We start from the raw sequence: 72,089 nt of genomic DNA, 5'->3' as shown, positions 1-72,089 counted from the left end.
TATTTCTCTAGAGGTGAGCCAGGTCTTATATTTCCCTCTGCTAGCTATTTAGGTCTTAGGCCAGAGCTGGGCATCTAGCGATAAATAGGAAATGCTACCTGGCTATTTCTAGTTGCGCGGCAGGCTTAGTTCATGGTCAGTATAGTTCCATCTTCCGAGAGCTTGTCCCTCTATAGGCTTGCTATGATCTCTGCCTGCAGAGATCATGACAGTTTGACCGGCCCATAAAGTGTTAAAGACCCAGGTTGAGAAAGGAGAGTTATAAGAAGTCTGCTGGAATTTTTTTTTTTTTTTTTTTCCTCCAGTCTGCCTTGCTGCAGTCTTTTTTCTCTCTCTCCTCCTAATCTCTGTATGCTCTGTGTGCACCTGACAATAATGGATCTCCAGAGTGTAACTGCGGGTTTGAATAATCTCATCACGAAAGTACAAAATTTACAAGATTTTGTGGTACATGCTCCGGTATCTGAGCCGAGAATTCCTTTGCCGGAGTTCTTCACAGGGAATAGAGCTAGCTTCCAGAATTTCCGAAATAATTGTAAGCTTTATTTGTCCCTGAAGTCTCGTTCAGCTGGAGACCCTGCTCAGCAGGTTAGGATTGTGATTTCCTTGCTCAGGGGTGACCCTCAAGATTGGGCCTTCTCATTGCCAGCAGGGGATCCTGCGTTACGCGATGTGGATGCGTTTTTTCTGGCCTTGGGCTTGCTTTATGAGGAACCTCATTTGGAACTTCAGGCAGAAAAAACTTTGATGGCACTATCTCAGGGACAAGACGAAGCTGAAGTTTTCTGCCAAAAATTCCGTAAATGGTCTGTGCTTACTCAGTGGAATGAGTGCGCCTTGGCGGCAACTTTCAGAGAAGGTCTCTCTGATGCCGTTAAGGATGTTATGGTGGGGTTCCCTTTGCCTGCAGGTCTGAATGAGTCCATGACAATGGCTATTCAGATTGATAGGCGTCTGCGGGAGCGCAAACCGGTGCACCATCTGGCGGTGTCTATGGAAAAGACGCCAGAAAGTATGCAGTGTGATAGAATTCTGTCCAGGAGCGAGCGACAGAATTTTAGACGGAAGAATGGATTGTGTTTCTATTGTGGGGATTCTACTCATGTTATATCAGCATGCTCTAGGCGTACAAAGAAGCTTGATAAGTCTGTTTCCATTGGCACCATTCAGTCTAAGTTTATTTTGTCTGTAACCCTGATTTGTTCTTTGTCATCCATTGCCACGGACGCCTATGTTGACTCTGGCGCCGCTCTGAGTCTTATGGATTGGTCCTTTGCCAATCGTTGTGGTTTTGATTTAGAGCCTTTGGAGACTCTTATTCCTCTGAAGGGGATTGACTCCACCCCATTGGCTAATAATAAACCACAATACTGGACACAAGTAACCATGCGTATCAATCCGGATCACCAGGAGATTATTCGTTTCCTGGTGCTGTATAATTTACATGACGATTTGGTACTGGGATTGCCATGGTTGCAGTCTCACAACCCAGTCTTGGACTGGAGAGCAATGTCTGTGTTGAGCTGGGGATGTAAGGGTATTCATGGGGACGTACCTTTGGTTTCTATTTCGTCGTCCATTCCCTCTGAAGTCCCTGAGTTCCTCTCTGATTATCAAGACGTCTTTGACGAACCCAAGCTTGGGTCGTTACCTCCGCACCGTGAGTGCGATTGTGCCATAGATTTGATACCGGGTTGTAAATATCCAAAGGGTCGTTTGTTTAATTTGTCTGTGCCGGAACATGCTGCTATGCGGGAATATATAAAGGAGTCTTTGGAAAAGGGACATATTCGTCCATCTTCTTCTCCCTTGGGAGCTGGGTTTTTCTTTGTCTCAAAAAAAGACGGCTCTTTGAGACCATGTATTGATTATCGGCTTCTGAATAAGATCACTGTTAAGTATCAATACCCATTGCCATTGCTTACTGATTTGTTTGCTCGTATAGAGGGTGCTAAGTGGTTCTCTAAAATTGATCTTCGTGGGGCGTATAATTTGGTGCGGATCAGGCAGGGGGATGAGTGGAAGACCGCATTTAATACGCCCGAGGGCCACTTTGAGTATTTGGTCATGCCTTTTGGTCTTTCTAATGCCCCTTCAGTTTTCCAGTCTTTTATGCATGATATTTTCCGCGATTTTCTGGATAAATTTATGATAATATATCTGGATGATATTCTGATTTTTTCTGATGACTGGGACTCTCATGTCCAGCAGGTCAGGAGAGTTTTTCAGGTTCTGCGGTCTAATTCTTTATGTGTGAAGGGGTCTAAGTGCGTTTTTGGGGTCCAGAAAATTTCCTTTTTGGGGTATATTTTTTCTCCCTCTTCCATTGAGATGGATCCCGTCAAGGTGCAAGCTATTTGTGACTGGACTCAGCCCTCCTCTCTTAAGGGTCTTCAGAGATTTTTGGGCTTTGCCAACTTTTACCGCCGATTTATTGCTGGTTTTTCGGATGTCGTTAAACCACTGACTGATTTGACCAGACAAGGCGCTGATGTTGCTAATTGGTCCCCTCATGCTGTAGAGGCCTTTCAGGAGCTTAAGCGCCGTTTTGCCTCTGCCCCTGTGTTGCGTCAGCCTGATGTGAATCTGCCTTTTCAGGTTGAGGTTGACGCTTCGGAGATCGGAGCTGGGGCAGTGTTGTCGCAGAAAGGTTCCGACTGCTCCGTCATTAGGCCTTGTGCCTTCTTTTCTCGCAAATTTTCGCCCGCAGAGCGGAATTATGATGTTGGGAATCGGGAGCTTTTGGCCATGAAGTGGGCGTTTGAGGAGTGGCGCCATTGGCTCGAGGGGGCTAGGCATCAGGTGGTGGTATTGACTGACCACAAAAATTTGATTTATCTTGAGACTGCCAGACGCCTGAATCCTAGACAGGCGCGCTGGTCTTTATTTTTTTCTCGCTTTAATTTTGTGGTGTCATACCTACCGGGTTCTAAGAATGTTAAGGCAGATGCCCTTTCTAGGAGTTTTGACCCGGACTCTCCTGGTAATTCTGAACCCACAGGTATCCTTAGGGAGGGAGTAATTTTGTCGGCCGTTTCTCCTGATCTGCGGCGGTCCTTGCAAGAGTTTCAGGCGGATAGACCGGATCGTTGTCCGCCTGATAGACTGTTTGTTCCGGATGATTGGACCAGCAGAGTCATCTCTGAGGTACATTCTTCTGCATTGGCAGGTCATCCCGGAATTTTTGGTACCAGGGATTTGGTGGCAAGATCCTTCTGGTGGCCTTCCCTGTCACGAGATGTGCGAGTCTTTGTGCAGTCATGTGACGTTTGTGCTCGGGCCAAGTCTTGTAGTTCTCGGGCTAGCGGACTGCTGTTGCCCTTGCCTATTCCTAAGAGGCCTTGGACACACATCTCGATGGATTTTATTTCAGATCTGCCTGTTTCCCAGAAGATGTCTGTCATCTGGGTGGTCTGTGACCGTTTCTCTAAAATGGTCCATTTGGTTCCTCTGCCCAAGTTGCCTTCATCTTCTGAGTTGGTTCCTCTGTTTTTTCAGAATGTTGTCCGATTGCACGGTATTCCTGAGAATATTGTTTCTGACAGAGGTACCCAATTTGTGTCTAGATTTTGGCGGGCATTCTGTGCTAGGATGGGCATAGATTTGTCTTTTTCATCTGCTTTTCACCCTCAGACTAATGGCCAGACCGAGCGGACTAATCAGACCCTTGAGACATATCTGAGGTGTTTTGTCTCTGCTGACCAGGATGATTGGGTTGCTTTTTTGCCATTGGCAGAGTTCGCCCTCAATAATCGGGCCAGTTCTTCCACCTTGGTGTCCCCGTTTTTCTGTAATTCGGGGTTTCACCCTCGATTTTCCTCCGGTCAGGTGGAATCCTCGGATTGTCCTGGAGTGGATGCGGTGGTGGAGAGATTGCATCACATCTGGGGGCAGGTTATGGACAATTTGAAGTTGTCCCAGGAGAAGACTCAGCGTTTTGCCAACCGTCATCGTCGTGTTGGTTCTCGGCTTTGTGTTGGAGATTTAGTGTGGTTGTCTTCTCGTTTTGTCCCTATGAGGGTCTCTTCTCCTAAGTTTAAACCTCGGTTCATCGGCCCTTATAGAATATTGGAGATTCTTAATCCTGTTTCTTTCCGTTTGGACCTCCCTGCGTCCTTTTCCATTCATAACGTTTTTCATCGGTCGTTATTGCGCAGGTATGAGGTACCTGTTGTACCTTCAGTTGAGCCTCCTGCTCCGGTGTTGGTTGAGGGTGAGTTGGAGTACGTTGTGGAGAAAATTTTGGACTCTCGTGTTTCCAGACGGAAACTCCAGTATCTGGTCAACTGGAAGGGTTACGGCCAGGAGGATAATTCTTGGGTCAATGCATCTGATGTTCATGCTTCTGATCTTGTTCGTGCCTTCCATAGGGCTCATCCTGGTCGCCCTGGTGGATCTGGTGAGGGTTCGGTGCCCCCTCCTTGAGGGGGGGGTACTGTTGTGAATTTGGATTCTGGGCTCCCCCGGTGGCCGCTTGTGGAATTGGACTTGTCATCCTCTTTCCTGTTTCACCTGGTTCCATCAGTAGTGGGTGTCGCTATTTAAGCTCATTTCTCTGGTGGTTTTTTGCCGGTCAACAATGTTATCTGATGCCTCTCAGTGCTTGTTCCTGCTTCTAGACAACTACTAGATAAGTTGGACTTTTGTCCATGTTTTGTTTTGCCTATTTGTTCCAGTTCACAGCTGAAGTTTTGTTACAGTGTCTGGAAAGCTCTCGTTGATCAGGGATTGCTACTCTGGCGTTATGAGTTAATGCCAGAGTTTAAGGTAATCTCTGGATGGTGTTTTGTTAGTGTTTTTCTGCTGACCATGAAAGTATACTATCTGTCTTCTGCTATCTAGTAAGCGGACCTCAAATTTGCTAAGACTATTTTCCTGCTGCGTTTGTTGTTTCATCTGAACTCACCGTCATTATATGTGGGGGGCTACTGTCTTCTTTGGAATATTTCTCTAGAGGTGAGCCAGGTCTTATATTTCCCTCTGCTAGCTATTTAGGTCTTAGGCCAGAGCTGGGCATCTAGCGATAAATAGGAAATGCTACCTGGCTATTTCTAGTTGCGCGGCAGGCTTAGTTCATGGTCAGTATAGTTCCATCTTCCGAGAGCTTGTCCCTCTATAGGCTTGCTATGATCTCTGCCTGCAGAGATCATGACAAAAGCCGATGACAGTCCAGTGTATGATAATAATAAAAAAAATTATTTATATAGCTCCAAAATATTTTGCAGCACTTTACAATTACGCGGGGACATGTACAGACAATAAGTTCAATACATGTTAAGACAATTTAAACAGTGACATTAGGAGTGAGGTCCCTGCTCGCAAGCTTACAATCTACAAGGAAACGGGGAGGACACAATAGGTGAAAAGTGCTTGTTATTTCAGTTCTGGCAATTATAATAAATAGGGATTTTCATATAACGCTGCATGATCCGGTCATCAGCCCGTGTGTTTAAGTGCAATAGTCAAGTATCAAGTGCAGTTATCGTGTGCATGGAGGGTGTGGTGACAGATGAATAGTAGGGTGCAGATTCAGAATAATATTTGGAAGGAGGGAACAGGGCAAAGTTAGTTTTCTGAGTAGTTGATGTGGTAGGCTTGTTGGAAAGAGATGGGTTTTTAAAGCGCGCTTGAATAGGTCCGGGCTAGGTATCAGTCTGATCGTCTGGGGAAGTGCATTCCAGAGAGCTGGCGCAGCACGAGAGAAGTCTTGGAGATGGAGGTGCGAGTTTCGGATTAAGGGGGATGTTAGTCTTAGGTCATTTGTAGAATGGAGGGCACGTGTAGGGCGGTAGACAAAGAGGAGAGAGGAGATATAAGGTGGTGTAGAACTGTGGAGAGCTTTGTGGGTGAGAGAGATGAGTTTATACTGGACCCTGTAGCGAATGGGTAGCCAGTGTAATGACTGGCACAAGATGGAGGCATCGGTGAAGCGGATGGACAGAAATATGACCCTGGCTGCCTCATTCAAGATGGATTGGAGAGGAGAAAGTTTGGTAAGAGGGAGACCGATCAGAAGAGAGTTGCAGTAGTCCAGATGAGAATTAATAAAAGTGACAGTAAGAGTCTTAGCAGTTTCAAAGGTGAGACAAGGTCGGATTCTGGAGATGTTTTTAAGATGCAGGTGACAAGAGCGAGTGAGTGATCGGGTATAGGGAGTAAAGGAAAGTTCAGTGTCGAATATGACCCCAAGACAGCAGGCATGCTGCTTGGGAGTTATGGTTGAACCCTCCAGGGTAATTTCGATGTTAGGTAGAATGAGGTTAGTAGAGGGGATAAACACAAGAAGTTCAGTTCTGGAGAGATTTAGCTTCAGATAGAAGGAGGACATGATGTTAGAGACAGCAAAAAGACAATCCTTGGTATTTTGAATTAGGGTAGGGGTGATGTCAGAGGAACAAGTGTATAATTGGGTGTTGTCAGCATAGAGATGATACTGGAACCCAAATCTGCTGATTGTTTGTCCAATAGGGGCAGTGTATAGAGAGAAGAGGACATTTCCCTTGCATTTTATCTGGTACAACTCATCTTTGATTTTTCCTTCTGCTAGTGTGTGACCTTCGGTTGGGATGATACAGCTGTCATCTTTAATTGTAACTTAATTTCCTTGTATTGTGAGTTTCTTCAGAGAAATCAGATTACTTTCAAGGCTAGGGACATAGAGCACGTCCTTTACTGGGATCTTTCTTCTTTGTGTTAGTGAGACCTCACAATTAATGTAACCATCTCCTATTCCCTATGAATTCATGTACTGACCATTAGTCAAGATCATGTTCTCTGACTTACTTTGGTCAATAAATAAAAAATTTTTATTAAATCACATAATTTTTAAAAATCAGAATAAAAAATAAGAAGATGAAAGCAGACCATACAGAAGATGGAAAAAGCAAACTGGACAAAAGGTATTCTAGATTTGTGTTCTGGAAAATTCAGTACAGAGCATTTCACATCCTAAGAGATTCTTTCAGTCTATACTGCAATTTAAGTAACTCAGTGAAATAGATATGAGATTCAACAAGTAAAGTACATAGTGCAAATCATTGAAACCTAAAGAGGAGGGGGTTTTAAGGTTGCCTTTTCCAGATGGCATGTTTCAGCTCTTTCCAAAGATGCTCAATAGGATTTAGGTCAGGGCTCATAGAAGGCCACTTCAGAATAGTCCAATCTTTTCCTCTTAGCCATTCTTGGGTGTTTTTAGCTGTGTGTTTTGGGTTATTATCCCGTTGCAAGACCCATGACCTGCGACTGAGACGAAACTTTCTGACATTGGGCAGCACATTTCTCTCTAGAATTCCTTGATGGTCTTGAGATTTCATTGTACTCTGCACAGATTCTAGACACCCTGTGTCAGATGCAACAAAAGCAGCCCCAGAACATAACAGAGCCTCCTCCATGTTTCACAGTAGGGACAGTGTTCTTTTCTTGATATGATTAATTTTTCCGTATGTGAACATAGAGCTGATGTACCTTGCTAAAAAGTACCATTTATGTCTCACCTGTCCATAGGACATTCTCCCTGAAGCTTTGTGGCTTGTCAACATGTACAGTGCCTTGCAAAAATATTCGCCTCCCTGGAACTTTTCAACCTTTTCCAACATATCATGCATCAAACAGAAATATACCAAATGTAAATTTTTGGTGAAGAATTAACAAGTGGAACACAATTGTGAAGTTGAACCAAATTTATTGGTTATTTAAAATTTTGGTGGAAAATCAAAAACTGAAAAGTGGGGCGTGCAATATTGTTCGGCCCCTTTAACTTAATACTTTGTTGCTCCACCTTTTGCTGCGATTACAGCTGCAAGTCGCTTGGGGTATGTCTCTATCAGTTTTGTACATTGAGAGACTGAAATTCTTGCCAATTCTTCCTTGGCAAACAGCTCGAGCTCAGTGAGGTTTGATGGAGATCGTTTGTGAACAGCTGTTTTCAGCTCTTTCCACAGGTTCTTGATTGGATTAAGGTCTGGACTTTGACTTGGCTATTCTAACACCTGGATATGTTTATTTGTGAACCATTCCATTGTAGATTTTGCTTTATGTTTGGGATCATTGTCTTGTTGGAAGACAAGTCTCCGTCCCAGTGTCAGGTCTTTTGCAGACTCCAACAGGTTTTCTTCAAGAATAGTCCTGTATTTGGCTCCATCCATCTTCCCATCAATTTTAACCATCTTCCCTATCCTTGCTGAAGAAAAGCAGGCCCAAACCATGATGCTGCCACCACCATGTTTGACAGTGGGGATGGTGTGTTCACTGTGATGAGCTGTGTTGCCTTTATGCCAAACATATCATTTGGCATTGTTGCCAAAAAGTTTGTTTTTGGTTTCATCTGACCAGAGCACCTTCTGCCACATGTTTGGTGTGTCTCCCAGGTGGCTTGTTGCAAACTTTAAAGGACACTTTTTATGGACATCTTTGAGAAATGTCTTTCTTCTTGCCACTCTTCGATAAAGGTCAAATTTGTGCAGTGTACTTTGTTGTCCTATGGACAGACTGTTCCACCTCAGCTGTAGATCTCTTCAGTTCATCCAGAATAATCATGGGCCTCTTGGCTGCATCTCTGATCAGTATTCTCCTTGTTTGAGATGAAACTTTAGAGGGATGGCCTGGTCTTGGTAGATTTGCAGTGGTATGATACTCCTTCCATTTCAATATGATTGCTTGCTCAGTGCTCCTTGGGATGTTTAAAATTTTTTATTAAATCACATAATTTTTAAAAATCAGAATAAAAAATAAGAAGATGAAAGCAGACCATACAGAAGATGGAAAAAGCAAACTGGACAAAAGGTATTCTAGATTTGTGTTCTGGAAAATTCAGTACAGAGCATTTCACATCCTAAGAGATTCTTTCAGTCTATACTGCAATTTAAGTAACTCAGTGAAATAGATATGAGATTCAACAAGTAAAGTACATAGTGCAAATCATTGAAACCTAAAGAGGAGGGGGTTTTAAGGTTGCCTTTTCCAGATGGCATGTTTCAGCTCTTTCCAAAGATGCTCAATAGGATTTAGGTCAGGGCTCATAGAAGGCCACTTCAGAATAGTCCAATCTTTTCCTCTTAGCCATTCTTGGGTGTTTTTAGCTGTGTGTTTTGGGTTATTATCCCGTTGCAAGACCCATGACCTGCGACTGAGACGAAACTTTCTGACATTGGGCAGCACATTTCTCTCTAGAATTCCTTGATGGTCTTGAGATTTCATTGTACTCTGCACAGATTCTAGACACCCTGTGTCAGATGCAACAAAAGCAGCCCCAGAACATAACAGAGCCTTCTCCATGTTTCACAGTAGGGACAGTGTTCTTTTCTTGATATGATTAATTTTTCCGTATGTGAACATAGAGCTGATGTACCTTGCTAAAAAGTACCATTTATGTCTCACCTGTCCATAGGACATTCTCCCTGAAGCTTTGTGGCTTGTCAACATGTACAGTGCCTTGCAAAAATATTCGCCTCCCTGGAACTTTTCAACCTTTTCCAACATATCATGCATCAAACAGAAATATACCAAATGTAAATTTTTGGTGAAGAATTAACAAGTGGAACACAATTGTGAAGTTGAACCAAATTTATTGGTTATTTAAAATTTTGGTGGAAAATCAAAAACTGAAAAGTGGGGCGTGCAATATTGTTCGGCCCCTTTAACTTAATACTTTGTTGCTCCACCTTTTGCTGCGATTACAGCTGCAAGTCGCTTGGGGTATGTCTCTATCAGTTTTGTACATTGAGAGACTGAAATTCTTGCCAATTCTTCCTTGGCAAACAGCTCGAGCTCAGTGAGGTTTGATGGAGATCGTTTGTGAACAGCTGTTTTCAGCTCTTTCCACAGGTTCTTGATTGGATTAAGGTCTGGACTTTGACTTGGCTATTCTAACACCTGGATATGTTTATTTGTGAACCATTCCATTGTAGATTTTGCTTTATGTTTGGGATCATTGTCTTGTTGGAAGACAAGTCTCCGTCCCAGTGTCAGGTCTTTTGCAGACTCCAACAGGTTTTCTTCAAGAATAGTCCTGTATTTGGCTCCATCCATCTTCCCATCAATTTTAACCATCTTCCCTATCCTTGCTGAAGAAAAGCAGGCCCAAACCATGATGCTGCCACCACCATGTTTGACAGTGGGGATGGTGTGTTCACTGTGATGAGCTGTGTTGCCTTTATGCCAAACATATCATTTGGCATTGTTGCCAAAAAGTTTGTTTTTGGTTTCATCTGACCAGAGCACCTTCTGCCACATGTTTGGTGTGTCTCCCAGGTGGCTTGTTGCAAACTTTAAAGGACACTTTTTATGGACATCTTTGAGAAATGTCTTTCTTCTTGCCACTCTTCGATAAAGGTCAAATTTGTGCAGTGTACTTTGTTGTCCTATGGACAGACTGTTCCACCTCAGCTGTAGATCTCTGCAGTTCATACAGAATAATCATGGGCCTCTTGGCTGCATCTCTGATCAGTATTCTCCTTGTTTGAGATGAAACTTTAGAGGGATGGCCTGGTCTTGGTAGATTTGCAGTGGTATGATACTCCTTCCATTTCAATATGATTGCTTGCTCAGTGCTCCTTGGGATGTTTAAAGTTTTGGAAATAATTTTGTATCCAAATCCAGCCTTAAACTTCTCCACAACAGTATCACAGACCTGCCTGTTGTGTTCCTTGGTCTTCATGATGGTCTCTGTGCTTCAACCAGAACCCTAAGACTGTCACAGAGCAGGTGCATTTATACGGAGGCTTGATTACACACAGGTGGATTATATTTATCATCATTACGCATTTAGGACAACATTGGATCATTCGGAGATCCACAATGAACTTCTTGAGTGAGTTTGCTGCACTGAAAGTAAAGGGGCCAAATAATATTGCACGTCCCACTTTTCAGTTTTTGAATTTCCACAAAAATTTAAAATTACCAACGACGGATGGTGTGATCTGACACTGATGTTCCTTGAGCTTGAAGTTCACCTTTAACCTGTTTAGAAGTTTTTCTGGGCTCTTTTGTTACTATTCGCAATATCCGTCTCTTTGATTTTTTATCAATTTTCCTCCTGCGGCCATGTCCAGGGAGGTTGGCTACAGTCCCATGGATCTTAAATTTCTGAATAATATGTGCAACTGTAGTCACAGGAACATCAATCTGCTTGGAGATGTCCTTATAACTTTTACCTTTAACATGTTTGTCTATAATTTTCTTTCTAATCCCCTGAGACAACTCTTTCCTTTGCTTCCTCTGGTCCATGTTGAGTGTGATGCATACCATGTCACCAAACAGCACATTGAGTATCTGTATCCCTATATACAGGCCCACTCACGGATTCCAAGATTTTAGACACCTGTGATACTAGTTAGTGGACACACCTTGATTTAACATGTCCCTTTTGTCACATTATTTTCAGGGATACTATCATTTCTGTCCAGGCCTATTTCATGAGTTTTATTTTTTTAACTCTGTGGAAGCATGGTTGAAAAGCAGTGTCTGACTTTCATTTGTTCATTTTCATAGGTCTTTTGTTTATTATTACTTTTGTGAGATTCAAGTTGTTTTTGTGACAATTGTGGGTTTTTCTATCATTAAACGAGGGGTACCAACTATTTTGACCACATGTGTAAGAGTGTTATTCAGGCACACTATCTAAGAAAATAAATAGTGATTGTTCATTTAGTGACAGGTGACTGACAGATATGGGCCTAAAGGCCCCGTCTCACTAAAGGCCCCGTCTCACTTAGCGACGCTAAAGCGATCCCATCAACGATACGACCTGTTAGGGATCGTTGCTGCGTCGCTATGTGGTCGCTGGTGAGATGTCAAACAGTGAGATCTTCCCAACGATCGCTGCTGCGATCTCACTGTTTGACATCTCACCAGCGACCTGTAGCGACCTGTACAAACGGTCCAGGCCATTCCGACACGACCAGCGATCTCACAGCAGGGGCCTGGTCGCTGCTACGTGTCACACATAGCGAGATCGCTACTGAGGTCGCTGTTGCGTCACAAAACTTGTGACTCAGCAGCGATCTCGCTAGCGATCTCGCTTAGTGAGACGGGGGCTTAAGGTTGTGAAACAACAGGTTACTAGAGGGTAAGTATAAATACAACATGAGTGAGAAAAAGCGAGGTCGTGGTAGAATGGGGAATAGGCATTTTGGTCTTCAAAAATGGAAAAGTGGCCTGAGCTCTCCTGTCGCACCTTAGAGGTTTTGTCATGCCCAGTAGCCAGCTTTCTCTCAGATCGTGTACTGCTGGTGGTTTCCTGACTGATAAGTGCATCTGGCTGTCCTCTGAAACTTTAGACAGCCTAACTTTCATCAAAATAAAATAGTCATGGCTCTGCAATTACTTTTACACCCCAGTCACAGACTGGACAGACTAGGCAATGGTGTTGTTTTTTGTGTCATGCATTGATCTTGCATTACTGCAGTCTGTGACACCTTTGTTGTGGCTTCTGTGTCTGCTGTTGCTACTGCTGCTGATGTTACATATATTTGAAATGTGGAGACTCAAAGTTGGGTCTCTATTTTATGCGTTGCCTGTAGTGAAAGGTGTGTCAGAGGCCTATTATACTGTTTCTACTCTGTCATTTGATGAGTCAACTACCTGTGTTAGTTTCCTTACATTTTTCTACCAATAGAACTCTACGAAACTGATGTTTGTGCCATCTGATTGTGGCTGGGAAAATAAAAGTAAACTGTTGCATGAGGTATCAAGGCTCCCAGCAAATAAGACTTACACCGTTCCCTTAATCACCAGGTCTTCATCAAAACTTCAATTCAAAGCTGTAAAAACTGTCCCAGACCCTGATACCTCATGCATGGCCCATGGCTGACTGCTGCTGTGCCATTACCAAATTTCTACCGTGGGTCAATTGATGCCATTTTTCATGGTGTCTGTCCCTAAGTTTAACGGTTTGGGAAGCTTTTTGTCACCCCTTATGGTGTTATATATAATTTTGGCTTGGCCTCCCATTGAATTTAATGGGGCTCAGCAAAAATGTTCATCAAACATTGAGACGTTTGTTGAACCGAACCGAACCTTGAAAGTTTCGCTCATCTCTAATCTTGCCCCTTATTTAGCTTAAGGCCCCGTCTCACATAGCGAGATCGCTAGTGAGATCGCTGCTGATTCACAAGTTTTGTGACGCAACAGCGACCTCAGTAGCGATCTCGCTATGTTTGACACGTACGCTGATCGTGTCGGAATGGCCTGGACTTTTTTTGGTCGTTGAGGTCCCGCTGACATCGCTGAATCGGTGTGTGTGACACGGATTCAGCGATGTCTTCACTGGTAACCAGGGTAAACATCGGGTTACTAAGCGCAGGGCCGTGCTTAGTAACCCGATGTTTACCCTGGTTACCATCGTAAATGTAAAAAAAAAAAAACAGTACATACTCACATTCCGGTGTCCGTCAGGTGCCTTGCCGTCCGCTTCCCGCACTGACTGACTGCCGGCCGTAAAGTGAAAGTACAGCACAGCGGTGACGTCACCGCTCTGCTGTTAGGGCCGGCGCTCAGTCAGTGCAGGAAGCGGACGCCGGGGGACGCGAAGGTGAGTATGTACTGTTTGTTATTTTACATTTTACACTGGTAACCAGGGTAAACATCGGGTTACTAAGCGCGGCCCTGCGCTTAGCAACCCGATGTTTACCCTGGTTACCCGGGGACCTCGGGATCGTTGGTCGCTGGAGAGCGGTCTGTGTGACAGCTCTCCAGCGACCACACAGCGACTAAACAGCGACGCTGCAGCGATCTGCATCGTTGTCTGTATCGCTGCAGCGTCGCTGTGTGTGACGGGGCCTTTAGACTGATGCAGCTTTCTCTTTACATAGAGCTTATTGCTGAGATTTATCCTTTCATGCAGTTTCTGCGGCTGTTTCTTCATTTCTTTTGCAGTTTCACATTTACATACATGCACAATCTGATCTCATCTCATCTATATGAATAATGTAGGTCTATCTTACCCTGTTCCTGCTCCTGAAGACAACAAACAGGTCATGGAAATACTCTCTTGCGGTTTTATATGTAAAATTGATAAAGCGCCCTATCTAATGTATTATGGTAAAGTACAGCATGTGAAATGTTAATACTGTAGTATAAGCTTAGGATAGCATAAGTGCGGCTGCAGGACCCGCCATTTGGCACAGAGTATTCCAAACACACACTCCACCAATTCTCGTGTGTGGGATAGGTGATAATTAAATATTCTGCTCCGGTGGTCCAGGGCTCTACGTGGATATGGCCTCATGATGTTGTGGTTCAAATGAAAGGCCTCATCAGCAACCATGACATAAGGCAATGCTTCCATAGTAGACCCTGGTAGTTGACATGGGGGTGGGAAGTCCAAATCATTAGTGTGCAGCTGCCAACCCATTATAGAAGAATTAAATACTCTGGAGTCTCCAGTTCTTCCATAGGCCCCAATATCAACAATTATAAACCTGTATGCGCTGTCGACCAGGGCCAACAGCACTACAGAAAAATACTGTTTATAATTATATTATTAGGACCCTGAGTTTGGCGGCTTACGTACACAGATGTGCTTTCCATCCAGGGTTCCTATGCAGTTTGGAAACTGGCATGTATCCTCAATGCCACGGGTAATCCGCAGCCAATCTTCTTTGTTGGGCTCAGGCATTACAGAATAATGCAGGCAGGTCCATATTTCTGTACAAGAAGAAAGAACAATGCTTAAGATGGTGGATTTCCCAATCAAAAATTCCAGATGAAGGGCCGCATAGGAGAGACCAGTGGATAGGAAGCTACAAAAAGAAGAAAAAAATTAGGAAAGGACATATCCACGCAGCATTTTAACATTTTAGAACATCATAAAAGTAATGGACATAACAAACTAAGCCCTGCCTAAACAAGAGACAACACAATTCAATGCCTAATGAACTGATCAAAATTAAAAACTGCATGGAATGTAAAAGGCAAAAAACAACAAAAGATAACAAAAGCAAGGGAACAGTGTTTATAACCAAAAAACCTAAAAAAACAAAAGGCAAAAATAGAATGAATACATACTGTAATGTAAGTAAAAGGCGCTCCTCTGTGGAAATACATTTGCACATTTTGGTGTCCTTGAAGGTGAGACCAGGGCGCACAGTCTTGAGAAGATTGTCAAATGTTGGCACACTCATCTGACAATACCAGTAGAACTTGTCAGGATGGCTGCGTAGAGAAGCATATAGATGGTGGAAACGTCCTTTAGTCACCCGTTGCCTCAAAAGGAGATGGACCCACATTCTTCTCCGCCTCCTCGGATCCACAATCACTTGGTAAGGCTCCCCAAAATGTTGGGACAAAACCCAATGGAAAAGAACCCGCTCAGATGTGTTGAAGGTAAGCCTGTCAGACATTTTTGACACAAAGCAGCAATACCAAAAGACCAGCAGACTTTAATGCAATTATTTAAGGAGGGAACTTGTTGTGAAGCCAATAAATAGGGTCATTGATTAGGTTTTTATTCATTTCAGGCCATTGATCCATTTATGTCCATTTTGCAAGTCAGCGAGACAGTTAAAGCCATACGCATGACATACAGATGTCATACAGATGTCATACGGATACATAGATGCGATGAAATCGCATCATCGTATTGAAAACGGATTACACATGGATGACCATATGGAGAACACTCCTGCGACTCTCAGCAGGGAGACTCGGACCGATATTCCATACGTCAAGTGTGACCCCAGCCTAATAAGCATTATTCCAACCATCTTGGCGGTGTACTTAATTTTATGTACTGTATATGTTTGAAATGGATGTGGTTGAAAATCCTCGACCTAATAATTTGGATGGGAATCCAAATACTTTCGTCTATAAAGTGCACATGGTTGGGTGACTATTTTATGTGGAGGGAAACTAGGTTGAGGAAAAAATGTCTACTAAAAGTAGAAACACTACAGATTGGGTAGGTGCCAAAGAAGTAGAACACAGGAGCATCTAGGTTAATTAAAATCAGTAATATTTTATTAAGTTTACAAATGTACGAAAGTGTACATACAAAAAAATTCAATAACCTAAAGTGGGCATAAGGATGGTTAAAAAGTAGATATTCCCGGTGCGAGCTGCCTATAAGAACAATGTGCAAAGAGGCAGAGAGCTGCAAATAAAAATGTATTCTTCTGCTGGAGTGAGAGAAAACACCCCACAGCGTTTATCAAATATGAAAGGCAGCGCTTACCGATTCAGGACAGCAGGCACCGGGTTGGATCCTAGAAGCAGAGACCCCCGACGCGCGTTTTGCTTCTTCTGGTGTTTGCTTTCTCAAGGGGAAGTCATTGGGTAGGTAGCCCACTGGCATCACAGCCTTATGTCTGCTTCTGCTTCCTGTGTACAAGTTTTTTTCAAAAATGCCAGATAACTTTAAAATATAGCAGATATTTTTCAATTGTTTAACCCGTTAACCCCCAAGGGTGGTTTGCACGTTAATGACCAGGCCAATTTTTACAATTCAGACCACTGTCCCTTTAAGAGGTAATAACTCTGGAACGCTTCCATGGATCCTGGTGATTCTGACACTCTTTTCTCAAGACATATTTTACTTCATGTTAGTGGTAAAATTTATTTGATTATGACTTGCATTTATTTGTGAAAAAAATGGAAATTTGGCGAAAATATTGAAAATTTAGCAATTTTCCCACTTTGAATTTTCATGCCCTTAAATCACAGAGATATGTCACACAAAATACTTAATAAGTAACATTTCCCACATGTCTACTTTACATCAGCACAATTTTGGAGCCAATTTTTTTTTTGTTAGGAAGTTATAAGGGTTAAAAGTTGACCAGCAAGTTCTCATTTTTACAACACTATTTTTTTTTATGGACCACATCACATTTGAAGTCACCTTGAGGGGTCTATATGATAGAAAATATCCCAAAGTGACACCATTCTAAAAACTTCACCCCTCAAGGTGCTCAAAAACACATTCAAGAAGTTTATTAACCCTTCAGGTGCTTCACAGGGATTTTTGGAATGTTTAAAAAAATCAACATTTAACTTTTTTTCACAAATCCAGATCCAATTTTTTTATTTTACCAAGGGTAACAGGAGAAATTGGACCCCAAAAGTTGTTGTCCAATTTGTCCTGAGTACGCCGATACCCCATATGTGGGGGGAAACCACTGTTCGGGCTCATGGCAGAGCTCAGAAGGGAAGGAGCGCCGTTTGACTTTTTCAAACTAAAATTGGATGGAATTGAGATCGAACCCCATGTCACATTTGGCGAGCCCCTGATGTGCCTAAACAGTGGAAACCCCCAAAGTGACCACATTTTGGAAACTAGACCCCCTAAGGAACTTATCTAGATGTGCGCTGAGCACTTTGAACCCCCAAGTGCTACACAGAAGTTTAGAACGTAGAGCCACAAAAATAAAAAATCATATTTTTTTCACAAAAATCATATTTTTGCCCCAATTTTTTATTTTTACAAGGGTAACAGGAGAAATTGGACCCCAATAGTTGTTGTCCAATTTGTCTCGAGTACGCTGATACCCTATATGTGAGGGTAAATAACTATTTGGGCGCACAGCAGAGCTCGGAAGGGAAGGAGCACTGTTTGACTTTTTCAAAGCAGAATTGGCTGGAATTGAGATCGGACACCATGTTGAGTTTAGAGAGCCCCTGATGTGCCCAAAACACTGGAAGCCCCCCAATTCTAACTCCTACCCTAACCCCAACACACCCCTAACCCTAATCCCAGCCCTAACCATAACCCAAACCACAAACCTAACTCTAACACACCCCTAATCCTAATCCCAACTCTATCCCTAATCCCAACCCTAACCCTAATCCAAACCCTAACTTTAGCCACAACCCTAACCCTAACTTTAGCCCCAACCCTAACAGTTACTTTAGCCCCAACCCTAACCCTAACTTTAGCCCAAACCCTAACCCTAGTTTTTGCATCACCACATTTTGAGAGCTATAATTTTTCCATATTTTGGCCCACAGAGTCATGTGAGGTCTTGTTTTTGCGGGACGGGTTGATGTTTTTATTGGTACCATTTTAGGGCACATGACATTTTTTAATTGCTTTTTATTATGATTTTTGGGAGGCAGAATGAACAAAAACAAACCAGCAATTCATTAATTTCTTTTGGGTAGGGCGTTTATACCGTTCCGCGTGTGGTAAACTTGATAAAGCAGTTTTATTCTTCGGGTCAGTGCCATTTTAGCGATACCTCATTTATATAATTTTTTAAAATTTTGGCTCTTTCATACAGTAAAAACTATTTTATATAAAAAATAATTATTTTTGCATCGCTTTATTCTGAGGGCTATAACTTTTTTAATTTTTTGCTGATGATGCTGTATGGCTGCTTGTTTTTTGCGGGAAAAGATGACGTTTTCAGCGGTACCATGTTTATTTATATCTGTCTTTTTGATTGCATGTTATTCCACTTTTTGTTCGGTGGTATGATGATAAAGCATTGTTTTTGCCTCATTTTTTTTACCGTGTTCACTGAAGGGGTTAACTAGTGGGACTATTTTATAGGTCGAGTCGTTATGGACATGGTGATACGAAATATGTGTACTTTTATTGTTGTTTTTTTTATATACAGAAATGTATTTATTGGAACAATATTTATTTATTTATTTTTATTTAGAAATCTAAAAATATATATTTTTATACAGTATAATATTTTATTTTTACTTTTTTACATTGTCCCAGGGTGGGACATCACTATATAAAGTCAGATCGCTGATCTGACACTTTGCACAGCACTGTGTCAGATCAGCGCTCAGACAGGCAGTGAAGGAGGCTTACCGGTTCCTGCTCTCAGCAAGCACTGAGAAGCCACCTCCCTGCAGGACCCCGTGGCCATCTTGGATCCAGGGGTCTGTAGGCAGGGAGAACCTGTGATTTGATCACGTTGTTCTGAAGGTCTGAGGGAAGCATGCAGGGAGCCCCTTCCCTGCACGATGCTTCTCTATGCCACCAGAACGCTGTGATCTTGTGTGATCGCAGTGTTCCAGGAGTTAAAGTTCCGGGAGCGGTCCTTTACTGCTCCTGGCACTTAGAGCCAGGTGTCAGCTGTGAGAATCAGCTGACACCGGCCGCAATCGGCTGTGCTCCCCCCGTGAGCACGGCTGATCACCTATGACATACTATTCCGTCCATGAGAATTAAGTCCCAGATCACATGGATGGAATAATACATCGGATGGCAGAAAGGGGTTGAATAACAGTATGTTGTCATTTCCACTGCATCCACAAGAGTCCACATACTGTGGGTACGGAAAGTATTCAGACCCCTTTAAATTTTCACTCTTTGTTTCATTGCAGCCATTTGGTAAATTCATAAAAGCTCTTTTTTTCTCATTAATGTACACTCTGCACCCAATTTAGACTGAAAAAACAGAAATGTAGAAATTATTAAAAAAGAAAAACTGAAATATCACATGGTCATAAGTATTCAGACCCTTTGCTCAGTATTGAGTAAAAGTACCCTTTTGAGCTAGCACAGCCATGAGTCTTCTTGGAAATGGTGCCACAAGTTTTTCACACCTGGGTTTGAGGATCCTCTGCCATTTTTCCTTGCAGATCCTCTCCAGTTCCATCAGGTTGATTGGTGAACGTTGGTGGACAGCCATTTTCAGGTCTCTCCAGAGATGCTCAATTGGGTTTAGGTCAGGGCTCTGGCTGTGCCAGTCAAGAATGGTCAAAAAGTTGTTCTGAAGCCATGCCTTTGTTATTTTAGGTGTGTGCTTAGGGTCATTGTCTTGTTGGAAGGTGAACCTTCGGCCAAGTCTGAAGTCCAGAGCACTCAGGAAGCGGTTTTCATCCAGGATATCTCTGTACTTGGCCGCTTTCATGTTTCCTTCATTGGCAACCAGTTGTTCTGTCCCTGCAGCTGAAAAACACCCCCATAGCATGATACTACCACCACGTTTCACTGTTGGGATTGTATTGGGCAGGTGATGAGTAGTGCCTGGTTTTCTCCACATATACCACTTAGAATGATCACCAAAAAGGTCTATGGCTACGTTCACATTTGCGTTGTGCGGTGCAGCGTCGGCGACGCATGCACAACGCAGTGTTTTGTGACGCATGCGTCCACTTTTGCATGGTTTTTGGCGCAGAAAAAACTGCATCATGCAGCGTCCTCTGCGCCCTGACGCATGCACCACTGTGACGCATGCGTCACAAAACGCAAGTGCAACGCATGTCCATGCGCCCCCCATGTTAAATATAGGGGCGCATGACGCATGCGTCGCTGCAGCTGCGCCTGATGCAACGCTAATCTGAACGTAGCCTATCTTTGTCTCATCAGACCAGAGAATCTTATTTCTCATAGTCTGGAAGTCCTTCCTGTGGTTTTTTTTAGCAAACTCTATGCGGGCTTTCATATGTCTTGCACTGAGGAGAGGCTTCCATCGGGCCACTCTGCCATAAAGGGCCTAATGGTGGAGGGCTGCAGTGATAGTTGACTTTGTGGAACTTTCTCCCGTCTCCCTACTGCATCTCTGGAGCTCAGCCACAGTGATCTTGGGGTTCTTCTTTACGTCTCTCACCAGTGCTCTTCTCCCACGATTGCTCAGTTTGGCTGGACGGCCAGGTCTAGGAAGACTTCTGGTGGTCCCAAACTTCTTCCATTTAAGGATTATGGAGGCCACTGTGCTCTTAGGAACCTTGATTACTGCAGAAATTCTTTTGTACCCTTGGCCAGATCTCTGCTTACCACAATTCTGTCTCTGAGCACTATGGCATATTTATATAACATAGTTGTTGTCACTACTAAAGTTATAAATGTTATACAATCTTCAAGGATATAAGGCAAAGGCTAAACAATAAGCTACTGAACACAATTAGTTACAATGGATTATTAGTAACACTGGGTGACAAAGGTGATACTCTCTATTGACCAACTAGATACAATGCGCTTGTCCTTGTTTATTGTCCTTATTTGCAGCAATAAACTATACAATTTCACAACACATCCGGGTAGGTCCATCTGCAGACCTAGCTATACATTGCTACTTGTAAAATGTTCATTTTCCTTTAGTAATCTAGTTATTTTCTTGAGTTTCTTTTTAACATTATGATATTTTTCATTTTGATGTAGACACGAGAGCTTGTTTTTTGGAGAGCAAGTATTTTTAATGCAACAATTTTGAAGCAGAAATAATTAATTTAAATTCTATAAAATATTTTTGAGGGAGTGGATGATAGCAAAAACTCAGTTGTTTTGTGGGCTTTGCTTTTAACCCACTTGCTATGTGGCATATTATTCTTATTAACTTTTTAAAGCACCATTAATAGTGATGAACGAACGTGCTCGCCGCTACTTGTTACTCGCCCAAGTATCGGGGTACTCGGGGAACTCGGCGAGTTGTGAGCATTTCCGGGATTATTCGGCAGCAACTGCAGTCTCCACCCAGCAGTTTTGGCAGACTTTAGAGACCCAATCACGGTGCCAGGCCATGAAATGCCGCAGCCATCTTTGTTGTGGTCGTGTAGTGATTGGCTGGGCCGCAACGCTCTCATTTTTCATATTTCTAGTGCAGTAATGCAGTTCAGTTTTCATGTTTCATGTTTGCATGTTTCAGCGCTCCAGTGTGCTGCCTTATTTGCTTGACTATATATGAGTTGGTTACTCTAGGTTCAGCACCTGTTCACACTTAGTCTATGTTTGGATGTGACGGTCAGTTTTTTTAAATGTATTCTTTAGCCTTCTGACCGAGCACTCCGCCTCCTAGCCACAGGTGTTTTAATCGCCCCTGTGTGCCTAAACATTGGAGCTCCCGCACAAGTGACCCCATTTTGGAAACTAGACCTCCCAAGGAACTTATCTAGATGTGTGGTGAGCACTTTGAACCCCCAAGTGCTTCACAGAAGTTTATAACGCAGAGCCATGAAAATAAAAAATAATTTTTCTTTTCTCAAAAATGATTTTTTAGCCCACAATTTTTTATTTTCCCAAGGGTAACAGGAGAAATTGGACCCCAAAAGTTGTTGTCCAGTTTCTCCTGAGTATGCTGATACCCCATATGTGGGGGTAAACCACTGTTTGGGCACATGCCGGGGTTCGGAAGGGAAGTAGTGACGTTTTGAAATGCAGACTTTGATGGAATGCTCTGCGGGCGTCAGGTTGCGTTTGCAGAGCCCCTGATGTGCCTAAACAGTAGGAACTCCCCACAAGTGACTCCATTTTGGAAACTAGACCCCCAAGGGAACTTATCTAGATGTGTGATGAGCACTTTGAACCCCCAAGTGCTTCACAGAAGTTTATAACGCAGAGCCGTGAAAATAATAAATGTGTTTCCTTTCCTCAAAAATATTTTTTTAGCCCAGAATTTTTTATTTTTGCAAGGGTAACAGGAGAAATTTGACCCCAAAAGTTGTTGTCCAGTTTCTCCTGAGTACGCTGATACCCCATATGTGGGGGTAAACCACTGTTTGGGCACATGCCGGGGCTCGGAAGGGAAGTAGTGAAGTTTTGGAATGCAGACTTTGATGGAATGGTCTGCGGGCATCATGTTACATTTGCAGAGCCCCTGATATGCCTAAACAGTAGAAACCCCCCACAAATGACCCCATTTTGGAAACTAGACCCCCCAAGGAACTTATCTAGATGTGTGGTGAGCACATTTAACCCCCAAGTGCTTCACAGAAGTTTACAACGCAGAGCCGTGAAAATAAAAAATCATTTTTCTTTCCTCAAAAAAGATGTTTTAGCAAGCAATTTTTTAATTTCACAAGGGTAACAGGAGAAATTGGGCCCCAATATTTGTTGCCCAGTTTGTTGTATGCTGGTACCCCATATGTGGGGGTAAACCACTGTTTGGGCGCACGTCAGGGCTCGGAAGGGAAGTAGTGACATTTGAAATGCAGACTTTGATGGAATGGTCTGCGGGCATCACGTTGCATTTGCAGAGCCCCTGATGTGCCTAAACAATAGAAACACCCCACAAGTGACTCCATTTTGGAAACTAGACCCCCCAAGAAACTTATCTAGATGTGTGGTGAGTAGTGTTGAGCATTCCGATACTGCAAGTATCGGGTATCGGCCGATATTTGCTGTATCGGAATTTCCGATACCGAGATCCGATACTTTTGTGGTATCGGGTATCGGGTATCGCAACAACATTAATGTAATAATGTGTAAAAGAGAGAATTAAAATAAAAAATATTGCTATACTCACCTCTCCGACGCAGCCTGGACCTCAGCGAGGGAACCGGCAGCGTTGTTTGTTTAAATTTCGCGCTTTTACTTGGTTACGTGAAGTCCCGGCTTGTGATTGGTCAGGGCGGCCATGTTGCCGGGACGCGGACCAATCACAGCAAGCCGTGACGAAATTACGTCACGGCTTGCTGTGATTGGTCCGCGTCCCGGCAACATGGCCGCCATTAACCAATCACAAGCCGTGACGTCACGGGAGGCTGGACATGCGCGTATTTTAAAAAGCGCGCGTGTCCAGCCTCCAGTGACGTCCCGGCTTATGATTGGTCACGGCGCCATGTTGCCGGGACGCGGACCAATCACAGCAAGCCGTGACGAAATTACGTCACGGCTTGCTGTGATTGGTCCGCGTCCCGGCAACATGGCCGCCATTAACCAATCACAAGCCGTGACGTCACGGGAGGCTGGACATGCGCGTATTTTAAAAAGCACGCGTGTCCAGCCTCCAGTGATGTCCCGGCTTATGATTGGTCACGGCGCCATGTTGCCGGGACGCGGACCAATCACAGCAAGCCGTGACGAAATTACGTCACGGCTTGCTGTGATTGGTCCGCGTCCCGGCAACATGGCCGCCATTAACCAATCACAAGCCGTGACGTCACGGGAGGCTGGACATGCGCGTATTTTAAAAAGCGCGCGTGTCCAGCCTCCCGTGACGTCACGGCTTGTGATTGGTTAATGGCAGCCATGTTGCCGGGACGTGGACCAATCACAGCAAGCCGTGACGTAATTTCGTCACGGCTTGCTGTGATTGTTCCGCGTCCCGGCAACATGGCCGCCCTGACCAATCACAAGCCGGGACTTCACGTAACCAAGTAAAAGCGCGAATTTTAAACAAACAACGCTGCCGGTTCCCTCGCTGAGGTCCAGGCTGCGTCGGACAGGTGAGTATAGCAATATTTTTTATTTTAATTCTTTATTTTACACATTAATATGGTTCCCAGGGCCTGAAGGAGAGTTTCCTCTCCTTCAGACCCTGGGAACCATCAGGAATACCGTCCGATACTTGAGTCCCATTGACTTGTATTGGTATCGGGTATCGGTATCGGATTGGATCCGATACTTTGCCGGTATCGGCCGATACTTTCCGATACCGATACTTTCAAGTATCGGACGGTATCGCTCAACACTAGTGGTGAGCACTTTCAACCCCCAAGTGCTTCACAGAAGTTTATAACGCAGAGCCGTGAAAATAAAAAATAATTGTTCTTTCCACAAAAAAATATGTTTTAGCAAGTAATTTTTTATTTTTGCAAGGGTAACAGGAGAAATTGGACCCCAACAGTTGTTGCCCAGTTTGTCCTGAGTACGCTGGTACCCCATATGTGGGGGTAAACCACTGTTTTGGCGCACGTCGGGGCTTGGAAGGGAGGGAGCACCATTTGACTTTTTGAACGCAAGATTGTCTGGAATCAATGGTGGCGCCTTGTTGCGTTTGGAGACCCCTGATGTGCCTAAACAGTGGAAACCCCTCAATTCTAACTTCAACACTAACCCCAACACACCCCTAATCCTAATCCCAACTGTAGCCATAACCCTAATCACAACCCTAACCCCAACACACCCCTAACCACAACCCTAACCCCAACACACCCGTAACCCTAATTCCAACCCTAACCCTAATCCTAACCCTAATCCCAACCCTAACCCTAATCCCAACCCTAACCACAACTGTAACCCCAACACACCCCTAACCCTATCCGTAACCCTAACCACACGCCTAATCTTAACACTATTTCCAACCCTAGCCCTAATTCCAACCCTAACTCTAATTCCAAAATTCCAACCCTAACCCTAAGGCTATGTGCCCACGTTGCGGATTCGTGTGAGATTTTTCCGCACGATTTTTGAAAAATCTGCAGGTAAAAGGCACTGCGTTTTACCTGCGGATTTACAGCGGATTTCCAGTGTTTTTTTGTGCGGATTTCACCTGCGGATTCCTATTGAGGAACAGATGTAAAACGCTGCGGAATCCGCACAAAGAATTGACATGCTGCGGAAAATACAACGCAGCGTTTCTGCACGGAATTTTCCGCACCATGGGCACAGCGGATTTGGTTTTCCATAGGTGTACATGGTACTGTAAACCTGATGGAAAACTGCTACGAATTCGCAGCGGCCAATCCGCTGCGGCTCCGTAGCCAATCCGCTGCGGATCCACGGCCAATCCGCTACCGATCCGCGGCCAATCCGCTGTGGATCCGCAGCCAAATCCACACTGTGTGCACATGCCATAACCCTAACCCTACCCCTAACCCTACCCCTAACCCTACCCCTAACCCTAACCCTAACCCTACCCCTAGTTCTAACCCTAGTTCTAACCCTAACCCTAGTGGAAAAAGAAAAAAAAATATTTTCTTTATTTTATTATTGTCCCTACCTATGGGGGTGATAAAGGGGGGGGTTATTTATTATTTTTTTTATTTCGATCGCTGTGATAGAACCTATCACAGCGATCAAAATGTACTTGCAACGAATCTGCCGGCCGGCAGATTCGGCGGGCGCACTGCGCATGCGCCCGCCATTTTGGAAGATGGCGGCGCCCGTGGAGAAGACGGATGCACACCGGGAGCCTCGGTAAGTATAAGAGGGGGGAGATCGGGGCACGGGGGGGCGTCGGAGCACGGGGGGGTGGCATAGGTGCACGGGGGAGCGGATAGGAGGACGTGGGAGCGGAGCACAAGACGGAGGGGAGCGGAGCACAGATCGGTGGCTTGGGGGGGCGATCGGTGGGGTGGGGGGGTCACATAAGTGTTTCCAGCCATGGCCGATGATATTGCAGCATCGGCCATGGCTGGATTGTAATATTTCACCAGTTTTTTAGGTGAAATATTACAAATCGCTCTGATTGGCTGTTTCACTTTCAACAGCCAATCAGAGCGATCGTAGCCACGGGGGGGGTGAAGCCACCCCCCCCTGGGCTGAAGTACCACTCCCCCTGTCCCTGCAGATCTGGTGAAATTGGAGTTAACCCTTTCACCCGCTCTGCAGGGACGCGATCATTCCATGACGCCACATAGGCGTCATGGGTCGGATTGGCACCGACTTTCATGACGCCTACGTGGCGTCAAAGGTCGGGAAGGGATTAACTGCCACTAGATGACCAGGGTGAACGTGGTCTGTATGGGGCATTTAGGTCTAGGGGGCTGTAATGGCAATATTTTAATCAGTCCAAAAAGGACCCCACATTGGGCAATTGGGCATGGCATTCCATTGGGCCTACTTCTTAACTCTGTCTCCTACAATATCTCTTGTTTAACTGCCACTAGATCACCAGGGTGAACGTGCTTTGTACTGTTATAGGCCGGTGAAGTTTGGTCAAGGGGGCTGTGATGGCACTAGTCTATTTTTACAAAAGGTACCCCCCATTGGTGAAACCACATCGTGGTTGGAAAACACTTCATAACATTTGTGTACCTTAAAGAGCTCACTTGAAAAGCTCCTTTTTGTGTTGCCTGGTAGCTAACATTGGACACAATACACTTCATATAAATTTGGTAAAGCAATGCTGTTACTTTGCCTCAGTAGTTCATTAAAAATATATATTTGTCCATTGTATTTGTGTCTCTCCTGGCGAGCCTTAACTTTGTCTGCCTCAAATGTACAAATGGAGAATATACAAATGGCGATTTGGCTGGCCTTGTCGCCAATGTGTAAAACCAAGGAGTACGGGAGTACAAAATGCATATTGGGAAGTGGATTTTCCTGGGCCCATCCAGTATGTGGGTTTCAAGGCCTAATGGAGTGCATATGACTGACTATGCAGCAGGGCTGGCCTTGCCACCAATGTATAAAACAAAGGAGTACGGGAGTACAAAATGCATATTGTGAAGTGGATTTTCCTGGGCCCAGCCAGTATGTGGGTTCCAAGGCCTAATGGGGTGCATATGACTGACTATGCAGCAGGGCTGGCCTTGCCGCCAATGTGTAAAACCAAAGAGTACGGGAGTACAAAATGCATATTGGGAAGTGGATTTTCATGGGCCCATCCAGTATGTGGGTTCCAAGGTGTAATGGGGTGCATATGACTGATTATGCAGCAGGGCTGGCCTTGCCGCCAATGTATAAAACAAAGGAGTATTGAGCACAAAATGCATATTGTGAAGTGGATTTTCCTGGGCCCGTCCAGTATGTGGGTTCAAAGGCTTATTGGGGTGCATATGAATTGGTAGCAGGGCAGGCCTTGAATTCAATGCAACACTTTTTCAGGAGTCCCCCCTGGACATCTTATGACAGAGGTATTGAGGTGCGTTGTAATTCTGAGCAGCCCATCCACTCACAGCATAGGCTACAACAGCTTAGGAGACCCACTGTTTCATAATGGCCCTTTAAGAAGATGCCGCCTGATGCACCAGTAAAAATAGGCTCTGTGACTTTAAGAGCCCCTCCTTCGTAAATGAAACAAGATGGGTCTGCTTATGTGTCCCACACCAACCACCACATGGCCAGCTAGGGGTGTTAAATGTTACAATGACATTTCCCAGAGAATGCATTTCTAGTGGTTGAAAGCAATGTTGAAGTTGAAAAACGCTTAAAAAATGCAGCGTCTGAACTAAGCCTAAGTGGGAGAGGAAATTTTCAGTCTGGGGTGAAATATTTGGCCTTACAGGCAAGTCATTAACCTGCAAAGGATGTACCTTGACATTTCCATGCAAAACCTGTTTTGGCACCGGGAAAAATGGCATGAATCTCGGAAAAAAATGATTAAGGCTGTGAACTAGGAGTCAGGAATGCTTCCAGGGGCGATCCCCATGAGGTCCCTGTGTCATTTGGGCAGTGTTTCCATCATTTTCCAACGTTTTTAGACTTTAAAAGGACCCCCGGTGGGGATTGCGGTAAAAATACTCTCCCATAGACTTACATTGGGCTTGCTGTTCTGGCCGAGTACCCGAGTATACCAATTTGCTCGACCCGAGCAACGAGCACCCGAGCATTTTAGTGCTCGCCCATCACTAACCATTAATTCCATTGTGCTGTAGATGTGAAAAGGGTTTACATACATATAATACATAGACAGCAAACAAACTGACAGTGACAGACTGGTACAGTAGAGGAGAGGATCCCGTCCTCTCAGGCTCACAATCTACCGGGAAATGAGGATGGAGACAGTAGGTCGGGGGGGGGGGGGTTGCAGTAGCTCTTGTGGTAGGTTTTCCCAACGAGATGAGTTTTCAAGATTCCAAATGTGGAAGACATGCAGAGGCACTGAATTCCAGAGAATGGAAGATGCTAGAGGAAATATATGAGGTGGTTGGGTGACGAGCATAGGAGAGAAGGAGGTCTGGTGTGGACCAAAGTGTACTTGTACGGAAGTATATTAAGATTAGTTTGTAGATGTACTGTATGGAGGAGACAGATTATGGACCGCCTAGTAAGTCATTGTTAGAAATTTAAACTGGAATCATTAGGGAATTTAAGGCAAATAAAGGGATTGAAAGAACAGAGGAGTAGCAAGGGGAGAAGTGGATAAATGGGGCATGAGGTGTCTGTGTAAAACTGTACCAAGCTGACCTTACATGTCCCCAGGGGGTGCGGAACGTCACATTGGTGATAATAGAAAGATCACATTATATGATTCGTTTGATGTAATAGTGAGGTGCGGGGTTCGTCACATGTGGTGGCAGCGGTGGGATTCTGAGTGATCTCTCCGGTATCATCCTTCACAAGAGGTGGCAGCGCGGTGGGATTGAGGTAATAGTGTGTGTGAGTTTGGGGCCCTTACTACCAGATGCTAAATACTATCAGCGGTAGCTTTTTGCCGCTGGGGTCTTAAGATTAGCTCAGCACTAGACAATCCGTGTGCAAATACTGTAAAGTATGTGGGTACATCAGGTTGTGGAGCACCCCGCCTGGGCCGTGGGGTACTCGGCACCAGGTCTGGTCGCTCTTAAAGGGGATGTCACGGTGACTGCGACCCGGTCCGTGGCCCCGGGCGTCCAATTTAAGGGGAAAGGTCTTTTAAGGGGAATTGTGGTAAAATCTGTTGTGACGCCATCTGTGGTATTCGGTCAATAGGGGGACCGACACTGCTTTAAAGGTGTCCTCTGGGGGATGTCGCAGCAATGATGGTAACTCTTCCCACAGGTGTAGCGGGGTCCCCAGGGGTCCTAAGGTGTGTGGCGATGATGGTGTATGCCGACGAATAAGTGGAGGACACAAGTTGTAAAGTCTTTACCTGGTTTACTGTAGATGTAGCAGACCTCAGTCCAGGGTACCAGGTACAGGTGTAGTTAGGGTCCGGCCGGCTTGAAGGCAATTGGGGAATCCCTCTCCCAGGTGAGGTCTGTAAGCCTTTCCAACTAGTGCTGTCCTATGAGGTCCCTGCTGCTTGAAGCTGTTTAGCAAAGTCCTCTTTTTCCCCTGTCCTAAGACAGGTACCTGCACAACGGGCAGCTTGAGCCGTTTTACAGGGACTCTATCATGCCCCGGGCTCTTCAGGTGCTGCTGCATCTCAGGTGTGGTGGGGGCCAATCACATAAAGTTCTTAGTCCTCCGGGTCTGCCAAGTGTCCTACAGTTCCACTAAGGCCTCAGGCTCCCGGTACCCGGCTGCTGCGCTCTGGCTGTGAGGGTGTCCTGCCGCTGTTCCTTTGCTGAGCCCTGTTCCACTCCCATGCTCCTTTCCTCAATGCTCCACTGCATGCAACAACCCTTCAGGTTCTCCTCTTCTCAGAGGCTGCAGCTTCCACGTGACTGCTGGTCTCCCTGTCTGTTCTAGACGTCCTTCCTTTATCTCTCCCTCCTGGAGACCAACTGTCTCTGTCCACTTTCCCTCCCTGACTCACTAACTCCACCTCCAGATCACGACATATGTCCATATTTGAGGGAAGCTCCCCTGAATCCGGGTCCTGAGCTCCCCCTCCTGGCCTGGATTCAGAATATGTTGCATGTGTGTGCTTACCTGGTAAAGAGAATCCCCTTTGCCTCCACGCATGATATCGCCCTCCCCGAAAGGAAGGCAACATCACTGTAACAACTGGTTACCTGGGGTGTTACAGTTGCAGCTTTGTGCCAGTAACAAAAGATTGCAGGTGGCACCAGGGGCAGAGCCGGGGAGATGACTAGTGCTACAGACAGAGGGGAGGAGGTGGAAGACAATGTTGCTCAAACAGAGGGGGAGTCCAGCCCAGGCTCCCCAAGGAGCAAATCACCGGTGGTCAGTCCCACAGTGGGCTGTGCACCACCTGTCCATGCCTCCAGACAGTCACCAGTAGTCAGGCCCACAGTGTCTATCACATTGCCTGGCAGGCTCGAATACACTCCAGAACACAGGCATGCTTACCTGTTCAAGGCCTCCAACAATTGCACTACCCAGGGTGCACCAGGCCCAAGTAAAGATAGCTATTCACCATATACTTTGCAGTCCTGTGTGAACATGCCACATACAGACTATTTTTTTGCATGGGTGCTCCAAGCAGCCAATTCCTGATTGTAGGTTGGCTGCATCGGTATTATTTGCACCTGTGTTGTTTGCTATCTTTACTTGGGCCTGGTGCACCCTGGGTAGTGCAATTGTTGGAGGCCTTGAACAGGTAAGCATGCCTGTGTTCTGGTGTTTTTTTTGAGTTTAGTGGAGGTTTTCCTCCAATGGTGTTTTTTTCGAATACACTCCTGCAAGTTGCCCTGGTCAGTCACCAGTTGGGAGACAAAGCCACCTACGAGTCCCTCATATCAGTGGCAGAACGTCACGAGGAAGCCGAGCGCAAGCACCAGTGACAAATTCTCAAGCTCCAACTTCAGCTGCAGACCCCAGCCAGTCACGAGTGCCCTGAGAGTTCCCCCTGCAGGACAAAGGAGAGGACTTAGATGCTTTCTTACTGGCATTTGAAACAAGATACCATCGGTACATTTACCTGAGGACCAGTGGGTCCAGTTCTTAACCCATCACATTAGAGGTAAGGCCCTGGAAATCTTTGGGTATCTGCCCAGCAACACCACCCTGAGCTATGAGGACATCAAGCAGGCTCTGGTCTGGTAGTGCGACTTGACCCCTGAGACATACGGGAAGCTCTGCCTTTATCACCCTATTCAGACTGTAAGAGTCTACAGTGATGCTATTGGGCATGAAAAATGCCCCTGCCACTTTTCAGTGGATGGTCAACACACTGCTCAAGGGACTTGAAGGGTAAGTGGCTGTTTATCTAGACAACATTGCCATCTTCATGCCCACATGAGAGGATCACCTAGAGCATCTGACTCAGGAGCTCGGGTGGATCCACCAGGCAGGTTTGACCATTAAGCCGGAAAAGTGCCAGCTGGGTGGGTAAGAGTAAGGTCCACTACCTAGGACAGCGGGTAGGTGGGGGGCTCTAAAGCCAGAGCCCAGGAAGGTCAACTCAATCACATCCCCAGGACCAAAAACAGGTGATGTCCGTCCTTGGCACCGCTGGGTACTATAGGAGGTTCGTCCCCCACTATAGTAGCCTGGAGAAGCCCCTGACGGACCACATCAAGAAAAAGATGCCCTCCACAGTCAGTTGGACAAATGACTGTGAGACAGGCTTCCGGGCACTGAAGACCACCCTTTCCAGTTTCCAGCTTCCCGATACTACAAGCAGCTGATTTTACATGGCGGTTTGTAGTACAGACTGACCCCAGTGACTTTGGCCTCAGTGTTGTGCTCAACTAGGTCGACTCTATGGGCCAAGAACATCCTGTTTTGTACCTGAGCCGGAAGATCCTGCTGAGGGAGGTGGCCTACTCCATGATGGAAAAGGAATGTCTGGCAATTATATGGGACATACTTGTATTAATGCCAATTCACAGTGGAAACAGACCACAATCCCCTCAGCAGGTTACACACCGTATCCAGTGCCTTGAACTCCAGCAGTACATCTTTGCCATTCGCCACATGAAGGGCCGTGACCATAGTAATGCCAACGTGTAATCCAAATCGAAGTTGCTGATGGGCGCATGGGGGAATGCCAGAAAGTGCTGCCCCCTAGCACCCTATAAAGGGGAGGTATGAAGAATGGGGGATTTATTGACAGCTTACAATCATCCTGAAAATGTGCAGCTGTAACAGAACAGAGTGCAGCTAGCAGCAGCAAAAGGCTGTGAGCGACAGATCTCACATCTTGAGCCAACTAAGCTCAGAACAAAAGGCTTGCTTTCCATGTAGATACCATGAGGGTTAAACTGCTTTGTTGAGTCAGCTGTGATTTCATAAAGAGTTATGGAGATACTATACGCCCTAGCCGTATATCTTGTATATTTCCAAATCATGCCAAATGCCCGCCTTGGTCTCAACCTGTTCTAACGCCCAGGGGTATGGGGACACATAGAACAGCCAGTACAAACCAGATAACAAAGCGGTGTTTGGTCTTAACACGTAGCAGGGGCCTGACCAGATCTGAAACCGCAAAAACCACCTCCCCGGGACCATCTATTAAATAGTTATGACTCATCTTAGATTTTGGAGTTTTTAGCTGCCAGAGGCAAGGGGAGGGGATTTGGGTTCAGACCTGGGAGGAGGAGGGATGTGACCCAAAGGGGTTAAATGCTCTTGCAAAGCATAGACTAATGTTTTTTTCTGTGGAGGTCACAACAAAATATCATGTGAGGAGACGTCAAGGAACAGAGGGGACCACAAGCCACCCATGTGGATGCCCCTCCCCAAAAGCCAGGCCTTTCATCTACTGATAACTGATCCATATATTCTGCTTATATCTTTTGTTCTACCACTATCTGTATTTGCATATCTGACCATTGTATGCGTAAAGATTGTATATATAGTGTATTGTTTAGTGTGCCCTTAGGGTACCGTCACACAGTACCATTTTAATTGCTACGACGGCACGATCCGTGACGTCGCAGAGATCGTATGAATATCGCTCCAGCGTCGTAGACTGCGGTCACACGTTGCAATCACGGCGCTGGAGTGATGCCGAAGTCCCCGGGTAACCAGGGTAAACATCGGGTAACTAAGTGCAGGGCCGCGCTTAGTAACCCGATGTTTACCCTGGTTACCAGCGTTAACGTAAAAAAAACAAACAGTACATACTTACATTCCGGTGTCTGTCCTCCGGCGTCTCAGCTTCTCTCCACTGTGTAAGCGCCATAGCCGGAAAGCAGAGCGGTGACGTCACCGCGTCACCGCTGTGCTCGCTTTCCGGCCGGCAGGCGCTCACACTGGGTTTATATCTAACAAGGAACTGGTGGCAGTCTTACAAGGCTGGCAGCGCTCTGTATCACTGGTGCTAGTTAAAGGGGCCTCTAAGCCTGTCATGGTTGTGAGCAGGGACACCGATGAAATGCCTGGTGGGCCCCAGAGAGAGAAGGAAGAAGAAGAGAAAAAAATAAAAAATTTTAGGGACACGCACCCTTTAAAAGTGCAGGAGGCAAAGGCGCGTGCAGACACGTGCACGCAGTCCTGACCCGTTGTCACGATCAGCGTCACCACCTGGTAAGTGTTGGGGCCCTGGGTGAATGGGTGGTGGGACACACGCTATGGGGCCCGTGAGGCAAGGGGGTCCAGTGCCGGCGCTGTCACCGGGCTCACCTCTCAAATACTCACCTCTCCTCATTCCTGGCAGCTGCAGTGTCTTCAGCGCCCTCTGACTCTGCAGGACAGAGGGCGCAGTGATGTCATCACAGCACGCTCAGCCTCTCTGTTCTGAGCACTGCAGTCAGGAGTATGCCGGGACTGTGGCAGGAACGGGAGAGGTGATTATTTGATTTTTTTTATTTATGTAGTATTATATGGGTCCCATTATACTTATGGAGCCTTATATGAGGCCAAATATATACTGTATGGTGCATTATATGGGACCCATAATATACTGTATGGAGCATTATATGGACCCCATTATATCTTGTATGGATCATAATATGTGGCCCATGATATACTGAATGGAGGAGTATTATATGGTGCCTATTATATACTTTATGGAGGAGCATTATATGGGGCCTATAATATGCTATATGGAGGAGCATTATATGGGGCCTATAATATGCTGTATGGCATAGCATTATATGGGGCCCATGATACATTCAATGGAGGAGCTTTATATGGGGCCTTTGATATACTATATGAAGGATCATTATATGGGGCCCATGATATACTGTATGGAGGAGGATTATATGGTGCCAATAATATACTGTGTAGAGGAGAATTATATGGTTCCAATTAATACTGTATGAAGCATTATATTTGGCCCATTATATATTGTATGGAGTATTATATTGGGCCTATTATATACTGTATGGAGGAGAATTATTTGGGGCCCATTATATACTGTAGGGAGGAGCATTATATAGGGCCCATGATATATTGTATGGAGAAGCCTTATATGGTGCCCATAATATACTGTGTGGAGGGGCATTATATGGGTCCCATTATATACTGTATAGAGCATTATATGGGGTCCATTATATATTAGGGCTAGTGATGAGCGAATATACTCGTTACTCGAGATTTCCCGAGCACGCTTGGGTGTCCTCCGAGTATTTTTTAGTGCTCGGAGATTTAGTTTTCATTGACGCAGCTGAATGATTTATATCTTTTAGCCAGCATAAGTACATGTAGGGGTTGCCTGGTTGCTAGGGAATCCCCACATGTAATCAAGCAGGCTAACAGATGTAAATCATTCAGCTGAGGTGAGGAAAACTAAATCGAGCACTGAAAAATACTCGGAGGTCATCCGAGCATGCTCGGGAAATCTCGAGTAACGAGTATATTCGCTCATCACTAATTAGGGCCCATAATATACTTTTTGGAGGAGCATTATATGGGCCCATGATACTTTGTATAGTTATATGGAGGAACATTATATGGGGCCCATTATATACTATATGGAGCATTATATGGATCCCATTAAATACTGTATGGAACATTATATGGGGCCCATTATATACTGTATGGAGCATTATAAGGGGCCCATTATATACTGTATGAAGTATTATATGGGGTCCATTATATAATGTATGAAGCATTATATTGGGCCCATTATATAGTGTATGGAGGAGCTCTATATGAGGTCCATTATATACTGTATGGAGCATTATATAAGACCCATTATACTGTATGGAGCACTATGTGGGGCCATTATTCTGCATGGAGCATTAGATAAGACCCATTATACTGTATGGAGGACTATATGGGGCCCATTATACTGTATGGAGGACTATGTGGTTGCCCATAATACTGTATGGAGGACTATATGGTTGCCTATATACTATATAGAGGACTATGTGGTGCCCATAATACTGTATGAAGGACTGTGTGGTTGCCCATATACTGTATTGAGGACTATGTGGTGCCCATACATTGGATGGAGGACTATGTGGTTGCCCATGTACTGTATGGAGGACTATGTGGTTGCCCATAATTCTGTATGGAGGACTATGTGGTGCCTATATACTGTATGGAGGACTACGTGGTGCCCATAATACTGTATGAAGGACTATGCGGTTGCCCATAATACTGTATGGAGGAATATGTGGTGCCCATATATCATATGGAGGACTATGTGGTGCCCATATACTGTATGACGGACTATGTGGTTTTTCATATACTGTATGGAGGACTATGTGGTGCTCATATACTGTATGGAGGACTATGTTGTTGCCCATATACTGTATGGAGGACTATGTGGTGCCCATATACTGTATGGAGGACTATTTGCTGCCCATATATTGTTCTATACCTCTATTTCTTACCTGTGCATTAGGAATTGTGGGGAGTGTTAAAGGGACCCACTGAGACTCTTTTGCCCAAGGCCCACGAAAACCTTGAGCCAGCCCTGGCGATGGCCCACATCAAGATGAACGCCGGCTGCCACTGTAACAGGGCGCTCTGCTCTGTGACAGGCCGTGCATCGACGTCACATAGCAGTTACGTTAAATGACTGCCAGCCAATCAGAGGCCACACGCTGACTTCTGCAGCCTTTGATAGGCCGGCAGCCTTTCAATGTTACTGCTATGTGATGTCAGTGCGCGGCCTGTCACAGAATAGAGCGTCCTTCCTTTCATAGCTACAGTCGGTGGCAATTTTAACGACCACGATGAATATGAAGCCACAAGAGGACGTCAGGGAGTGCAGGAAGGTGAGAATAATCCCCCCCTGTGACTGGGCAAGGTAGTGGCCATAGTGGATGACAAAGGGGCCCAGGATGGGGACATTATTAAAGTGGACATAGGGGCCTAGGATGAGGACATTGAATAAAGGGGTCCAGGATGGGGACATTATTACTGGAAGGGTTATATAAAGAGAACTTGAGAGCACTACAAATACTAAGGAGATCACTGACCACATACTAGGAATAACTACTGAGAAACGAACAAGAAAAGAAATGTGTATGTTATGGTCAAGATCACCAAACATAATCACATCAAATGCATATTTTATTATTAATTATGAAACAACTCAAATAAACAACACATGAATAAAAACAGTTAAAAAAGCCAGAAAAAAATGGCTGATCAAATGACCACTACAAGGTCCGTTTAGGGACCAATCAATAACCTCCTCCAAAGTGCTAGTTGCAGGCAGAGTAGATACACATTTTTTCTGCTTAACAATATTCAAAAATGATTGTGCCACAATTTGTAGAAAGATGTAAACAAATATATAATTGAACCCAAAGACCTCCCATATACAGTACACATGCATAGATGATACTACATCATGAAGCTATAGTGCAAACTCTGTGAAAAAGCCAAAATAAGGGCAAAATGTTGTGCAAATTAAGAAAATGAACAAAACAAAAAAGAAATGAGGGGGTCCAAATGTCTAAATAATAAATTAAGACTTGGGAAACAAATGAGCACACGGAAGTAAAAGCAAATTAGAGGCAAGAAGACCACATTGTGGTGTTAGGACAATACTGTAACCTGCTAGCCGCATGATGATAAGAAGGAGGACCCCATGCATATCACCACGTATAAGCATGGCTTCCTCAGGGGAAAGACTTTCTTTCACCCCTGAGGAAGCCTTGCTTATATGTAGCTTTGGGTCCAATTATATAATTACTTATACATCTATCTACAAATTATGGCACAATAATTTTTTTATATTGTTAAACAGAAAAATGTGTATCTTCTCTGCCTGCAAATAGCTCTTTGGAGGAGGTTACTGATTGGTTCCTACAAGGACCTTCTAGTGGTAATTTGTTCAGCCATTTTTCTGGCTTTTTTTTAAAACTATTTTTATTCATGTGTTGTTCATTTGTGTTGTTTCATAATTAATAATAAAGTACACATTTGATGTGATTATATTTGATGACTATTACTGGAAGGGGCCCAGGATGGGAACCTTATTAAAGTGGATATCGGGGTCCAGAATCTGGTACCTTATTAAATAAAGTGGTAACATAATTACTGTATGGAGGTCAGGATGAGGAACATACATTATTGGTTTATGGTGGCAAGTGGGGACACAATTACTGTAGGGGCCAATCAGGGGACATTATTGCTGCTGTCAATTAATTTACTTTTGAGGATACTGTCTTCCATGGGGAGAACAGAAAGGGGTCCTGCTACTGTGCAGGGAGGCACTATGTCTCTTTGTTTTCTTCATTTGATGTGGTGTAGAAGTCAGAAAAAAAGTGAGGAATGTGCTCGGTATGTGATCAGCTATGGATAACTGTGTTATTTTTGGCACAGACGAGTCTTGGCTGGAAGAAGTGATGGCGGACTGCACTGGTAGAAGGTGAAGGACTTACAGTATACTTACAGTATACACTGTATACTATGTAGACACAAAAGAGCACAGTAAGACCAAAAACACTGTTGTAAAAAAAAATCACAGTAATAAGCAACTGCTAGTAAAAAGATGGAAAAAACGGTATTTGGTTGATACGTTTTTTTTTGCAAAAAAATGTATACTAAGCTGCTCCACCAAATGTCAAGGTATACCCATATAGAGCAGTCCTAACGTGTCCACATGGACATTCCCTCTCTGAACCCTGCCTATACAGGTAATATACAGATGATCAGGTTTTAAATACATCAGATAGGGATTACATACATCAGTTAGGACTGCTCTATATGGGTATACCTTGACGTTTGGTGGAGCAGCTTAGTATGCATATTTTTGCAAAAAAAAGTATCAACCAAATATCCTGTTTTTTCCATCTTTTTACTAGCACTTGCTTATTACTGTGATTTTTTTTTACAACAGTGTTCTTGCTCTTACTGTGCTCTTTTTTGTCTTCAAGATTCTTGGTGGTGTGTGAACATGTTCCTACAGACTTGTTCATTGTGCAAGTAGCCCATGTGTTTCGGTTTCCACTGTATACTATGTGCAGAGCTCCTGTGTATAATGTCACTGGTGATCACTGTATTATCTGTACACTGACACTATATGCAGAGCTCCTATGTATAATGTCACCGGTGATCACTGTATCACCTGTACACTGACACTATACACAGAGCTTCTGTGTAAAATGTCACCAGTGATCACTGTATTATCTGTACACTGACACTATATACAGAGCTCCTGTGTATAATGTCACCGGTGATCACTGTATCACCTGTACACTGACACTATACACAGAGCTTCTGTGTAAAATGTCACCAGTGATCACTGTATTATCTGTACACTGACACTATATACAGAGTTCCTGTATATAATGTCACTGATGATTACTGCATTACCTCTATACTGACACTTCATTTAAAGAAGCCCCTTAAAGGGAACCTGTCACCCCCAAAATCGAAGGTGAGCTAAGCCCACCAGCATCAGGGGCTTATCTACAACATTCTGGAATGCTGTAGATAAGCCCCCCGATGTATCCTGAAAGATGAGAAAAAGGGTTAGATTATACTCACCTGGGCGGGCGGTCCGATCCAATGGGCGTCGTGGTACGGTCCAGCGCCTCCCATCTTCTTAGGATGATGTCCTCTACTTGTCTTCACGCTGTGGCTCCGGCGCAGGCGTAGTTTGTCTGCCCTGTTGAGGGCAGAGCAAAGTACTGCAGTGCACAGGCGCCGGAAAAAGTCATAGAGGCCCGGCGCCTGCGCACTGCAGTACTTTGCAGACAAAATATGCCTGCACCGGAGCCACAGCGTGAAGACAAGTAGAGGACGTCATCCTAAGAAGATGGGAGGCTCTGGACCGCGACACCCATCGGACCAGATCCAGGCGGAACCGCCCCTGGGTGAGTATAATATAGCCTCTTTTTCTCATCTTTCAGGTTAAATCGGGGACTTATCTACAGCATTACAGAATGCTGTAATTTTTTGTTGCCAATGACTGTGGTTTCTAATAGGTTAAACAACCAATATCAGAGTTATAAATAAATCCTACAAATACTGGAAGTTAACGCCAAATAGTATAAAAATAATCATCTTTATTGAAATTCATGGTTAAAAGTTAATGACAGAGATACAGAAACAAAAAAATCACTGCTGATAAACAAGTCAGGTATAGCGTAATAAATTCCTATTATATGAAAAAATGAATAACAAACAGTACAAGTGGTCAGAAAGACTTACATAAGAAAAACTCAATAAATACATTGTCCAAATTAAGTTAGATAACAGACCTGTGTCCCTTATCTAACTTAATTTGGACAAAGTATTTACTCCCATGTAGTCTATTTATTATGCACAGATGCACTTTCAAGCATGTATACCACAATTAAGAGATATGTATGACCCTAAACTCAGCCAGAACAGCCTAAGTTACGCATTATATATATAAATATATATATATATATATATATATATATATATACTAGATGTTTCCAGCCAGCTAACGCTCGGCACGCTCATTGCTATCTAATTAACTCTGCTGGTGATTAAACTAAAGTAAAAAATGACAACATTCAATAGCGCTTACGCAGGTGGTAAATTAACTTAAAATGAAGTTAATAACAATAGTGTGGTGATGTGTTGGAGGCGCGATTGTGTGTGGTGATGTGGTGGGGCGGGATTATGTGTGGTGATGTGTTGGGGGCGGGATTATGTGTGGTGATGTGTTGGAGGCGCGATTATGTGTGGTGATGTGGTGGGGGGCGGGATTATGTGTGGTAATGGGGTGAGGGGGCGAAATTATGTGTGGTAACGGGGTGGGGGGGCGGCATTATGTGTGGTGATGTGTTGGGGGGCAGGATTATGTGTGGTGATGTGGTGGAGGGGCAGGATTATGTGTGGTAATGGGGTGGGGGGGCGGGATTATGTGTGGTAATGGGGTGGGGGGGCGGGATTATGTGTGGTGATGTGTTGGGGCGGGATTATGTTTTGATGATGCGGTGGAGGGCGGGATTATGTATGGTGATATGGTGGGGAGGCGGGATTATGTGTGGTAATGTGGTGGGGAGTGGGATTATGTGTGGTAATGTGGTGGGGGGGCGGGATTATGTGTGGTGATGGGGTGGGGAGCGGGATTATGTGTGGTGATGTGTTGGGGGGATGGGATTATGTGTGGTAATGTGTTGGGGGTGGGATTATGTGTGGTGATATGTTGGGGGCGCGGGATTATATGTGGTGATGTGGTGGGGGGCAGGATTATGTGTGGTGATGTGGTGGGCGGGCGGGATTATGTGTGGTGATGTGGTGGGCGGGCGGGATTATGTGTGGTGATGTGGTGGGCGGGCGGGATTATGTGTGGTAATGTGGTGGGGGGCAGGATTATGTGTGGTAATGTGGTGAGGGGGGATTATGTGTGGTAATGTGGTGGGGGGCAGGATTATGTGTGGTAATGTGGTGGGGGCAGGATTATGTGTGGTAATGTGGTGGGGGTCGGGATTATGTGTGGTATTGTGGTGGGGGGTGGGATTATGTTTGGTGATGTGTTGGGGTGTGGGATTATGTGGTGATGTGGTGGGGGGCGGGGTTATGTGTGGTGATGTGGTGGGCGGGTGGGATTATGTGTGCTGAAGTGGTGGGGGGCGGGATTATGTGTGGTAATGTGGTGGGGGGCCTGGATTATGTGTGGTAATGTGGTGGGGGGGCTGGATTATGTGTGGTAATGTGGTGGGGGGCTGGATTTGTAGTAATGTGGTGGGGGGCGGGATTATGTGTGGTAATGTGGTGGTGGCGTGGGATTATGTGTAGTAATGTGGTAGGGGGTGGGATTATGTGTGGCGATGGGGTGGGAGGGCGGAATTATGTGGTAATGGGGTGGGGGGTGGGATTATGTGTGGTGATGTTTATGTGTGGTAATGTGGTGGAGGCGGGATTATGTGTGGTAATGTGGTAGGGGTGGGATTATCTGTGGTAATGTGGTGGAGGGCGGGATTATCTGTAGTAATGTGGTGGGGGGCGGGATTATGTGTGGTAATGTGGTGGGGGGGCAGGATTATGTGTGGTGATGTGGTGGGGGGTGGGATTATGTGTGGTGATGGGGTGGGGCGGGATTATGTGTGGTGATGTGTTGTGGGGTGGGATTATGTGTGGTGATGTGTTGTGGGGTGGGATTATGTGTGATGATGTGTTGGGGGAGCGGGATTATATGTGGTGATGTGGTGGGGGCGGGATTATGTGTGGTGATGTGGGGGCCGGGATTATCTGTAGTAATGTGGTGGGAGGGCGGGATTATGTGAGGTAATGTGGTGAGGGGAGGGATTATGTGTGGTAATGTGGTGGGGGCAGGATTATGTGTGGTAATGTGGTGGGGGGTGGGATTATGTGTGGTAATGTGGTGGGGGCGGGATTATGTGTGGTAATGTGGTGGGGGCAGGATTAAGTGTGGTAATGTGGTGGGGGGCTGGATTATGTGTGGTAATGTGGTGGGGGGCTGGATTTGTAGTAATGTGGTGGGGGCGGGATTATGTGTGTTATTGTGGTGGGGGTGCGGGATTATATGTGGCGATGGGGTGGGAGGGCGGAATTATGTGGTAATGGGGTGGGGGGTGGGATTATGTGTGGTGATGTGGTGGGTGGGCGGGATTATGGGTGGTAATGTGGTGGGGGCGGGATTATATGTGGTAATGTGGTGCGGGTGGGATTATCTGTGGTAATGTGGTGGGGGGGCGGGATTATCTGTATTAATGTGGTGGGGGACGGGATTATGTGTGGTAATGTGGTGGGGGGGCAGGATTATGTGTGGTAATGTGGTGGGGGGCGGGATTATGTGTGGTAATGTGGTGGGGGGGCGGTATTATGTGTGGTGATGTAGTGGGGGGCGGTATTATGTGTGGTGATGGGGTGGGGGCGGGATTATGTGTGGTGATGTGTTGGGGGGTGGGATTATGTGTCGTGATGTGTTGGGGGGTGGGATTATGTGTGATGATGTGTTGGGGGGTGGGATTATGTGTGATGATGTGTTGGGGGAGCGGGATTATATGTGGTGATGTGGTGGGGGGCGGGATTATGTGTGGTGATGTGGGGGGCCGGGATTATCTGTAGTAATGTGGTGGGAGGGCGGGATTATGTGTGGTAATGTGGTGGGGGGAGGGATTATGTGTGGTAATGTGGTGGGGGCAGGATTATGTGTGGTAATGTGGTGGGGGGTGGGATTATCTGTGGTAATGTGGTGGGGGCGTGATTTTGTCTGGTAATGGGGTGGGGGCGGGATTATGTTTGGTGATGTGTTGGGGGCGGGATTATGTGGTGATGTGGTAGGGGGCGGGATTATGTGTGGTAATGAGGTGGGTGGGTGGGATTATGTGTGGTGATATGGTGGGTGGGCAGGATTATGTGTGGTGATGTGGTGGGGGGCGGGATTATGTGTGGTAATGTAGTGGGGGGCGGGATTATGTGTGGTAATGTGGTGGGGGGCGGGATTTTGTGTGGTAATGTGGTGGGGGGCTGCATTATGTGGTAATGTGGTGGGGGGCGGGATTATGTGTGATAATGTGGTGGCGGTGCGGGATTATGTGTCGTAATGTGGTGGGGGTGCGGGATTATGTGTAGTAATGTGGTGGGGGGCGGGATTATGTGTGGTAATGTGGTGGGGGGGGCGGGATTATCTGTAGTAATGTGGTGGGGGGCGGGATTATGTGTGGTAATGTGATGGGGGCGGGATTATGTGTGGTGATGTGGTGGGGGGTGGGATTATGTGTGGTGATGGGGTGGGGCGGTATTATGTGTGGTAATGTGGTGGGGGGTGGGATTATGTGTGGTAATGTGGTGGGGGTGGGATTATGTGTGGTAATGTGGTGGGGGCAGGATTATGTGTGGGAATGTGGTGGGGGTGGGATTGTGTTTGGTAATGTGGTGGGAGGGCGGGATTATGTGTGGTGATGTGTTGGGGGTGGGATTATGTGTGGTGATGCGGTGGGGGGCGGGATTCTGTGTGATAATGTGGTGTGGGGGCGGAATTGTGTGTGGTAATGTGGTGGGGGCGGGATTATGTGTGGTAATGTGGTGGTGGGCAGGATTGTGTGCGGTAATGGGGTGGGGGGCGGGATTGTCTGGTAATGTGGTGGGGGCGGGATTGTCTGTGGTAATGTGGTGGGGGCGGGATTGTGTGTGGTAATGTGGTGGGGGCGGGATTATGTGTGGTAATGTGGTGGGGGCAGGATTATGTGTGGGAATGTGGTGGGGGTGGGATTGTGTTTGGTAATGTGGTGGGAGGGCAGGATTATGTGTGGTGATGTGTTGGGGGTGGGATTATGTGTGGTGATGCGGTGGGGGGTGGGATTCTGTGTGATAATGTGGTGGTGGGGCGGGATTATGTGTGATGATGTGGTGGGGGCGGGATTATCTGTGGTAATGTGGTGGGGGGCAGGATGATGTGTGGTAATGTGGTGGGGGGCGGGATTATGTGTGGTAATGTGGTGAGGGGATTATCTGTGGTAATGTGGTGGGGCGGGATTATGTGTGGTGATGTGGTGGGGAGGCGGGATTATGTGTGGTGATGTGGTGGGGGGGCGGAATTATGTGTGACAATGAGGTGGGGGGCGGGATTATGTGTGGTAATGTGGTGGGAGGGTAGGATTATGTGTGGTAATGTGGTGGGGGGCGGGATAATGTGTGGTAATGTGGTGGGGGCGGGATAATGTGTGGTAATGTGGTGGGGAGGCAGGATTATCTGTGGTAATGTGATGGGGGATGGGATTATGAGTGGTGATGTGGTGGGGGGCGGGATTATCTGTGGTAATGTGGTGGGGCGGGATTATGTGTGGTGATGTGGTGGGGAGGCGGGATTATGTGTGGTGATGTGGTGGGGGGGCGGAATTATGTGTGACAATGAGGTGGGGGGCGGGATTATGTGTGGTAATGTGGTGGGAGGGTAGGATTATGTGTGGTAATGTGGTGGGGGGCGGGATAATGTGTGGTAATGTGGTGGGGGCGGGATAATGTGTGGTAATGTGGTGGGGAGGCAGGATTATCTGTGGTAATGTGATGGGGGATGGGATTATGAGTGGTGATGTGGTGGGGGCGGGATTATGTGTGGTGATGTGGTGGGGAGGCGGGATTATGTGTGGTGATGTGGTGGGGGGGCGGAATTATGTGTGACAATGAGGTGGGGGGCGGGATTATGTGTGGTAATGTGGTGGGAGGGTAGGATTATGTGTGGTAATGTGGTGGGGGGCGGGATAATGTGTGGTAATGTGGTGGGGGCGGGATAATGTGTGGTAATGTGGTGGGGAGGCAGGATTATCTGTGGTAATGTGATGGGGGATGGGATTATGAGTGGTGATGTGGTGGGGGGCGGGATTATCTGTGGTAATGTGGTGGGGCGGGATTATGTGTGGTGATGTGGTGGGGAGGCGGGATTATGTGTGGTGATGTGGTGGGGGGGCGGAATTATGTGTGACAATGAGGTGGGGGGCGGGATTATGTGTGGTAATGTGGTGGGAGGGTAGGATTATGTGTGGTAATGTGGTGGGGGGCGGGATAATGTGTGGTAATGTGGTGGGGGCGGGATAATGTGTGGTAATGTGGTGGGGAGGCAGGATTATCTGTGGTAATGTGATGGGGGATGGGATTATGAGTGGTGATGTGGTGGGGGCGGGATTATGTGTGGTAATGTGGTGGTGGGCAGGATTGTGTGCGGTAATGGGGTGGGGGGCGGGATTGTCTGGTAATGTGGTGGGGGGCGGGATTGTCTGTGGTAATGTGGTGGGGGTGGGATTGTGTGTGGTAATGAGGTGGGGGGCGGGATTGTGTGTGGTAATGTGGTGGGGGCGGGATTGTGTGTGGTAATGTGGTGGGGGGCAGGATTGTGTGTGGTAATGTGGTGGGGGGCAGGATTATGTGTGGTGATGTGGTGGGGGGTGGAGCTACTGTACAGGGGGCGGGATTAGCGAGTAATCACGATGCCTCTTATATATATAGATATATATATATTGTACACTAGCCTAATGTCTATATACTGAATACATACTTTCAGGGATTGATTATTTGCTATACCCCTATGCAGGACAATATTTGGAAATTATTCAGTTTTTCTTATGTAAGTCTTTGTGACCACTTATACTGTTTGTTATTCATTTTTTTCATATAATAGGAATTTATTACTTTATACCTGACTTGTTTGTCAGCAGTAATTTTGTTGTTTCTGTATCTCTGTCATTACCTTTTTAACCATGAATTTCAATAAAGATGATTACTTTTATACTATTTGGCGTTAACTTCCAGTATTTGTAGGATTTATTTGTGATTTGGGAAGTGCTATAGCTTAGGCCTATATTATTTCTCAATATCAGAGTTATGTTCAGTGCCAAGGTTTGCAGTTGGGTGACAGCTGTCTATTTTAGCTGACATCTACGGTAGATAGTTCGAGCTTAGCTGAGGAACCGGTACTAAAAATGCAAAATGTCGAGATGCAGAAAATTACCTAAAATCTAGAGGCATGGTTTCTTTTTGCTTTAAAAGGATTAAATATTCATAGTTGTTAAGAGAAGCAAGCAACATTTCTCTATTAGTGTATGTGCAGACAACAACTTTTTCAGGTTGACTTTTGGCCTAAATTTGTGCAAATAAGCGCTCAGAAAATGTCCTAAAGAATGAACGTGTGCATTTCTGTATGAAAACAACTTGCTGATCATATGTTCAATCTTTTGATTATCTTTTCACCGCTTCTAGTATCAGAAGACGCCAAGCGGCTAAAGGAAGTGACCCGACCATTGTTCAGGCGTCAGAACATGCTCTATACTTTTTGAGTGCTTCCCCATAAATTTTGCTTCACAACCCAATAATCGATAATGGTTTCTTTATTGTTGGATGAAAATGAAGAAAAAATTAGCAGTATAAAAGTCAGTCCAAAAACTGGAAAAATGAAAAATGTTTGAAAAAGCAGCCAGTGGTCAAAAACAATGGAGCAAGCACTCAGGAAGGATACAACCAAAAAACCACAAAAAATACGCTTCAGGACAAACACATTGACTCATCCTAAAGTTTCATATCTTCCTCTTGAAAAACTCACTCAGGGAAGCTTTTGGCAAAAAAGAAAAATTGTTACTACCGCTCTCTTGCTATTATTTTTAATAGTTTTTAGTCGTGTTCAGCTGTTATTTAGTAATTAATTTCTTTATAATGTTTACTCATATTTAATGGGTAGGTTGTATTTACTTTGAGAAGCTAATTTTTGCTTTGGGAAAAAAAACTTGTGAACAGGCAAATATGCACATTTTGCTTGATCCGCTCATGTCAAATACTGTATGCACCATACTTGACATATTAGGAGATGTGACTTCAGGGGCATTCTGAAGGTGTCCTGATATTTTATTTAGGACTAGTGTTGAGCGATACCTTCCGATATCGGAAAGTATCGGTATCGGAAAGTATCGGCCGATACCGTCAAAGTATCGGATCTAATCCGATACCGATACCCGATCCCAATGCAAGTCAATGGGACGAAAATATCGGAATTAAAATAAACCCTTTCTTTCCTTGTAGGTTCATTCTACATGAAGGAAAACAACTAAGAATAATGTAGGATGTATTGGGGGAGGTGGCGGAGACATTAAAGGCACAGAGGTTTAGCCCAAACAAATAGAATAGCAGTTTTTTTTTGTTTTTTTTTAAGACGGTCGGCGTTAGAAAGATTTTGACTATTTTTTTTTTATTATTTTGTCAGATATTGATGTTTCACTACTTCCACGTCCTTCACCTTCTTTTTTACTTCTCCCACACTTTCTTCTTCATTATCCTCATCATCAGCTTCTTTGACATCAACTATCTTCACCTTATTCATCTTCTTCTACCTCTAATTTTTTTTTTTACATTGTTCATATTCTTTTTATTTAACTATTATCTTTTTCATATTCAACTTCTTCATCATATTCTTATTTGTGACAGGCATTCCCGTAGTTGTTATCTATAAAAGTTTGAAGATTACACCTTCCGTTCTGCCTGTCACAAAAGTTACATTTGTCCGCGTTCAGTTTGGCCTGCAGCATCAGGCTTTATCCAGGGGCACCACGAGGAGGAACGGACTCACCCCCATACACTGCTTAGTCTTCTTCTGCTTATAATTTAGATAATATCTTTTGCTCTGATATTTAGTCTTATGCTTAATGTTCTTCTGCTCTTTGTTCTGCAGCCTCTTGTTCTTCTGCTTCTCGGTCTCCCATGTCGTCGTCGTCTCCAGGGTCGTCGTCTCCGGGGTCGTCGTCATCGGGGTCGTCGTCATCGGGGTCGTCTTCAGGGTCATCGTCTCCAGGGTCGTCGTCATCTCGGTGGTTGTCATCTCTGGTGTCGTCATCATCTTAGGGGTGGTCTTCCGGGTCATCGTCTTTAGGGTCTTGAACTTGGAAATGTAGCAGAAGGTACAAGAAGGCTGAGAAAATGCCGAGAAACAGCTGATGGATCTGGAACTCGGATGGCTACCCGAAGGTCCAAGAGCCAATGGAACTACCGTGGACCAGCTGACGTTACTGGAACCCGGTTACTAAGCAGGAGGTACCCGTGCCTGAAAGCACTACCAAGGACCACCTGACGTTGGTGGAACTCGGATACCCAGAGGGAGGCACCTAAGCCAAAGGCTCTGCCCGGAACCAGCTGACGGTACTGGAACCAGGATGGGGAGCAGAAGGTACAAGAGCAAAAGACACTGCCGAGAACCAGCTGACGGTACTGGAACCCGGATGGGTAGCCGAAGGTCCAAGAGCCAATGGAACTACCGAGGACCAGCTGACGTTACTGGAACCCGGTTACTAAGCAGGAGGTACCCGTGCCTGAAAGCACTACCAAGGACCACCTGACGTTGGTGGAACTCGGATACCCAGAGGGAGGTACCTACGCCAAAGGCTCTGCCCGGAACCAGCTGATGGTACTGGAACCAGGATGGGGAGCAGAAGGTACAAGAGCAAAAGATACTGCCGAGAACCAGCTGACGGTACTGGAACCCGGATGGGTAGCCGAAGGTCCAAGAGCCAATGGAACTACCGAGGACCAGCTGACGTTACTGGAACCCAGTTACTAAGCAGGAGGTACCCGTGCCTGAAAGCACTACCAAGGACCACCTGACGTTGGTGGAACTCGGATACCCAGAGGGAGGCACCTAAGCCAAAGGCTCTGCCCGGAACCAGCTGACGGTACTGGAACCAGGATGGTTAGCGCTGTTAGCGCTGCCCATCTTCTGACATCATGTAATGTCGGCCGGTGCGGTTCGCGATGACCATGAATCCCAGCCCCGCAGTGTCTTAACATTGTTAAAACACTGCGGGTCTGGGATTCATGGCCTGGCGCAGCACATATGTTCGCCTCTCACACTCGGGTCCTTACACCCGCTTCAGACTGTGCGGCGTCAGCTGATCCCTTATCGCATGCCACGGCCATGAAGCCGCACAGTCTGAAGAAGGCGGAAGGAGATGAGTGACAACAGGCGAAGATATGCACTGCTCATGCCCATCAATCACACCCTCGCAGTCCCAATAAATAAGACACCGAGGGGCGTTGTGTGGGTCAGGGCGGCCGCAGAGGCGCAGGCAGCCAAACAATGATGCCAGAAGACGGGCAGCGCTACCAAGGGGGTTGCAGCGTGTCATTACAAAGGAAAGTCACACCACCGGGACGGTTAAATAGTCACACAGAGGACACATTTTAGACGTGTTTTCAGTTCCACATGTGCGAGGAGAATACGTTTATGAGCCACCTTGCACACATGCAGCATTACCGCTGTACGAGGTGGCTGTAAAACGTACAAACGCCTGGGGGAGGGGGGACAGGTTCCCTTCAATTTCAGTTCTTGTGTCTGCGTGGCTTTTGCAGGACACGTTGCCGGCTACACAGCAGGGGAACAGCTGGCGGTGCTGGACCCCACTGACACATTGGCTGGTGTTTTTCTCTGTGCAGCTAGCAGTACCGGGCCCCAACTGGCGGTGTTAGAGCCCAGGGTCAGCAGGAGGAGGAGCAGGAGGAGGAGCAAGGGGGAGGGGAGTGTAGGCCGAAGCCTGCACTGGCGGCAGCTTTGGGTCTGTTGTGCCTGCGTGGCGGTCGCAGGACACGTTGCCGGCTACACAGCAGGGGAACAGCTGGCGGTGCTGAACCCCACTGACACATTGGCGAGGTGTTTGGCTCTGTGCAGCCAGCACTTCCGGACAGCAACTAGCGTTGTTGGAGCCCGGGCTCTGCCGGTGGAGCAGAGTGTAGGCCGAAGCCTAATTGAACCGATTTCAAAGGTAACCTTTAACCCCCCCTCAGGGGTTACAAACTAGAAGAGCCACAGCTTATGCAGCAGTAATGCCGCACAAGTCAAAGGTTGCTCTATTAATTTTGCTCCTTGCACACGCTGAAAGGAACACGTATAACATTTAGGCCCTTACACAGTCAAACTGATTTTGAGGCGTGAGTTCCCTTCGTAAAGAGACGCAGTACAGCTGGCAAAAATGCCACCTTGGTGCTTGGCGCGGCCTCCTGAGCATCTTTATTTGCTGCACAGGAGTCTGCGCTGTCGTGTTATCCCTTGGCCTTGCGCTGTTAGCGCTGCCCATCCTCTGACATCATGCAATGTCGGCCGTTGCGGTTTGCGATGACCATGAATCCCAGCCCCGCAGTGTCTTAACATTGTTAAAACACTGCGGGGCTGGGATTCATGGCCTGGTGCAGTACATATGTTCGCCTCTCGCTTGGGTTCTTACACCTGCTTCAGACTATGCGGCGTCAGCTGATCCCTTATCGCATGCCACGGCCATGAAGCCGCACAGTCCGAAGAAGGCGGAAGGAGATGAGGGACAGGCGAAGAAATGCACCGATCAAGCCCATCAATCACACCCTCGCAGTCCCAATAAATAAGACACCGAGGGCCGTTGTGTGGGGCAAGGCGGCGGCAGAGGCGCAGCCAGCCAAACAATGAGGCCAGAAGACGGGCAGCGCTACCAAGGAGCTTGTTGCGTGTCAATACAAAGGAAAATCACACCTGAGGGACGTTTTAATGGTCTCAGAGGACTCATTTTAGACGTGTTCAGTTCCCCATGGGCAAGGAGAATAAGTTTCCGAGCCACCTTGCACACATGCAGTATTACTGCTGTACAAGGTGGCTGTAAAACATAGAAACACCTGGGGGAGGGGGGACAGGTTCCCTTCAATTTCAGTTCTTGTGTCTGCGTGGCTGTCGCAGGACACGTTGCCGGCTACACAGCAGGGGAACAGCTGGCGGTGCTGGACCCCACTGACACATTGGCTGGTGTTTTTCTCTGTGCAGCTAGCAGTACCGGGCCCCAACTGGCGGTGTTAGAGCCCAGGGTCAGCAGGAGGAGGAGCAGGAGGAGGAGCAGGGGGAGGGGAGTGTAGGCCGAAGCCTGCACTGGCGGCAGCTTTGGGTCTGTTGTGCCTGCGTGGCGGTCGCAGGACACGTTGCCGGCTACACAGCAGGGGAACAGCTGGCGGTGCTGGACCCCACTGACACATTGGCTGGTGTTTTTCTCTGTGCAGCTAGCAGTACCGGGCCCCAACTGGCGGTGTTAGAGCCCAGGGTCAGCAGGAGGAGGAGCAGGAGGAGGAGCAAGGGGGAGGGGAGTGTAGGCCGAAGCCTGCACTGGCGGCAGCTTTGGGTCTGTTGTGCCTGCGTGGCGGTCGCAGGACACGTTGCCGGCTACACAGCAGGGGAACAGCTGGCGGTGCTGGACCCCACTGACACATTGGCGAGGTGTTTGGCTCTGTGCAGCCAGCACTTCCAGACAGCAACTAGCGTTGTTGGAGCCCGGGCTCTGCCGGTGGAGCAGAGTGTAGGCCGAAGCCTAATTGAACCGATTTCAAAGGTAACCTTTAACCCCCCCTCAGGGGTTACAAACTAGAAGAGCCACAGCTTATGCAGCAGTAATGCCGCACAAGTCAAAGGTTGCTCTATTAATTTTGCTCCTTGCACACGCTGAAAGGAACTCGTATAACATTTAGGCCCTTACACAGTCAAACTGATTTTGAGGCGTGAGTTCCCTTCGTAAAGAGACGCAGTACAGCTGGCAAAAATGCCACCTTGGTGCTTGGCGCGGCCTCCTGAGCATCTTTATTTGCTGCACAGGAGTCTGCGCTGTCGTGTTATCCCTTGGCCTTGCGCTGTTAGCGCTGCCCATCCTCTGACATCATGCAATGTCGGCCGTTGCGGTTTGCGATGACCATGAATCCCAGCCCCGCAGTGTCTTAACATTGTTAAAACACTGCGGGGCTGGGATTCATGGCCTGGTGCAGTACATATGTTCGCCTCTCGCTTGGGTTCTTACACCTGCTTCAGACTATGCGGCGTCAGCTGATCCCTTATCGCATGCCACGGCCATGAAGCCGCACAGTCCGAAGAAGGCGGAAGGAGATGAGGGACAGGCGAAGAAATGCACCGATCAAGCCCATCAATCACACCCTCGCAGTCCCAATAAATAAGACACCGAGGGCCGTTGTGTGGGGCAAGGCGGCGGCAGAGGCGCAGCCAGCCAAACAATGAGGCCAGAAGACGGGCAGCGCTACCAAGGAGCTTGTTGCGTGTCAATACAAAGGAAAATCACACCTGAGGGACGTTTTAATGGTCTCAGAGGACTCATTTTAGACGTGTTCAGTTCCCCATGGGCAAGGAGAATAAGTTTCCGAGCCACCTTGCACACATGCAGTATTACTGCTGTACAAGGTGGCTGTAAAACATAGAAACACCTGGGGGAGGGGGGACAGGTTCCCTTCAATTTCAGTTCTTGTGTCTGCGTGGCTGTCGCAGGACACGTTGCCGGCTACACAGCAGGGGAACAGCTGGCGGTGCTGGACCCCACTGACACATTGGCTGGTGTTTTTCTCTGTGCAGCTAGCAGTACCGGGCCCCAACTGGCAGTGTTAGAGCCCAGGGTCAGCAGGAGGAGGAGATGGAGCAGAGTGTAGGCCGAAGCCTGCACTGGCGGCAGCTTTGGGTCTGTTGTGCCTGCGTGGCTGTTGCAGGACACGTTGCCGGCTGCACAGCAGGGGAACAGCTGGTGGTGCTGAACCCCACTGACACATTGGCTGGTGTTTTTCTCTGTGCAGCTAGCAGTACCGGGCCCCAACTGGCGGTGTTGGAGCCCGGGGTCAGCAGGAGGAGGAGAGGGAGCAGAGTGTAGGCCGAAGCCTGCACTGGAGCAAGTTGAAAGGGAAACTTTAACCCCCCCCCCCAGGCGTTTGTAGCTGAAAGAGCCATCGTGTACAGCACTAATGCTGGAAAAGGTAAACTTAGCTCTTTTAATTATGGTCCTTGCACATGCTGAACCTAACACTTATGAAAAGTGTCCCCTCCTACCGTGATACCGTCCGGTAGGTGGAACTTTCCTTTGTGATGTGACGCAGCACAGCCGTCATTCTTACCCCCTTGGCGCCGTGCGCCGCCTCCTCAGCGTTGTTTGAATCAGTCCCGGAGCCTGCGCTGTTAGGTTAGCCCTTGGCCATGCACACATTTTGCGCTGCCCGTCTTCTGACATCATTTGGTGTCAGGCTGGCTGCGCCTGTGCGGCCGCGCTGGCCGAGATCCCGCCTCGTACTGTCTTCTGATTTAATCCCACTGGGGGCCTGAGATCCGTGGCCATGCGCAGTGCATATCCTCGCCTCTCACTCCCCTCCCTACGGCTTCTTCAGACTGTGCGGTGTCACGGCCGTGGCATGCTATTAGGGACCAGCTGACACCGCACAGTTTGAAGAAGCCGTAGGGAGATGAGTGAGAGGTGGAGGTTCAGATATGCACTGCGCATGTCCATGGATCTCAGGCCCCCAGTGGGATGAAATCAGAAGACAGTATGAGGCGGGATCTCGGCCAGCGCGGCCGCACAGGCGCAGCCAGCCTGACACCAAATGATGTCAGAAGACGGGCAGCGCAAAATGTGTGCATGGCCAAGGGCTAACCTAACAGCGCAGGCTCCGGGACTGATTCAAACAACGCTGAGGAGGCGGCGCACGGCGCCAAGGGGGTAAGAATGACGGCTGTGCTGCGTCACATCACAAAGGAAAGTTCCACCTACCGGACGGTATCACGGTAGGAGGGGACACTTTTCATAAGTGTTAGGTTCAGCATGTGCAAGGAGCACCACGAAAAGAGGCACTTTTTCCCTTTGCATCATTACTGCTGCACAAGGTGGCTCCTTCAGTAACAAACGCCTGGGGGGGGGACAGGTTCCCTTAAATTTAACTTGTTGTGCCTGCGTGGCGGTCGCAGTACACGTTGCCGTATACACAGCAGGGGAACAGCTGACGTTACTGAACCCCACTAACACATTGGCGAGGTGTTTGGCTCTGTGCGGACAGCACTTCTGGATGGCAACTAGCGGTGTTGGAGCCCAGGGACAGGAGGAGGAGGTGGAGGAGATAGGAGGGATTGCCACACACACAGCTGGGGAACAGCTGACGTTACTGAACCCCAATAACAGAGGAGGGACTGTTGACTGTGCGTACAACACTTCTGGACAGCAACTAGCGGTGTTGGAGCCCAGGGACAGGAGGAGGAGGAGGAGGTGGAGGAGATAGGAGGGATTGCCACACACACAGCAGGGGAACAGCTGACGTTACTGAACCCCAATAACAGAGGAGGGACTGTCGGGACTGCGCGTACAGCACTACCAGGCAACAACTAGCGGTGTTGGAGCCCAGGGACAGGTGGAGGAGGAGGAGGTGGAGGAGATAGTGTCAAGGTGAAAATATATTTCTTATATATCTTTCTGTACTTTTATACTCTTATACTGTGAAACAATAAGTTTTTCCTATGCTTGCAGATATAACTGTATTTAAAGATGGCCGCCAGAGCTTAGTTTCGTTTCAGGTTTTAGTGTCCGAAGGGTTAAGCCATTTCCTCAGAAACGAAACTCAGGAATGTGAAGAAAGGGAGGATTCACCAGAAGACGTCAGAACAAATCAGGAAGACTGGATGCTAGCTTAAACCCCGCCTAATGCACGCCTTCCTCTAACACTCAATATAGTATTGTGTATTTTAGAATAAAGCCAGTTGGTGTGACCGCTGCAGACATGTGTGGATGCACGGGGCATTAACTAAGTTTGAACCAGCTACCTGTCTGATTTATTCTTATCCGGTACCAGATGCCCTGCACACATATTAATTTGGAATGACTGGTGAAGGAAGGGTATATTGTCGTTTTACGGCCACGACAATTTGGCGCCCAACGTGGGGCGTGGCCAGCGATCCGAGGCCCCCTGGACCCATGCCTGGATGTCTGTGGATGATACCCGTAGTGGCTGACCTCGAGGACTGATCACCCTCTGCACGCGGTAAGTGGCGATCATATACATTGTATGTGTCACACTTGCTAGTGCCTCAGCCGTTATTGGTTTGTCTGTAGTCTCCTTGGGTCCGGGAGGTGAATGATCGAGTGGTGAGATCAAACGTGATCCTGTGCCACGCTCTGAACCAGCAACTGAGAGATGTCGCATCCTGTGCGACCTCTGTACACCACACCTCCTCCATCGGTCATTGTACTCCGTTCAACCATCCTACCCGTGACTATTGTCTAGTAGTGAAGTGGACTGAAAAATTGAGCCAGTTGTAGGTTGTGGGGCAGCTTAGAGGAAGGGATAGGAGACGCAGCCTCTGTGATATTGTACCAGCTAGGTAATTAAGACGTCCCGAGCAGGGACCACCTGTATTTCTGTGGAGTGCTCTCACTAGGAGACCGCCTCTCGACTGTTTAGAATATCGTGGCAGGATAGTCTGTTAATCGCTGTGTTCAGGTTAGGGACAGAAAATATTGAGCGCGAGGCTCGTCTTTTTCTAATACGTTGAGCGAGTTTCCGTATTGTGGGACACCAGCGTTGATATCGCTGCCAGCGATCCTGAGCTATAGCAGGGCGTAGTATTCTGTGAGCCAAGCTGCGTATCTTAAAGCAGAAGAAGTCAGTGCCCCACAAGTTAGATGAGGATGCTGTGGAAGTCAAGACAATGGTCACGGGAGGGCAAGAGACAGTCAAGAAGCTTATCTGCGAGTTGCGCGAGGCTTAAAGAACAAAGGATGAGAATAGGTTGATGGAGGGGAGGATCAGATAATGTAGAGCCCGTGTTTGGTTATAAAATGCCTGTGAACTGTGACCTTACAGATTGTAAAATGGCCGCCGTGCCACTGATGATGAAAATGCAGTCTCAGCCAGCGCCCTGTAATGGCGGTGGAAAGAGATCTCCAGAAGCGTAGGTGTGTCCTGTTTGTGTTGTGCAGAATCCAACCTGGGTGGAGACCTGCCTTGTGTGTGCGTACGGACCGTCCTTGGGGCTCCGCCCAGACCACGGAGGATTATAGGAAAGTTTTGTAGAAATTAGGTCTGAAAACTGCTGTAATTTGTGACTGTAGAAGATACGGAGCTTTGTATCAGTGCTATGTGGTGTAGGGGAGGGGCTGAGCAGATCGCTGCGAGATTTCTTTGTCAGTTCTTCTTCTTTCTCCTTATCTACGCTACGTGCCGGAGAAGCAAGGGGGGCAAAGAGCTGGGCTCAATATTCTCCCTTGTACGCTGAAGAATTCTGTGCTGTTTCTAGTAGTCTTTTTTCTCTGTGTAGAGGAATGCTGTGATCTCTTATCTCTGTGTCCTTGGAATGGAGAGAGCACATACTGTAACGGTGTTCTCTGTATTTTCTCTGGTGGATCTGTGTCTGGTTTAAAGCGACAACATTGTTTTGAAGTATGAAGAAATATTATAATCTGGAATTTGAAAGTGAGATATAGTGCCTGGTTTTATAAGGAGATTTGTATCAGTGTAATTGAAAGATTGGTAAAAGAGTTGAGTAAAGCAAGCAATTAAAAGTTTGGGATAGGGGGGGGGTCTCCCTGCTGGATAATATGGTCCCTCCCCAGGAAATTAAGCCTCTACTCCCGACTGTAAACCCTGTGCCCCTTACAGCAATATATATACTGGATTGCCGAGAAGTTCTATGTGCGTCTTATGGTAGTGTTTGAAGATCTGGGATTCCCATTGTAATAAAAAGCCCATTCATACCTTTTTGTAGTAGATCCGATATTGGGATTTCCACTCCGGATGATGCATTGCAAATAGTAAAAGGTTTTCAAAAGAATTTAGTCCAGCAGGAAAGGAAGGGTTAAATCAGCAGCGCTTCTTACTGTCTATGTAACAGACTCTAGTTTCTGCCTCCTCCCTTCGTACACGTGAGTCCAGCTTCACATTCCAATACGCCTTTAACCCCGTATGGGAATTTCATTATCTCCCCAGCCCCGCCATGCAAATTCTCAGATCAAGAGCTTGTTTTAATTAGAGTAGATGACAGACCCAATGAATATACTCTTATAAAACCTATCCCTGTGGGACCTTTCCCTGAAGTTACTGCTCAGTTCGTAATCTTTTCTATATGTTCGGTAAATTTACTGGGGGCAGATTTATTATTACAGTTCTGCTCCAGGATATAATTCCAAGATGATGGTCAGATGGTCCTTGCGTTATATAACTCCTATGCAGATGAATATAAAGAGATGTGTATCCTACTTGCCCTTCCCACAGTTATGATGGTCCTGATAGACCCAGATTCTCCCCCAATAATGCCTGTAGAACCAGTAAAAGTGTTTCTCAAACCTGGTGCCCCTTTTTCTAAAGTCCATCAATACTCTTTGAAATATGATCAGGAGCAGTGTCTCAAGGGGCAAATACAGATGTTATTCGATAATGGTGCCCTGATATCCTGTGTTTCCCCATGTAACACACCCGTGTTTCCCGTTAAGAAAAAAAAGGGGGGCCCATCCATAGCCCAAGAGTGCCAGGCCTACCTTGCCACTTATGGCCCCTTGCATCCAGGAGATGCTATGACTACCCAGGGAGGGAATTTGCCCTGTGATATAGTGTTACACACTGCAGGCCCTAGATACTGATTACAAGACACCCGAGCACTGCCGTACAGTATTGCAGACTGCCTTGCAGACAGAGCTCACCTATGCAGGACATGCTACAGGTGTGCTGACTCAGCTTCATGGAGACAAATAGAGACCTGTTGCTTATTACAGCGGCCGCCTGGATAGGGTGGCAAGAGGAAGTCCCTCCTGTAATTGGACTGTGTTGTCTGTCCAGCTATTGCTACACAAATCTTCAGAGATTGTTTTGGATTACCCACTGATGGTCCACACCCCACACGATGTATATAGTATCCCTAACCAAGTACAATCTAGCCACATGTCCATGGCTAGACAGCTGCGACTTCGGTGTGCTATTCTCATGCCTACTAATGTGACTTTGAAAAGGTGCACTGTCCTAAACCCCGTTACTCTTCTCCTAATTCCCCTGGATCCAAAGGGGGTAGGAGTAGGTGACATGAAGGTGACATGAGCAAGGACACTCTTTTTCTTTCTAGAATGGATCCAGAGGAACAAGATTAGGTTTCCAAACCACATGATTGTCTAGAATTGATGTCTCAGGAAACGGCTGGTCTCTAGTGTGCCTATTCTAATGCTGATTTTGAGCTTTTTGTAGATGGATCCCGTCACCAAGATGACCGAGGACGCTACTGTACCAGATATGCTGTGGTCTCAGAACATGAGATAATCAAGGCAGAGTCAATGCCAGCTCATATGTCTGCACAAGAAGCATGCAAACTAGCAGAAGGTAAGACTGTAAATATCTACACTGATTCCAGGTATGCTTTTGGCATTACACACGGTTATGGGCCTATCTGGAGAGCCAGGGCTTTCCTGACAGCAAATGGCCACCCCTTTAAACATGCTGAGGCAGTCCAGCAACTTATGAATGCACTACAGCTTCCCACCTAAGCAGGCATCATAAAGGTAAAGGCACATAGCAAAGGCACTGATGGACGGACGAAGGGTAACACATTGGCAGACCAGGCTGCCAAGAAAGCAGCAAGCACTCCTGTAGCCTCTCAAGTACATCACCTAGACACCCCACCATCTCCACTTGTGTTGAAAGACATCTTAGCCCGGTTACTAAAACAGGCAAGTAAGGAGGAGAAAAATAGGTGGCAAAAGATAGGGGCTTGCTCTGATACCGTTACCGGACTATGGGGGAGGGGTGAAAAGGTCTGCCTACCACAGGTACTGTACCCAATGATGGCACAGGTTCTGCACGGGAATGTGCACCACTCGAAGACGGCCATGTGTGACACCCTACAGAAACAATGGATTGCCCTCCGGGTTTTCCACCTGCGCAGAAAGGCAGGTACAGAGCTGCATGATATGTGCCACACATAATCAGAGTAGGACAGTGAAAACCCCATCCAAACACACTCCCCGGCCCCTTTAACCAATTCCAGAGACTGCAGATTGATTAAATTCAGTTACCCAGGGTAGGGACGTATGAGTATGTGTTGGTCTGCATTGATTTATTTTCAGGTTGGCCAGAAGCCTACCCAGTTGCCAAAGCTACGGCTAAGACAACGGTGAAGAAACTGATGGCTGAGATCATATGCAGGTATGGAGTTCCTGAAGTCATTGAGAGCGATCGGAGTTCCCATTTTACTGGAGAGATCATGTCAGAGGTAATGGCAGCACTGGGGGTAAGTCAAGCATTGCATACTCCATCCACAGAGTAGTGGAAAAGTGGAGAGACTAAATGGAGCTCTTAAGCTTAAAATCCAGAAGGCAATGGCCGAGACTGGTAAACCATGGACAGAATGCCTTCCTCTAGCTTTGTTTTCAGTAAGATATACCCCAAACAGGAAGACAGGACAGTCACCGTATGAGATTCTGTTTGGCAGGAGCCCCAATCTTGAATGTTTCTTTCCACAACAGTTGCAGATCAAGTACCAGGACTTGACTAGCTATGTGCAGGCCTTACATGGACACCTTGCCAAAGTGCATTTAACTGTCTTCAGTTCTCTTCCAGACCCAGACAAGGTTCCTGGACACCATCCCTTTGTGCCAGGAGACCTGGTGTATGTGAAAAAGTTTGTGCGCAGAGATTGTCTCCAGCCGAGATTTGAAGGACCTCACACGGTGATCCCGGTCACCCCCACTGCAGTAAAACTTGAAGGAAAGAGCACCTGGATTCACGCTTCACACTGTAAAAGAGACCGAACCAGTGTTTAGTCACAGAAGTGACTGAAGGGAAATGTTGCTGTTGTTTTTGATCCTGGAACTGAGGGCCATCCTCGCCCCTACCTCTTCGGCCCCTATTGTAAATAAGAATTCTGGTCCCACTATTCTCTAGGTAAACCTGACAGCCCTGGTAAATATCTGGCGATTTGATTTCTGTGATGTAGTCAAGTGTCCCGAGACTGAACGGGTGGTAGAGGAGATCATCCAGTTTTATATGTGCGTTACCAGAGATGACAACAATAACCGTTATTATTGGTCAGATGCTGCCTGGAATACGGGAGATGATTGGGGATATAAACCTAGCGAAGCCATGTTCTCTAAGGATAGGACGGGTAGGAGTCTTCGTGAGAGAATGCATCTAACAGCCCTTCTGCAACCACTTAGGGGCTGTAAATGGGGTAAAAGTTGTCACCCCCTCCTCCTGAATCTTGAAAGCCCCCAATCTGCTGATCTGCAGACGTTTGTACTGGGAAGATCTTATAATTATGTACTTAGTAGTGGATACCATGGGAATTTAGGCCCAGGTGAGCGTTTGCAAAATGTAGTTAATGAAGTGATCCCCATTCCAGGTCTCAGTTGGCAAGAGGTTTTCTCCATAGAAACACAAACAGCCCCAAGGAAAAACCTATGGTTAGAATGGGTAAGATACAATGTAAAAGTCCAGAACATCTCTGTAGGATGTATTGCTTGTGCTGCTGCGAATACGCACCTCTACACACATGCATTGCTTTTCCCTGATGACAACATCACTGCCTGTGTTATGAATCTGTTGAAAGGTTTGAAGCCCACTGATTGCCCAGACTATGTCCCATTAATTCATGAGAAACCCAAACTAAAGGTCCCAGGAGAAGTAACCGTATTAGCTGACAATTACACCTGCTACAATTCCTATAACACTACAGGTACACCAGTAGGGATCTTCGAGACAGGTTTCTGCAGGGAGAACAGTTCTTTAGATACTGACTTGCTAATCAAACATACACATTATATGTACGACATTTATTGGTTATGTGGGGATGGTAAGCTCCGTCCTAGGTTGCCTAATGCCTGGATAGGCCAATGTACCCTTGTTAAACTAGCTATGCAGTTCAAGATTTTACCTTGGGATCCAAAGACACCTGACGAACCTACCAGAAAGAGGAGAAGTCTCGATCAGCTCCATATGAGTTATGAAGAAGATCCACTAGTATATATTGATGCCATTGGAGTGCCAAGGGGGGTGCCTGACCAGTTTTGAAGCCCAGAACCAGATTTATGCCGGCTTTGCTTCTATAATCCCACAGGTGCAGATTAATAAAAATGTTGAATGGATCAAATATATATATTACAGTGAACAAAGATTTGTCAATTATAGCTGTGATGCCTTTTAGGGTATAGTTGAGGATTTGGGCCCTAACACTTGTATGACCCGTGCTGCAACCCGACCTAAGAGAATTACACTGAATCCTGTCCAGACGAGATCACATGTAGTGATATAAGAAGCTGACACAGGATTGTGGTTGGTGGATAGTGGGGACATAGTAGGCTGACAGTAATCCTTTTGGGAAGGAGCTGTAGACCAGCATGTCATGTCGCCCCCACCACCAGAGAACCAACCACATCAGGTAGGGTAAGACAGATACAGGAGTATTATCCCTGGAGGCCCACTGACTAGCTAGCTACGCAAAAAACAATTGGCTGACCCTGAGAACCAACCTTTCTCATTCTACAGACAAATAATGACCATATGATAGATGTATAAATTCACCTAGGCAGGCCTAGGTAGTTAGTGAGCACAAAAACAGGTGACGTGCTAGGACGCAAGTTAAGACTTTTTGCAGATGTGACAAAAGGAGAGAGTGTAGAGCTATACTTTGGACGGTTACAGCTGAAATAGGAAGACATGAGGTACAGTCCCATAAACCCACTTGATGTTAAAGTATTGGTAAATACATTCATTGACGGTATGACCAAAGACTTACGAGACGAAATATAGACAGCCAGACCTGAATGGCGAAATGTAGATCCGAAAGACCTGAAGGTTTCTAAAGAAGTTGAACAAATTAGGACAATAAGACGACGTGTCATGTATGCTGGAGCAGACACATTATTCTTCTCCAGTTGGTTAGGTGGGATCAAGGGATTCCTTCAATAAGTTTGTTTAGTACTAATTGCCCTCCTTGTAATTGGATCGATAATTTTCTGTTGTGTTATTCCCTTGTATAAAAAGTTATTGCCAAAGCAACTCCGACTGGCACCTTCCTCAATCAAGAAGTAGACCCACCAAAGTACGATGGTACTGATCCAGGGGAGATCCCGAAGTATATTCCTCTCAAGAGAATAGACAAACCCCCCATTCTCAGATGATGCCAAGAGATTTAGTTTAGGGACAGTGGGAGAACTTCATGTGAGGTTAGTGAAGGGTTCAGATGCCTGGAGGCCTCTCGCTAGGGGAGAGTTTCTGAGGTGTCTGGATGAAGAAATCCACCTCCCCTTTCCCCATCACATGGACAGTCTCGAAGGATCTTTCTTTAAGGGAAAAACTTAGTGTTTAGGGGGGATTGTCAAGGTGAAAATATATTTCTTATATATCTTTCTGTACTTTTATACTCTTATACTGTGAAACAATAAGTTTTTCCTATGCTTGCAGATATAACTGTATTTAAAGATGGCCGCCAGAGCTTAGTTTCGTTTCAGGTTTTAGTGTCCGAAGGGTTAAGCCATTTCCTCAGAAACGAAACTCAGGAATGTGAAGAAAGGGAGGATTCACCAGAAGACGTCAGAACAAATCAGGAAGACTGGATGCTAGCTTAAACCCCGCCTAATGCACGCCTTCCCCTAACACTCAATAAAGTATTGTGTATTTTAGAATAAAGCCAGTTGGTGTGACCTCTGCAGACATGTGTGGATGCACGGGGCATTAACTAAGTTTGAACCAGCTACCTGTCTGATTTATTCTTATCCGGTACCAGATGCCCTGCACACATATTAATTTGGAATAACTGGTGAAGGAAGGGTATATTGTCGTTTTACGGCCCCGACAATAGGAGGGATTGCCACACACAGCAGGGGAACAGCTGACGTTACTGAACCCCAATAACAGAGGAGGGACTGTTGACTGTGCGTACAGCACTACCAGGCAACAACTAGCGGTGTTGGAGCCCAGGGACAGGAGGAGAAGCAGAGGAACACAATGTAGGCCGAAGCCTGATTGGAGAAAGTCGAAAGGGAACCTTTAACCCCCCCCCCAAGGCGTTTGTAGCTGAAAGAGCCAGCTTGTGCAGCAAAAAAGATGCAAAAGGAAAAGGTGGCTCTTTTTATGATGCTCCTTGCAAACACAGAACTAAACACTTATAAAATGTGTCCCCTGATACCGTGTGACCGTCCCGGAGGTGGGACTTTCCTTCGTAATATGACGCAGCACAGCCGTCATTCCTACCCCCTTGGCGCCGTGCCCCGGCTCCTCAGCGTTGTTTGATTCCGTCCCGGAGCCTGCGCTGTTATGTTATCCCTTGGCCAGGCACACTTAGCGCTGCCCATCTTCTGACATCATTTGGTGTCAGGCTGGCTGCGCCTGTGCGGCCGCGCTGGCCGAGAGCCCGCCTCGCAGTGTCGTCTAATGTAATTCCACCGCGGGCCTGGGATCCGTGGCCATGCGCAGTGCATATCCTCGCCTCTCACTCCCCTCCCTACGGCTTCTTAAGACTGTGCGGTGTCACGGCCGTGGCATGCTATTAGGGACCAGCTGACACCGCACAGTCTGAAGAAGCCGTAGGGAGATGAGTGAGAGGTGGAGGTTCAGATATGCACTGCGCATGTCCATGGATCTCAGGCCCCCAGTGGGATGAAATCAGAAGACACTGCGAGGCGGGCTCTCGGCCAGCGCAGCAGCACAGGCGCAGCCATCCTGACACCAAATGATGTCAGAAGACGGGCAGCGCTAAGTGTGCCTGGCCAAGGGATAACATAACAGCGCAGGCTCCGGGACGGAATCAAACAACGCTGAGGAGCCGGGGCACGGCGCCAAGGGGGTAGGAATGACGGCTGTGCTGCGTCATATTACGAAGGAAAGTCTCACCTCCGGGACGGTTTTACGGTATCAGTGGACACATTTTATAAGTGTTAAGTTCTGCGTGTGCAAGGAGCTAAACAAAAATAGCTACCTTTTCCTTGTGCAGCATTACTGCTGTACAAGGTGGCTCTTTCAGTAACAAACGCCTTGGGGGGGGGGGGACAGGTTCCCTTACATTTCAGTTGTTGTGTCAGCGTGGCGGTCGCAGGACACATTGCCGGCTACACAGCTGGGGATCAGCTGACATTACTGAAACCCAATAACACTGGGTCGTATGTTTTGACTGTGCAGATGGCACTTCTGAGCCTCAACTGGCGGTGTTGGAGCCCAGGAATTTAAGTTCAGGTGGTAGAAAGATGAACACAACAGGAGACCTGGATACTGTAGACAGTCACCTAATTATTTAATCAGGAAGAGGAGTGGCAAATTCCTGCGAGATCCAGGCCTTGTTCATTTTCAGGAAAGTAAGCCGGTCAACGTTATCGGAGGATAGTCGCATGCGACGGTCAGTTAGTACACCACCTGCAGCACTAAAGACACGTTCCGATAATACACTGGCCGCAGGGCAAGACAGCACCTCCAATGCATACTGGCTTAGCTCTGGCCATGTATCCAGCTTTGAGACCCAAAACTTGAAAGGGGAAGAGCCGTCTGGGAGTACAGCAAGAGGGCAAGACATGTAGTCTGTCACCATCTGACGGACCCGTTGCCTCCTGCTGACTGGAGCCGTCTGTGATGGTGTAGACTTTTGTGGCGGGCACAGAAAACTGTGCCACAGTTGGGCCATACTGCTCTTGCCTTGGGCAGAGGCACTGCTTCTGCTCCCTCTTTGTGCAGAGCCTCCACCACTGCCTGGACGCACTGAGCTGCTTTGGAATGCACTAGCAGCACTTCTCTCACTTGGAATGGAGAAGATGATGGAATTCACCAGTGTGTCTTGGTACTCCCGCATTTTTCGCTCCCGGTTCAACGGTGTGATGAGGCTTTCTACGTTGTCCCGGTAGCGAGGATCGAGGAGGGTGAACACCCAATATTCAGACATGTTGAGAATGTGGGCGATGCGGCGGTCGTTTCTCAGGCACTGCAGCATGTAATCCACCATGTGCTGCAGACTGCCAACTGCCCAAGAAACGCTGTCCCCTGCTGGAGGCGTGATCTCTGCCCGCTCGTCATCACCCCACCCTCGCTGTACACACTGACTACTGGACAATTGTGTAACTCCCTCCTCTGGACGGATGTCTTCCTCCTCCATTGACTCCTCCTCATCCTCCTCACAAACTGTCCCCTGCCTACGCGTTTGTGAGGAACCACGTGGCGCTGACTGTCCAGAAGATGATGGAAATGCTGAATCCTCATCCTCCACCTCTTCCACAACATCATCCCTTAGCGCTTGCAGTGATTTTTCAAGCAGGCAGATAAGGGGGACAGTCATGCTGACTAGTGCATCATCTGCACTCGCCATCCGCGTGGAATAATCAAAGGGACGCAAAACCTGGCAGACGTCATTCATAGTGGCCCACTCTGTGGTTGTGAAGTCTGTACGGCGCTGACTGCGACTTCTTTGCGCCTGAAGCAGCTGGTACTCCATTACAGCTTGCTGCTGCTCACACAACCGCTCCAACATATGTAACGTGGAATTCCACCTGGTAGGTAGGTCACATATGATGCGATGTTCCGGCAGGAGGTGTCGGCGCTGCAGAGCCGCAATGCGCACTTTTGCCGTGCTGGAACGCCGCAAGTGAGCACACTCTAGGCGGACCTTGTGCAGCAGTGCATCAAGATCCGGATAGTCCCTCAGAAAACTCTGCACGACCAAATTGAGCACATGTGCCAGACATGGGATGTGAGTGAGGTTGCCGAGGCCCTGAGCTGCCACCAGATTTCGGCCATTATCACACACTACCATGCCTGGCTGGAGATTTGCTGGCACAAACCACACATCGCTCTCCTGCTTGATGGCATTCCAGAGCTCCTGCGCTGTGTGGCTTCGATTCCCCAAATAAATTAATTTCAAGACGGCCTGTTGACGTTTGGCCACGGCTGTGCTCATGTCGGTCGTAACAGGTACACGTTCATCACGGGTCCATGTGGAGGTGGACTGTGACGGCTCCTGCAGCGATGATTCTGAGGAACTGGTGTAGGAGGAGGAGTCAATGCGTACAGAATGGATTCCTGCAATCCTTGGAGTGGGCAGGACACGTCCTGCGCCACTCGCACGGTCTGTACCCGGCTCAACGACATTAACCCAATGGGCAGTGAGGGAAAGGTATCGCCCCTGTCCATGGTGACTGGTCCACGCATCGGTGGTGAGGTGGACCTTGCTACTGACGGCGTTCAGTAGCGCGTGTTTTATGTGTCCCTCCACATGCTTGTGCAGGGCAGGGACGGCTTGCCTGCTGAAGTAAAAGCGGCTGGGCACATTGTACTGGGGGACTGAAAATGACATCAAGTCATGGAAGCTGTCAGTCTCCACCAGCCTGAATGACAGCATTTCCAGTGACAGAAGTTTGGCAATGCCTGCAGTCAGAGCCTGTGCTCGTGGGTGGTTTGACGAGAAAGGCCGCCTTTTCTCCCATGCCTGTACTACCGATGGCTGTAGACTGGGCTGGGAGTGTGTGGATGACTGGGAAAGTGGTGCTGCGGGTGGAATTACAGCGGGTCTCTGGACAACAGGGCCAGAGGTTCTTCCACGGCGATCCTGGGAGGAAGCCGAACCAGCTGCGTGTGAGCTGGAGGAAGAGGCAACACGAGCTGAAGAGGTGGTAGCTGCCGCTGTTGGTTGGCCTAGCTCTTCAGTGTGTTTTTCTAACTCCGCCGGGTGCCTGGTGCGCACATGTTTCCACATGTTGGAGGTATTGAGGTTGCTGACATTTCGACCTCTTTTGACTTTGTGATGACACACCTTGCATTTGACATAGCAAATGTCAGCTGCAACTGTGTCAAAAAAGGACCAGGCACTGCAAGTCTTGGGAGCGCCCCTTTTGGCTTTTGGAAGAGACATGCTCCTAACGGCTGCCAAAGCGGAGGCTGCAGGATCCGCAGTCTTCCCCCTCCCTCTTTGGGCCGTACGGGGAATCTCTTCCTCAGAGCTGCTCCCACCACCTTCCTGTCCCTCACGCCAAGATGGGTCAAGGACCTCATCATCTACACTACCCTCTGCCCCCAACTGCTCCTCCTGGGTAGTCTCAGCAGCAGAGCACGCACCAGTAAGTGGCACCTGAGTGTCATCATCAGCTGATGCGGCCTGCGATGTGGTGACCGGAGCCACTGGCCCACCCGCCTCTTCAGAGGAAGAGAGAAAAAGCTGTTGGGCATCACTGCACCCTGCCTCTTCTTCCATTTCTCCAATACTGCTTGGCTGGCCCCCTGTTTCCAAGCCAAGAGATTCAGAGAACAGAAGTAGAGACGGCTCCTGTCCTGGGCTCTCTGTCTGCCTGGGCAATTTGGCAGGTGGTGAAGAGACAGATGGCTGCTCTCCAGTGCTCTGTGTCTGAGAGGATGTGGCACTAATTGAAGTTGATGCATTAGCTGCCATCCATCCGACAACGGCTTCAATTTGGTCTTCACGCAGCAGCGGTGTACGGCGCTCTGCGACAAAGCTGCGCATGAATGACTGTTCCCTTGTGAAAGTGGGTGCTGATGAGTCACCGGTGCCCGCAGCGGGCACAGAATCCCCACGTCCCCTCCCTGCTCCGCGCCCACGCCCACGTGCCTTACTCACTGCCTTCTTCATCTTGGGTGACTGATAAAGATAAGCAGAAAAGTACTAACGGCTTTGTGTGCTTATTCCTGAACAACTCCTCCTAACAGGTATAAGAAACACTAATTTTCTAAAGTGTGGACTAGACTTTAATATGAGCTAATGTGGCCTACAGAAATGTAAAGTGGTGTCACTGGTGTGTTTGGTGAACTTTATTATTTATTTATTTTTTGGGGGCTGAACTGACAACAGAGAGAGCTGCAGTCACACGGAGACCGTGCAGACAGCCGTAAACGGCGCTGCAAGGCCCAAAAACCCTCCTCTACGTTATCCTATGTAGTGTTTTTCCACAAGTTAGCTGGAGACGGGTGGAAAGACACTAATAGGAATTTTTTGAAAAAATGTGCAGCAGCCTGCACTACTTAAAACAAAATGAAAATTGATTTTGCGGTATGACGCAGTGAAGAACCCTGAGCTGGAGACAACCAGGCTATGGCTGCTCACAGACTACAGGGCGAGCTGCAGTCACACGGAGACCGTGCAGACAGCCGTAAACGGCGCTGCAAGGCCCAAAAACCCTCCTCTACGTTATCCTATGTAGTGTTTTTCCACAAATTAGCTGGAGACGGGTGGAAAGACACTAATAGGAATTTTTTGAAAAAATGTGCAGCAGCCTGCACTACTTAAAACAAAATGAAAATTGATTTTGCAGTATGACGCAGTGAACAACCCTGAGCTGGAGACAACCAGGCTATGGCTGCTCACAGACTACAGGGCGAGCTGCAGTCACACGGAGACCGTGCAGACAGCCGTAAACGGCGCTGCAAGGCCCAAAAACCCTCCTTTACGTTATCCTATGTAGTGTTTTTCCACAAATTAGCTGGAGACGGGTGGAAAGACACTAATAGGATTTTTTGTTAAAACTTAGCAGCAGACTACACTACTTGGAAAAAAAAAAAAAAAAAAAAGAACAGTATGAGGCAATGAACCACCCTCCCTGAACTGAATACAACCAGCAATGGATGGCCTATGTGGCTGCACTCAGACTAGAGAGTGGGCTGCACTCACACACACACACACACACACACACAGACCTTGCAGATCGCTGTGAAAACAGCGCTACAAGGCAAAAGCAAGGTGAATAGTAGGTGAACACAGCGGTTGCTAAATTAGCCTTTGGAAAGCACAAAGAAGCAAATCGCTATCTCTACACTGGCCCTCAGTCAGCAAACAGCGTCCTGTCACTAACTGAATTCACAGCAGAGTGATCGCAAAATGGCGCCAGCGACTTTTAAACTGCATCATGACATCATTTCAGCAGCCAATCACAGCCATGCCAGTAGTTTCATGCCCTCCATGCTGAACAGGATGTGCCCACACTTGAAATCATTCTCATTGGCTGAATTTGTGCATTTTGAATCTGGGAACTTCCGATTCCGGTATCCGATACGCGGCAAGTATCGGAATCCCGGTATCGGAATTCCGATACCGCAAGTATCGGCCGATACCCGATACTTGCGGTATCGGAATGCTCAACACTATTTAGGACTCATCCCAAAATTATGGTGTTTAAATCATAAATCGTACAAATAGCCCCCTTCATCACACCCCCCAAAAAATCAGACCCCTAAATGAGTACAGACCACAGACCAGATCCACTTAACCAATGGAGTGCGGAGGAGCATAGAGTCTAGGATAGGGGACTCTAATTTTTAACTCTAACTTTCTTTTTCCTGTTTGTCTCTTGGACTTCTAAGAGAATGGACAAGTGTGATCAATGCTTGTTTGAAAGCCGCTTAAATGGAAAGCTGTACTTGGCTTTCTATGACAGTCCCAGAATGAATGCATAAAGTGGAGGAGTGCATTTGCAATCTCTGTTCTATTCAGACAGGGGAAGTTAACTATTCAGACGTGGAGAAGTTAACTCTTAAGCTACTTTCACACTAGCGTCGGGTAACGTCCGTCGCAATGCGTCGCTTTGGAGAAAAAACGCATCCTGGAAAATTGCCCGCAGGATGCGTTTTTTCTCCACAGACATACATTAGCGACGCATTGCGACGGATTGCCACACGTCGCATCCGTTGTGCAACGGATGCGTTGTGTTTTGGCGGACTGTCGGCACAAAAAACATTCCATGTAACTTTTTTTGTGCGTCGCGTGAGCCATTTTCGACCGCGCATGCGTGGCCGAAACTCCGCCCCCTCCTCCCCGGACATTACAATGGGGCAGCGGATGCCTTGTAAAACTGCATCCGCTGCCCATGTCTTGCAATTATTTCACAGCATGCATCGGTACGTCGGCCCGACGCATTGCGATGGGCCCGTACCGACGCTAGTGTGAAAGTAGCCTCAAGCAGTGGCGTAGCTAGAGTCTGATGGGCTCTGAATCAAGATTTGGACCTGGGCCCCCATTCCTCCACATGTTAGTCAGAAGTATAGGCCCTTGTAGTGTTCTATATCCTGTAACGACATACAAGGTACACATCCTCCCCCATTATGCAGTAATGTCCCCCATCTTCGCCTCCTTCCTGGTATATAAGTACCTCATCCTGGGTCCATCCTAGTATACATGTCCCCCATCCTGGTATATATGTCACTCATCCTAGTGTATAAATATTTATGTCATCTATCCCGGTATATATGTCCCTCATCATGGCCCCATCCAGGTATATATATCCCCCCATCCTGGTATATATGTCCCTTATGCTGGGCCCCTTCCTGGTATATATACAGTGGGTATGGAAAGTATTCAGACCCCTTTACATTTTTCACACTTTGTTACATTGCAATTTGGTAAATTCAGAAAAGTTCATTTTTTTCACATTAATGTACACTTTGCACCCCATCTTGACTGAAAAAAACAGAAATGTAGAAATTTTTGCAAATTTAATAAAAAAGAAAAACTGAAATATCACATGGTCATAAGTATTCAGACCCTTTGCTGAGTATTGAGTAGAAGCACCCTTTTGAGCTAGTACAGCCATGAGTCTTCTTGGGAATGATGCAACAAGTTTTTCACACCTGGATTTGGGAATCCTCTGCCGTTCTTCCTTACAGACCCTCTCCAGTTCCGTCAGGTTGGATGGTGAACGTTGGTGGACAGACATTTTCAGGTCTCTCCAGAGATGCTCAATTGGGTTTAGGTCAGGGCTCTGGCTGGGCCAGTCAAGAATAGTGACAGAGTAGTTCTGAAGCCACTCCTTTTTTTTTTTAGCTGTGTGCTTAGGGTCATTGTCTTGTTGGAAGGTGAACCTTCGGCCAAGTCTGAAGTCCAGAGCACTCTGGAAGAGGTTTTCATCCAGGATATCTCTGTTCTTGGCCGCATTCATGTTTCCTTCAATGACAACCAGTATTCCTGTCTCTGCAGCTGAAAAACACCGCAATAGCAAGATGCAGCCACCACCATGTTTCACTGTTGGGATTGTATTGGGCAGGTGATGAGCAGTGCCTGGTTTCCTCCACACATACCGCTTAGAATTATCACGAAAAAGGTGTATCTTCAACTCATCAGACCAGAGAATCTTATTTCTCATAGACTGGGAGTCCTTCATATGTTTTTTAAGCAAACTCTATTAGGGCTTTCATATGTCTTGCACTGAGGAGAGGCTTCCGTATGGCCACTCTGCCATAAAGGCCTGACTGGTAGAGGGCTGCAATGATAGTTGACTTTGTGGAACTTTCTCCCATCTCCCTACTGCATCTGTGGAGCTCAGCCACAGTGATCTTGGGGTTCTTCTTTACCTCTCACCAAGGCTCTTCTCCCACGATTGCTCAGTTTGGCTGGACGGCCAGGTCTTGGAAGACTTTTGGTGGTCCCAAGCTTCTTCCATTTAAGGCCACTGTGCTCTTAGGAACCTTAAGTACTGCAGAAATTCTGTTGTAACCTTGGCCAGATCTGTACCTTGCCACAATTCTGTGTCTGAGCTCCTTGGCCAGTTTCTTTGACCTCATGATTCTCATTTGGTCTGACATGCACTGTGAGCTGTGAGGTCTTATATAGGCAGGTGTGTGACTTTCCAAATGAAGTACTATCAGTTCAATTAAACACAGCTGGCCTCCAGTGAAGGAGTAGAACCATCTCAAGGGGGATCACAAGGAAATGGACAGCAAGTGACTTAAATATGAGTGTCTGAGCAAAGGGTCTGAATACTTATGACCATGAGATATTTCAGTTTTTCTTTTTTAATACATTTTCAAAAATTTCTACATTTGTTTTTTTTCAGTCAAGATGGGGTGCAGAGTGTACATTAATGAGAAAAAATGACGTTTTTTGAATTTACCAAATGGCTGCAATTAAACAAATTGAAAAATGTAAAGGGGTCTGAATACTTTCCGCACCCACTGTATATATGTCCTTAATCCTGGTATACAACCCCTGGCAAAAATTATGTAATCACCGGCCTTGGAGGATGTTCATTCAGTTCTTTAATTTTGTAGAAAAAAAAGCAGATCACAGGCATGGCACAAAACTGAAGTCATTTCAAATGGCAACTTTCTGGCTTTATGAAACACTAAAAGAAATCAAGAACAAAAAATGTGGTAGTCAGTAATGGTTACTTTTTTAACCAAGCATAGGGAAAAAATTATTGAATCACTCAATTCTGAGGAAAAAATTATGGAATCATGAAAACCAAACAAACAAAAGAACACTCCAAAACATCACTAGTATGTTGTTGCACCCCCTCTGGCTTTTATAGCAGCTTGCAGTCTCTGAGCCATGGACTTTTGTTTTCACAGTTTTTGCTCTATGGCAGGATGCATTATCGTCTTGAAAAATGATTTCATCATCCCCAAACATCCTTTCAATTGATGTGATAAGAAAAGTGTCCAAAATTTCAACATAAACTTGTGCATTTATTGAAGATGTAATGACAGTCATCTCCCCAGTGCCTTTACCTGACAT

Source organism: Ranitomeya variabilis, chromosome 5 (genome assembly GCF_051348905.1).
Source record: "Ranitomeya variabilis isolate aRanVar5 chromosome 5, aRanVar5.hap1, whole genome shotgun sequence".
Lineage (NCBI taxonomy): Eukaryota > Metazoa > Chordata > Amphibia > Anura > Dendrobatidae > Ranitomeya > Ranitomeya variabilis.
The sequence above is the reverse complement of the archived record's forward strand: the minus strand, read 5'-3'. Positions refer to the sequence as shown.